The 72,089-nt window shown below is 41.7% G+C and overlaps 1 long non-coding RNA gene and 2 pseudogenes across 6 annotated transcripts; 1 reads left to right on the forward strand and 2 right to left on the reverse strand.

The window, feature by feature from the left end:
- Positions 1-27,616: 27,616 nt before the first annotated feature.
- LOC149122882 (vesicle transport protein GOT1B pseudogene) lies at positions 27,617-28,003 on the reverse strand (annotated as a pseudogene).
- Positions 28,004-30,763: 2,760 nt separating this feature from the next.
- LOC149122883 (uncharacterized) lies at positions 30,764-55,124 on the forward strand. 6 transcript variants are annotated; one of them, XR_016220009.1, is made up of 7 exons: positions 30,925-31,061; positions 33,207-33,268; positions 47,561-47,675; positions 47,838-47,973; positions 48,828-48,929; positions 51,918-51,982; positions 52,386-52,819. It is a non-coding gene; the product is annotated as an uncharacterized LOC149122883 (long non-coding RNA). The 6 variants fall into 6 exon arrangements; XR_016220010.1 differs by lacking the exon at positions 47,838-47,973 and having other exon boundaries at positions 52,386-52,818; XR_016220011.1 differs by lacking the exon at positions 47,561-47,675 and having other exon boundaries at positions 52,386-52,818.
- Positions 55,125-70,361: 15,237 nt separating this feature from the next.
- The window catches only part of LOC149122884 (heterogeneous nuclear ribonucleoprotein Q pseudogene), a 1,765-nt pseudogene continuing 37 nt past the window's right edge, over positions 70,362-72,089 (reverse strand).

Below are 72,089 nucleotides of genomic sequence, written 5' to 3' on the forward strand. Positions count from 1 at the left end.
AAGATGAACCCTTGAAAAGAAAGAAAAAACATGCAATTCAACCAAAATTTAAGGCACAGCTATATGGAGATTTGACTAGGAACCAAAACAAAAGGAAAAAAGTCAAATATTTGGGACATTTTATCACAGGAAATTCTGCTTGTATAGAAAATGAGGAAGGAAAAGCTGCAGTTTTAATGACTTGGTATATTGTATCAGAAAGTCTATGGCAAAGAAGACAAGTGAACAATGGAGGAAGAAAGGCAGGCATTGTGGTGCAACAGGTTGACCTGCTGCTAGCTGTGCTGGCATCTCCTAGCAGAGTGCCAGTTTGGGTTCTGACTGCTTGGCTTCCAAAGCAGCTCCCTTCAGATCTGCCTGGGAAGGCAGCAGCAGATGGCCTACTGTATTCAGGCCACTGCCTCCTGCATGGGAGAATCTGATGAAGTTCCTGGCTTCTGTCTTCAGTGTGGTTTACCTATTTGGAAAGGAAACCACTGAATGGAAGATCTTGCTCTCTGTCACTCTTTCAAATAAATAAATAAATATGTTTTTAAAAACATAGAGAAGATAAGATAAAAGCATGGAGGAAGATAAGCCCTGCAAGAAAGAGAACAAAAAAACTTAAGTGCTTAAATTGACATAAAAAAAACTCACCAAAATTGTTGACTACTACACTACACATGTATAATGGAAGACTTCAGATGCAAGAATAAAAAACAACCACCAGAAGCTAAGTTCATTTATTGATCACTGAAAGGAATAGAGTTTGGAATCTGAATCCAGCTAATTAATTGCCTTGTAAAAAATATAAATCATTTTTTGTAAGGAGTTCAACAGTATCCACTGTTCCCAAACATATGATTTACAACACCCAGGACAAAATTCAGAAACACTATATATGTGAAAAAAGAAAATCTCAGTCACGATCAAGGGGAAAAGTTATTAAAAGGAAAAACTCAAGTTAATTCAAATGCTGCAATTAGCAGGCAAGATTGTTAAAAGCCTCTAAATATCTTCTAGTATTTAAAAGATTATATAAAAGTACTTGAAAAAATTATAGGGCTTACTAGGAGAAAAGTAAACAAAAAAGAAAAATAATTAAATTCTAGAGGTGTAAAATATAGTTACTAAAATGAAAATCTACTGAAGCTAAACAATAGGTTGGAAAAGGCCAAAAAACACATGGAACTTGAAATATGGTATGGCTATAATATGTCCCATAAAAAGAAATCTTGGATTGACCACTCCATTTATGGAGTTTCTGGAACCAGGCTCTGTATTTCTAAAAAAAAACATATCAGCTTATGGCAGAATACTCACCTATTAAAATGTAATCACTGAAAAAATAAGAATAAAATTGTAAAAAATGCAATTGCTGAAAGTACAGCACATGGTGTCCCTGCACTGTTCCTGGTCTGAGGATCCAATGACAGACTGACTTCCCCCATAGGCTCAGGCTGGGAATCACAACTCCATGTCAAATACTGCCCACCTGAGACACTGTTGTTTCTACCCCTAAAAGTGGAGAACACATGTTCCACTCAGCAGGGCTCCCTATGGCCAGCTGGGTCCATCTTTCTTCCTGACACCAAATTTCAAAGATACAGAATCCACTCAGAGCCTGTGCAGCAGGATCAGAGAGCTACAAGAGCCCAGAATTTCTGAGATGAAAGCAGAACAGTCCATGCTCAGATCCAATCAGAGAAGGCCCTTCCCATGGTTCTGTGCTACAAATGTCATGGAGGGTGAAACTACACAAGCTTCTGTCCCTCTCCATTAGGAAACAAGTAGAAGGATTTGCATATCTCATGTATTCAGCCCTGCTGCCTGGAGACCAGCTATGATGCATCAGAGTTGGTCCTCATCCATGTGCCAGCCATAAGGAATTCTGATGATTAATTCTTGGCTTGTGAAACTCACATTTGAAAGAATGGTGGGGTGTCAGTGTTGAGGTATAGCAGGTAAAGCTGCTGCCTTTGATGCTGGCATTCCAAGTCCTGGATGCCCCATTTTCAATCCAGCTCCCTGCTAATGGTCTGGGAAAAACAGAAGATGACCCAAGTGTTTGAACCTCTGTACCTATGTTGGAGACCCATATGAAGCACCTGGCTTCAGCCTGGCCCAGCCCTGGCCATTGCTGCCATCTGGGGGTTGAGCCAGCAGATAAAGATCTCCTGGGGCTGGCACTGTGGTGTAGCAGATAAAGCCACAACTTGCAGTGCCATCATCCCAGTTTAAGTCCCAGTTTAAGTCCTGGCTGCTCCACTTTTGATCCAGCTCTCTGCTATAGCCTGGGAAAGTAGTAGAAGATGGCCCAAGTCCTTGGACCCCTGCAACCATGTGGGAGACCTGGAAGAACCTCCTGGCTCCTAGCATGGATTGATGCAGCTCCAGCCATTGTGGCCATCTGGAGAGTGAACCAGTGTATGGAAGACCTCTCACTCTCTCTCCCTCTGCCTCTCTGTAACTCTGCCTTTCAAACAAATAAGTAACTCTTTTAAAAATGCTCTTTCTGTAACTCTTTCAAATAAAAAAATACATCTGTAAAAATAAGGAAAAAAGAAATGGGGGTGGGTGAAGAGGGAAAAGAAACAAGCAAGCAAGCAAAACAAACAATTGAGAAATTCAAATACAGGTAGAGTATTTGTTGATAACTGTCATTCTGTTTTATTTTCATTTTTAGTTCTGATAATTATATTGTACATATAGAACACACATCTAATTATTACTGATGCTTGCTTAAAGCATGAGGAAAATCACAATGACTCTATTTCACTTTAATATCCTCAAACAAAAAACTAATATTGCTATAGCAACTCATGTCTAATCCTTTAATAAGATGCTTGCTCTCATCTACTAAAAGAATGCCTGAACCATGCATGGATCTTGTTCCCCCATTGGGAAAATATTCTACTGCATATATTGGAATGGCATACCAAGTCTTAATGTGGGTTCATCCTAAATTCATTGTACAAATGCAAAACTTCCAATGTCTGGTATTTACTTACCTAGGAACTCCTGAAATCCATTTGTGTACCCATTGACTGTCCATTTAAACTTCTAACAAATCCTCACTTATTGTCCTGAAAGCTAGACTTCAGTTTTCCCTCCATTTGTTGATTTTTGCCACAAATACAGCAAGGTCAACACAAGTGTTTCATGGAGATATGACTGCAATCACTACTCCTCTACAAATGATAAGCATTGGTCAGTGTTGGTATGGGCTTGAGTGGGGATGTGATAGGGATATGGGCATTGGGCCCCAACCAATGTCTAGTTTTCTCTATGTCTAAGATACAATTTTCCCTGTGCTAATTCCTGTGTCTTCTCTGATCCTGACATTGTCCTTCAGTGAGTTTATTCTGCTAATCAAAGAATCCCAGTCTCAAACGTTCAAGCCTAGGTACCTCCATCTCAGAACACAATTGTATCCTGAACATAAAGGTCTCAAAGTCACATTCCTTGAAATAGAAAATAAATGTGCAGGGATTAAGGAACTAGCTTGGCATCATGGAATAGTTGATCCTTTTGTTTTTTCTTAGGAGTCATTGCTCCTATACTGGTGGTCACATACTTCCACTAGCAGGGGGTGTTCATAGTAGGGTTAGAGATGTGGATTCCATGAGGATTGCTGTAAAAGTGGGAACACAATACTCACTTATGGTTAGCTGACTTTAAGTAACCACTTCTCTCTTAGCTCCATGTAATACTTGGCGATCATAAGTTACTTTAATGTTTGATTTTTTAAAAATTTATTTTCTTTACTTGAAATACAGAGTTATAAAGAGAGGTAGATCTAGAGAGAGAGAGAGAGAGAGGTCTTCCACCTGCTGGCTCACTCCCCAGATGGCCACAATGGCTGGAGCTGTGCTGATCTGAAGCCAGGAGCCAGGAGCTTCTTCTGGGTCTCCCATGCAGGTCTAAGGGCCCAAGGGCTTGGGCCATCTTCTACTGCTATCCCAGGCCATAGCAGAGAGCTGGATTGGAAGAGGAGCAGCTGGGACTAGAACTTGTGCTCATATGGGATGCCAGCACTTCAGGCCAGGGCTTTAGCCCACAGCGCTAGCCCCTCTAATGTTTGATTTTTTTAAAAAAAAATATTTATTTGAAAGGCAAAGTCACAGAGAAATGTGGAGAGAGAGAGAGAGAGAGAGAGAGAGAAAGAATTAATATCATCCCTCTGCTGGTTCACTCACCAAATGGCCACAATGGCCAGGGCTAGGAGCTCCCACATGGTTGCAGAGGTCCAAGTACATTGGCCATTTTCCACTACTGTCCCAGTCACATAAGCATAGATTTGGAGCAGAATAGGAGCAGCCAAGACTCAAATCAGCACCCATATGGGATGCTGGCATCACAGGCAGCAAATTAACCAGCTACACCACAGCTCTGGTCCCTCTAATATTTAAGTTGTACTGAATACAGAAGAATTAACTGTCCCTGTGGTAAAGATAAAGGGAATAATAAACAGAGAGTGGGACTAATTTAGGATCCAAGCAGCACTAAGACATGAGGTCATTCTTTTCTGGTTCATCACTAACAATATTAGTCATGTCCATGTTGAATCTGAACATGCTTGTAATTTTTTTAAGATTTATTTATTTGAAAGGCAGAGTAATTGGTGGGAGGGGGTGGAAATAGGTAGAGACATGCTCCATCTCCTGGTTCAGTCCTCAAATAGCTGCAATGGTTGATGCTGGGCCAGGCGAAAGTCAGTAGTCTGGAACACCATCCAGGTCTCCAACATGGGTGGTAGGATCCCAAGTACTTGGGCCATCTTCTGCTGTTTTCCCAGGCACATTAATGAGAAGCTGCATTGGAAGTGGAGCAGCTGGAACTCAAACTGGTGCTCATATGGGATGCTGGCATCACAGGTGGCAACCCAAACTATTGTGCTACAATGCTGTCCGACTATGTTTTGTTTATATTAATTTATTTTATAAATATATTCATAAAGGATATACAGGTAACATTAACATCACCTTTCCTAAGAATCCCAACCTGAATCAATCAATGTTAATTACCCTGTTTCTACAGTGTTATCAATTTCTTGTTCATTTCTATCCATATCTACTTATAAAGATGCTATGTTGCCTACAGAAGGGTTTTGCATTTTATGTGGATTTAAATTTGAAGCACTAAAATTATAAATATTATAAAATTGAATTATTTCTTTTAAAAATGTCAGAAATCAAATAATGTGAGATATGAACCTAATTCATCCACTAAGAGTATACAAGTTTTATTTTATAATTATAAGTAAACATCACCACCATTCAATTATAGGACATTTTCATTAGCCTAAAAAGAGTTGAGGGTGCGTGTTTGGCTAAGTTATTAAAATACTGCTAGAGACACCCATATCTCACAATGCCTGGGCTTGACTGCCTGATTCAATTTCAGTTCCCTGCTAATGCACACCCTGGGCGACTACCACCCAGAAAGCAATAGTTCAAGTAGGTGAGAGCCTTTGATCCATGCTGGAGACCAGGATAGAGCTAATTTTAGTTGTTTTTAAATTAATGAATTTACAGGGCCTGTGCTGTGGTGTGGTGGGTAAAGCTGCCATCTGCAGTGCCGGCATCACATATTGGGCACCAGTTTGAGACCCGGCTGCTTCACTTCCAATCCAGCTCTCTGCTATGGCCTGAGAAAGCAGTAGAGGATGGCCCAAGTTCTTGGGCCCCTGCACTTGCACCCACGTGGGAGATCTGGAAGAAGCTCCTGGCTCCTGGCTTCAGATCAGCCTAGCTTCAGACACTGCAGCCATTTGGGGAGTGAACCAGTGGTTGGAAGATCTCTCTCTGTCTCTGTCTCTGCCTCTGCCTCTCTGTAACTCTGCCTTTCAAATAAATAAATCAATCTTTAAAAAATTAACTAATTAATTTACTTATTTGAAAAACAAAGAGATAGTGAGTGAGATCATTCATCTGCCAGTTCACTCATCCAAATGCCCACAACAGACTGGCCAAAGCCAGAAATTCATCTGATTCTCCCCTGTGAGGGGCAGGAACCCAAGTACATGGGTCATCATCTGTTGCCTCCCATATGTATCAGCAGGAAGAAGGATCAAAAGGAATATCCAGGAACGGATTCAGCACTCTGAAAGGGGATGTGACCATCCAAATTGATAGTTTAACTTGCTGTACTGCAATGACTGTCCTGATGCTCCCAGCTTTGACATAGTTCAGTTTTAGCTGTTTGATGAGTGAACCAGCAGATGGGAGTACTTGGTCTTGCTCTCGTGTTTTTTTTTTGTTGTTGTTGTTTTTTTTGTTTTTTTTGACAGGCAGAGTGGACAGTGAGAGAGAGAGAGACAGAGAAAGGTCTTCCTTTGCCATTGGTTCACCCTCCAATGGCTGCCATGGCCTGCATGCTGCGGCCAGCGCACCGCGCTGATCCAATGGCAGGAGCCAGGTTTTATTCCTGGTCTCCCATGGGGTGCAGGACCCAAGGACTTGGGCCATCCTCCACTGCACTCCCTGGCCACAGCAGAGAGCTGGCCTGGAAGAGGGGCAACCGGGACAGAATCCGGCACCCTGACCGGGACTAGAACCTGGTGTGCTGGAGCCACAGGGGGAGGATTAGCCTAGTGAGCCACGGCTCCGGCTTGCTCTTGTTCTTGCTCTCTCCTCTTTCTCCTTTTGCTTCTCAAATAAATAAATAACAAATAAAATAAATGTAGTACTTTTTTTCTATCTCCTCCCTATCCTCAATTCTCCCAAACCAAAGCCAACACAAATGTGCTGTTCCTATAGATGTACTTACTGTGTACATCACATGTAATGGAAGACAGGATCCAAGTGTTCTCATGCCCAATACAAGGCATTTTCTTCAGTACGTATTGCTTTATTCATTGTATGTCTTATGTTGTGCCCAGATGGTTAGATCCCTGCAGAGACCCACAGAGAGTCGATCACACTGAACTGCAAAAGCAAGGTTTATTCAGGAGTACAAGCCGCGACAGGGACCCCATCCAACCAACCAGCACAGAGGAGGAAGGAGTGAGGCTCCGGTCTTTGTTTGGGAGAGTTTTTAAAGGAAAAAAGGGCTACATCAGCAGGAAAAAAGAGTTACATACAGCATGGAAGCTTTGGGTACAGGGCGTTACAGCAGGGGGCTTACAGCACGGAAGCTTTGGGCACAGGGAGTTACTTTGTTCAGCAATCTCTACTGTGCTGTCCTTGGTCTACTGAGCTAGCTGTCCCTGGTAAGCTTTGATGTCTCCGGAATGCCTGAATGCCTGCTTTTACAAGGACTCGGGTCTGCTATGGGAAATGGAGGCTGCTTTTTTTATTGTTTAAAAATGGAGTCACTTTGGCTCTTCAGTATGTCTTTTGGAACATTTCCAGAGATTTTACTAGGAAAGTTTCTTGTTTGGGTTTTAAATAATTTTCATCAATTTTAATAACATAAGGGTACATACAACTACTCACTGTCATTTCCGAATTTTCTCTGGGAATCAACTTTAATGTTTGTATGCTTCATGAATTCTTAATTCTGTTGGCAACTGTCACATATTAATGACAAATTAGCTAAAAAGAATTAAATTCAATGGAATGTGAGTCTCTTACAAATGACTCATGTAATTATGTGTTTTGAAGGCCATTCAGATGTTTATTATCCATGCCATTATAATGTAAAATTTTTATTTTAAATCCCAAAATAGGCATTGCCTTGTTAACTATGGGTTAAACAACTGCCTGTGACACCAGCATCCCATATGAGTGCCAGTTTAAGATCAGGCTGATCCACTTCTGATTTACCTTCATGCTAATGTGCCTGAGAAAGCAACAGAACATGCCTCAAGTTCTTTGGCCCCTGATGTCCATGTGGGAGACCAAGATGGAGCTCCTGGGTTTTGGTTTCTGCCTGTCCATTGTGGCTATTTGGGGAGTGAATCAGTGGATAGAGATTTATCTTGCTGTCTCTCCCTGTCTTTGTATAACTCTGCCTTTCAAACATAGAAAATCTTAAAAAAAATACATTGTACACTACAGTAATGTATAATCAAAAATTATTTAAATAAAATGTTAAAAATTGGAAGCATCTGTATACACTAACAATGAACTATCTAAAAAAGAAATGAGGAAACAATCCTAGATATAGTATCATTAAAAACAGGAGGCAGTGTCCTCCAGCACTCTTAGGGATTAATAAAACATACAATCTTAACAATCTTAATAAAACATAAAATCTTAAAAATGTCAAGGTGGTCTTTCTCCTTAGATGTTCTGTTTTTAAATGATTTATCTACTTATTTGAAAGGCAGACTTACAGAAAGAGGGAGAAAGCATACTTTCCATCCACTCATTTATTTCTCAAATGGCCACAACAGCTGGGGCTGGCTTGGTCCTTCCATGTAGGGTATAGGAGCCCAAGCACTGAGGCCATCTTCTCTTGCTTTCCCAGGCACACTGGAAGTAGCTAGATTGGAAGTGGAACAGCCAGAACTCAGAAGCCAGTGTCTCAGCAGTAGCTTAACTTGCTGTACCACAATGCAGGCCACTCATTTATTTTATGTGTGGTTTCTTGTTTCTTTCTTTCTTTCTTTTTTTTTTTTTTTGGAAAGATACACTTATTTCTTTGACAGGCCTTATGTTATTAAAATTGATGAAAATTATTTAAAACCAAAGCAATAAGCTACCCTAGAGAGAGAAGTAGAGACAGAAAAAGAGAGAGATCATCCACCCACTGGTTCATCCCCCAGATGGCTGCAACAGCAAGGGCTGGGCCAAGTTAAAGCAAGCAGCTTCATCTGGGTCTCCATATGAGAGCCAGATCCCAAGTACTTGGACCATCTTCTACTGCTTTTACTGCTTTCTCAGGCATATTAGCAAGATCTGGATTAGGAGTGGAAGAATCAGGATTCAAACTGGTGTATGATATTACAATATGTAATACTGGCATGGCAGGTAGTGGCCTGACCTGCTATCCCACAATGCCATTTCCCCCCTTGGATTTTCTAATCAGTCCTTATACGACTGACAACTAAGCAGTCAGGTGTTCTGAAAATTCCACTAATGTAAAACTAACCTTTAAGCCAGATGGAAGGATCTTTACACTGTTTAACTCATTGTTAATACAGTTGTCAAATTACTGGCAGGATGTTCAACTCTGCATCTGTGGCTCACAGTTAAAACACAGAATGGGGGTGGGATTTAGCCTAACAGTACAGAAGCCTGTGTTCTTCACTGGGGTACCTGGGTTCAATTTCTGGATACGGATATGGCCCATGACTCCAGCTTCCTCCTAATGCAGATCCTAAGAAGCCATGGTGATGGCTCAAGTGGTTAAGCTCATGAAACCCACATGGAAAATCTGGATTTAATTTCCAGCTCCCAGTATTGTCTTGCCCCTAACATGGCAGTTGTGAGCATCTGGGGAGTAATTCTGTGGATGGGAAGTCTCTGTAAGTCTCTCAAACAAATAAACAGAAAAGGAATTAATTCCAGAAAAAGAGAAACATAATCTTAGATGTCAGATCACATAAAGCAGTTTTTTTTTTTTTAAGATTTATTCATTCACTTGAAAGGTAGACTTAGAGAGAGAAAGAGAGAGGGAGAAAGAAATCTTCTATTTGCTGGTTCACTCTCCAAATGGCCTCAACAGTCAAAGCTGGGCCAGTCAAATGCCAGGATCCAGGAAATTCTTCTGGTCTCCCATGTGGATGTAGGGGCCCATGGACTTGGGACATATTTCAATTCTTTCCCAGGCACATTAGCAGAGAACTGGATTGGAAGCAGAGCATCTGGGACTCAAACTGGTGCCCCTAAGGGATGCCAGTGTCACAGGCAGTGGCTTTACCTGCCTGCAATGCCAGATCTTATAACCCCATGAGCATCAATCCAATTCTTGGCTGCTCCACTTCTGGTCCTATTCTCTGCTAATGACCTGGGAAAGCAACAGAGGATAGGCCAAGTGGTTGGGCCCCTGCATCCACATGGGGGAACCAGAAGAAGCTCCTGGCCCAGCCCCCAGCCATTGCAGTCATTTGGGGGGTGAACCAGCAAATGGAATGCCTCTCTTTCTCTCTCTAATTCTGCCTTTCAAATATATTAAATAAACCTTAAAATAGTGAGAAGAGAGGAGTAGGCATAGCATAATTACTTGAAATGCCCTCATCCCATATTAGAGTGCCTGTTTGAGTCCAGGTTCTACTCCCAGTTCCAGCTTCCTGCTAATACACACTCTGTGAGAAGCAAGAGATGGCTCAAATACTTTGATCCCTGTCTACTCTAAGATCCAGGCATTGGCCAGGCTCAGCCCAAACTATTGCAGGCTTTGGGGAGTGACCCAGCAGATGGTACATCTCTCTATCTCTCTATGCTCCAAATATGATAAATAATGAAACAGAAATGTGTTTTAAAAATAAAAATAAAGGCAGAATTTTTTTTTTAAAACAAAAACTGTAGTGGGTGTTTGGTATGTTAAGATGCCCATTTGTGATGATCACAACCTATATTGAAGTTCCTGGATTGAGTTTGGTTACATGGTTTCTGTTTCAACTTCCTGTTAATGCACATCCTAGAAGGCACCAGGTAATGGCTCAAATACTTGGGTTATTCCATACAGGTAGGAACCCAGATGGAGTTCCTGTCTCCTGACTTTACTGTCCTAGCCATAACTGTTGGAGTGATATGGGGGGTGAAATAGCATATGGAAGATCTTTCTCTGTCTTTCATATAAAAAAAAATAAGATTTTAGGAAAATAAGAACTAGAACAAAAATAATTATGGGAAATATTAATCCAACTATATCAATAACCTTAAATGTATATTATCTAAATGTATCAAAAAATACAGTAGCAGGTGCCAGCACTGTGGCACAGTGGTTAAGTCAATGCCAACATCCCCTTTGGGCAGTGGTTCAAGTCCAGCTGTTCTACTTCCAATCCAGTTCCCTGCTAATGCACCTGGGAAAGCAGAAAAATATGAAACCAGGTACTTGTGTTTCCTGTACCCACAATGAGAGACTGAGAGGAAGCTCCTGGCTCCTGGTTTCATCCTGGCCCAGCCCTGGCCATTATGACCATTTGAGGAGTGGACCAGCAGATGAAGATCTCTTTCTCTCTGTCTTTGCCTCTCTCTGTAAACTCCACCTTTAAAATAAATAAATAAATCTTAAAAAAAGTAACAAGAAAATTAAAAGTACAACATTATGTTGTCTACAAAAAAATTAAATATAGAGGGAATTTGAGATCACATTGGTCCAAGGAGAATGAATTTCATTTGTGTAAGAGGAATATGTTCAAGAGATCTGATGTACAATACAGTGACAATAATTAATAACAATGTACTCTATTATGGAAATTAACTAAGAGATTAGAATTTAAGTGTTTTCACCATAAGAAATATAGGTATGTGGGGCTAGCATTTTGGCATAGTGGATTAAGCCACCATCTACCATACTGACATTCCATGAGGACTGGTTTAGGTCCTAGTTGCTCTGCTTCTGATCTGGTTTCTTGCTAATTCACCTGGGAAGGCAGCGAAGATGACCCAAGTCCCTGAGCCCCTGCCACTCATGTGGGAGACCCAGATGGAGTTCCAGTCTGCTGGCTTTGGCCTGGTCCAGCCCTGCCCATGTGGCCTTTGGGGAGTTAACCAACAGAAGAAAGATTTCTCTGCCTCCTCTGCTTCTTTCTCTCTCTGTAACTTTGCCTTTTAAATAAATAATAAACCTTTAAAAATAGGTTTGTGATAATATACATATCATAATTAGCTTAATGTATCTGTTCTACAATGTATAAGTATTTCCAAACTTCATTTTATATGGTAAACTTATGTTTGTCAACTTAAGTTATATAAATATGTATTTTAAAAGGTAAGCATAGGTGCTGGCATGGTGGCATCATGGGTAAAGCCACCACCTGCGATGTCAGTATCTGATATGGGTGCCAGTTCATGTCCCAGCTACTCCACTTCCAATCCAGCTCTCTGCTAATGGACTAGAAAAAGCAGAGGAGGATGGCCCAAGTGCTTAGGCCATGCCACCTGCATAGGAGACCTCAAAGAAGTTCCTGTCTTGGGCCTAACCATTCCCAGGCATTGTAGCCATCTGGAGAGGGAATCAGCATATGGAAAATCTCTCTCTCTCTCTCTCTCTCTCTCAATCTTTAAAAAAAGATATAAGCATAAAGATACAAATTTAAATACATACAGAAATATAGAGCATTATAACACCAGTCCAAACGAACTTGGAATATCTATATCCATTTCAGACAAATCAGGATTTAGATCAGAAAAAATTTGCAAAGGTTACATAAGATACAGCAGGCAGTTGTCTAAAAAGGAATTACAATGCTTCATAACTATACATGTAACAGAGCATCATACTAATTAATGCAAAAACTTACAGAATTGCAAAGCAAAATATTGACACACCATTGTTAAACGTATAAACACAACAGTACACATAACAAGCAAGTGATTCCTATTATTTAGTGTAATCATTCAGAGATGCTAGTTAACACAAGATGGGAAAATCAATAATTAAGTCCACTCTAAGTTTTGGCAAATTGTAAAACAAATAAATGCATATATGAAAAGTTATATATTAATCTATCAACACTTCCTACTAAATTTGAACTTACTCACCATGTATGAAACAACAAAATTTTCCCATTATGTACAAAGCTTTACCATGCATTAGTTCTTCAAGAATTAAAAAAAAAACAAACACTGTCATCAACATCAAATATAAACTTAAAACAAGCCAAATGCCATAAAATACAGAAGCGATGAGAGAATTTGGTGAACCACAGCCTCAAACAGCAGCATGCTGCATGTGAAAAATTTTGGGGGAAGCAGCATTGCTTTAGTATCAATAGGTTAACATGAAATTGGACAGTTCACAAAAGGCAGAGGAGCTGGTGTCATGGCATAGCAGGTAAAGCCACCACCTGCAGTGTCAGCATCCCATATGGGCACTGGTTTGAGTTCGGCTGCTCCACTTTCAATCCAGCTCTCTGCTATGGCCTGGGAAAGCAGAAGATGGCCCAAGATCTTGGCCCCTGCACCTGTGTGGGAGACCCAGAAGAAGCTCTTGGCTCCTGGCTTTGGACTGGCTCAGCTCCAGCCATTGCAGCCAACTGGGGAATGAACCAGTGAATGGAAGATCTCTCTCTCTCTCTCTCTCTCTCTCTTTCTCTCTCTCTCTCTCTGCCTCTCCTCTCTCTGTGTAACTCTGACCTTCAAATAAATAAATAAAAATATTTTAAAAAAAGGTAGAAACTGACAATAAGCTACAAAGAACATCCCAAAGAATCAAGATTTGATCATCTCCGGGGGGAGAAATAGAAAAGATCAGGAAGACACCTAAACTGACCAAGGCCCATTTATCCTGGGGACAACACTATGTTGTTCTTGAAACTTGGCAGAAAAGAAAGATGTCAAGCATTCTCTTTCCCTGGGGCTGGCACTGTGACATAGTAGGTAAAACCCCTTACTGCAGTACTAGTGTCCCATATGGGCACTCCATTTCCAATCCAGCTCTCTAATTCACCTGGAAATCAGAATAAGATGGCCCAAATGCTTGGGTCCCTGCTCCCATGTGGGATGGCCAGAAGCTTCTGGCTCCTGGCTATGGACTGACACAGCATTAGCCTTTCCAGCCATTGGGGTATGAGCCAAGTAGATGGGCGATTTCTCTATCTCTGCCTCTCTATCTGTAACTTTGCATTTCAAATAAATAAATACATAAAAAAATCTTTAAAAAATTTTCTTTCCCTTTTCATGCCTTATTGAATAAACTCAGGTTCCATGCAAGAACATAAAAATCTAACACTCAAATCACAGTACATAATTCCTAAATAATTGGTCAAAGTATAATTAGATTGCAGCAAGCTTCTACAAAGCACATAAAGGAGAATAGCTCTGGGAAGCAGCCTGCTTAATCCACAGTTCACAAAGGAACCCAAATGCAGAAGCTTAAACAGGTTTCCAAGCCTTGACAATCACTCTGACTGTGGAGATGTAAAGCTTATGCTAGCTGGAGAATGAATGAAACATTAACAACCAGAAAATGTAACTCTGGAGGCTGCACACTTTCAGTAATGTGGAATCATCCAAAACTAGAGTAGCAGCTCAACACTCACCCAAAATGAGTTTAAGGTTCTGACCCAGGGTGTCTTTGACATTAGTTTTAACATCAAACATGAGATGTTTGTTGAACACTAACCAATTCTCCAATACCTATTAATTGCCAAACAATTCAGTTGTACCACCATTTAGAGTCAGCAGAGGCCTCAAAGGCTAAGTGCTCAGTGCCACAACAGTCCTCCCGCAGATGCCAGTGGAAAAGCCAGTGTTTGCTTTTTCTGTTTACTGGTCTCCATTGTGATGTTATCTAGGGATCCTGCCCAGTCACCTCATTAGCATAAACTTAGCTACTATCTTAAAAGTATGTGTCATGCAGAATCAAAACCACCCCCTTCAGATCAGAGCACAGCTCCATCTGCTGTTGTGGTCATCCGAGGGGTGAATTAGTGGATGGAAGACCTCTCTCTCTATTTCTCTGCCATTCCTTCTCTCTTTGTGTAACTCTGATTTTCAAATAAGTAAATAATTTTTTTTTAAAAAAGCCACCCCTTTTTCATCTCTGATTTTATTGATTTGGGTCTTTTCTCTTCTTTTTTTAGTTAGTTGGGCAAATGGGGTGTCAATTTTATTTATTTTTTCAAAAAACCAGCTCCTCATTTGGCTGATTTTTTGTAATGTTTTTCTTGATTCAATCCTGTTGATTTCTTCTCTGATTTTAATTATTTCTCTTCTCCTACTAGATTTGGGTCTGGTTTGCTGTGAATGAGATTGATCTTAGAAGTTCTTCCTCAGCCATGGCATTGTCTGTGTATACAAAGGCTGTTGATTTTTGTGCATTGATTTTATACCCTGCTCCTTTGCCAAACTCTTCTATGAGTTCCAATAGTCTCTTAGTAGAGTTCTTTGGGTCCCCTAAATAAAGAATCATGTCATCTGCAAAGAGGGATAGTTTGAGTTCTTCCTTCCCAATTTGTATCCCTTTAATTTTTTTTTCTTGCCTAATGGCTCTGGCTAGAACCTCCAGAACTATATTGAATAGCAGTGGTGAGAGTGGACATCCCTGTCTGGTACCAGATCTCAGTGGAAATGCTTCCAACTTTTCCCCATTCAATAGGATGTTGGCTGTGGGTTTTTCATAGATTGCTTTGATTGTATTGAGGAATGTTCCTTCCATACCCAGTTTGCTTAGAGTTTTCATCATGAACAGGTGTTGTATTTTATCAAATGCTTTCTCGGCATCTATGGAAATAATCATATGGTTTTTCTTCTGCAGTCTGTTAATGTGGTGTATCACATTGATTGTCTTGCACACATTAAACCATCCGTGCATACCAGGGATAAATCCCACTTGGTCTGGGTGGATGATCTTTCTGATGTGTTGTTGCATTCTATTGGCGAGAATTTTATTGAGGATTTTTGCATCTATGTTCATCAGGGATATTGGTCTGTAATTCTCTTTCAGTGCTGCATCTTTTTCTGGCTTAGGAATTAAGGTGATGCTGGCTTCATAGAAAGAATTTGGGAGGATTCCCTCTTCTTTGATTGTTCTGAATAGTTTGAGAAGAATTGGAGTTAGTTCTTCTTTAAATGTCTGGTAGAATTCAGCAGTGAATGCATCTGGTCCTGGGCTTTTCTTTGTTGGGAGGGCCTTTATTACTGTTTCAATTTCTGTCTCAGTTATGGGTCTGTTTAGGTTTTCGATGTCTTCCTGGTTCAATTTAGGTAGGTTGCATGTGTCCAGGAATCTATCCATTTCTGATAGGTTTCCCTGTTTGCTGGCATACAAGTCCTTGTAGTAATTTCTGATGATTCTTTTTATTTCTGTGGTGTCTGTTGTTACATTTCCTTTTTCATTTCTGATTTTATTGATTTGGGTCTTTTCTCTTCTTTTTTAGTTAGTTGGGCCAATGGGGTGAAGTCCAGTTTTCCCAGAACCATTTGTTGAATAGACTGTCCTTGCTCCAGGAATTAGCTTTAGATCCTTGATCAAATATAAGTTGGCTGTAGATGTTTGGATTGATTTCTGGTGTTTCAATTCTGTTCCATTGGTCTATCCAGCTGTTTCTGTACCAGTACCATGCTATTTTGATTACAACTGCCCTGTAGCATGTCCTGAAATCTGGCATTGTGATGCCTCCGGCTTTGGTTCTTAGTGCATTATGATCAATTGTGAACTGAAATTGATCACTTGGAATAGTGAGATGGCATTGGTACATGCCACCTTGATGGGATTGAATTGTGTTCTATGGGGGTGCAAACTGTTGAAATCTTTACTTAATGTATACTAAACTGATCCTCTGTAAAAAAAAAAAAAAAGAAATTATCAATTCCCAACTTGACTCTCACTGGGATTAAACATGACAATAGGTCTGATCTGATTTCATCATCATTTAAAAAAATCATCTATTATTTTTCACTTTATGTTTCTGTGTGGGAGCAAACTGTTGAAATCCTTACTTAATGTATACTAAGCTGATCTTCTGTATATTAAGATAACCAAAAATGAATCTTGATGTGAATGGAAGGGGAGAGGGAGTGGGAAAGGGGAGGGTTGTGGGTGGGAGGGATGGTATGGGGGGGAAGCCATTGTAATCCATAAGTCATACTTTGGAAATTTATATTCATTAAATAAAAGTTAAAAAAAAAAGAAAAAAAAAGCCACCCCTATCACTCAGGAAATTTCCAGTGTCTCTGGATCTGGATCTCTGTGCCAGAAAGTTAAGGTAAGTCCAAACAAATATTTTATTATACCAGGAACTGAAATAAACTCTTTAAATTCACAAATTTTTCTCATCCAACAGAATCTGATCTTCCTATTCTCCATTTACACAAACCATGCTCTGATAAGATCAACTCTGTAAATGTAAAATCAAACTGCTGTGCATCCAAAGCACATTTGCTTTCTAGGTTTCACATCACTTAGCTATGATGGTTTTCTTCTGCTTTTGTCAAAGTTTTATTTTTTCCCTTCACAAAGCTGAGAGAATACAGAGTGCATGAATTACTTCTATCTTGTCTCTTGAATATGAGCCTTTAAATTAGCTGACAGTGTCTCTGAGGAATAGGAACCACAGTAAGGAGGAAAAAGTTTTACTTTCCCAAGGTGTAAGCTATCTAGGTGGAGGGTATACAGAAGAGGCCCCAGTCTCAGGGACCCAGCTACTCCCATGACAAGTTCTTCCTCCTGCTGTTCTCCAAGTAGACTGACACAGAAGCTGCTATGCACACCACACTCCTAGGGGCTTTGATCACTGGGGGCATCTCGGGTCATTACCAACAGATGGTTTTAAAACCCAGACAATGGCAGAGTAGAGGGTTTATTGAGAAGACATCGCTTTAAATTTTCCAAGGAAAGCCTCAACTCTATGTCATGCTGATAAGACATCAGCACATAGACAGAGAAATGGAGAGGTGCCCAGATTTTTTTAAAATTTATTTATTTTAATTTGAATTGCAGAGAAAGACAGATTTTCCATCTACTGGTTCACTCCTCCAAATGCCTGAAATGGCCAGACTAGACCAGAGTGAAGACAGGGGACCGAAACCAAATCTACAGTTTGCCTGTGAGCAGCAAAGATCCAAGGACTTGAGCCATCATCACCTACAGTTAGAGAATGAATTAGCAGGAAACTGGATTTGAACCATGGGAAGACCTCAGACACTCTGATGTGGGATGTGGCTATCCCAAGCAGCCTCTTAATGAAACATCTGCTCAAATGTCCACTCCAGGACTTCATATATATATACATATATATATATACACACACACATATATATATAATGTACACATTATATATACACATTATACATTATACATATTATACATAATATAATGTATGTGTATAATATACACATTATACACATTATATATGTGCATATATATATATATATATTACACTGGAGTTTCTACTTTCTCTCCTAGTAAATACAAACAGAAAATAAACCTTTCAAAGACTTATTGATTATTCTATAGAAAAAATCAATTAAAATACAGAAGCTTAAGCTTAATTAAATATATCAAGGGGAAAATATTTTGTAGTGTTGAAATTTCAGTAGGGAACTTGGCATTTGGCAAGGTGGGGAAGAGAGATGAACATTTAGGGATTTACTGCCAGGCTTTACAGTATGGCTTAACATGTTTCATCCCTGTGAAACCCACAGAAAAATAAATCCAATTATGAGCTATCAATGAGTGGTACCAGGTGGGACTTTATAAAAAGTGTTTAATGGGTTTTCAACAGGGTGTCTGCTATAGAAGCCTTTTTACATTGGCCTCTCCCCTACTGGCCACATGGTCTCTGAGCCACCTCAGGGCTCTGTCAATAAGAAGGCCATCATCAGATGCTGCCCTTCCAAATTAGACCAAAACCGTAAGACAAATAAAACTGTTTTCTGTAACTTGCGCAGTCTGTGATACTGTGTTACTAGCAACAGAAAGCGGGCCCAGATCCCTAGAAGAGCTATGCCGGGAGGACCAGGTTGTAGGCTTGAGATCCTGATTCCCCCAACTCTGTCCCTCAGAAAGGAGGGACAGAGGATCCCAGAGATCATGGTTTCTCCTCACAGGAACACCACACATGCATTCTGAATTCTCCCTGAGGACAGTTCCGTCCTCCCCACACAAATTGAGGGGACCCCAAGCAGCATGGAAGGAGCTCTAGGTCTGAGCTGAAGTCTCTGAGTGCCGAGTGAGACAAAATGGCCAGTGTCCAGGCTGTAGGCTGAGCTCACAGCCTGCAAGCCAAGTGGAATGGCCCCACACACTCACCCTTTCCTGGCTTCCAAGGCCTCCCCCTGCACTTCGGAGGACTGTAGTTGTGCGAGATGTTCACAGAATGACAAGCCTCACCCACCTGGGGCCTTTCTCAGCAGCAGAGTTGGAAAGCCCAGTATAACCGAGCCAGCAAAGAAGATCACCATGGTTATGCAGTGTTCTCCCAGTGCGCTGAATAGACAGTTCTCACAGCCAGTAAGCGCACATGACATCAGAGGAGATGCAACCAATCAGAATCGCCCTTGGTATGGGGGCAGTCACTGGGGTCATGCAGAGTGAGGACAGTGAGGGATGAAGCCTGGACTAGAGTTTGAAGCCATCTCACCCTCCTATGGCCTTACTCTGCAGACAACAGGGGGCAGGGTCACCTCCCTGGTGAACCCACACACTGGAGTCCTGTAAACTGCAACAACAAAGTGCTCATGAGTTGCAACTTACAAATGTCTATTGGATCCAGGGCCTTTCTTTGTCTTCATAGTCTTGTTCTATTCTGCCCTTAGGTCACTTGAATATATATTAAGAATATTTAAAGATATTACATTTGTTTCATTTCCCTTAAGAATTTCTTTCCTGGTCTGTATTTGGTCACTTACAATTGCTTCCTGTTTGTTTCTTGCTGGCACATAATGACCCACTTGATTGCATATATTGCTTGCTAATCCAGTAATTTTGCTTAATTCACTTATCAGTTTGGATTTACTTTTGAACTATTTTGGATTATCTTTGTAGATAATAGTGTCATCTTCATATACTGACAATTTAGCTTCTTAAAAATTTTTCCTTATATCTAACATTTTCTTTATGTTTTATTTTCCTGACCACATCTCCACTACATTTGTTGAGGAGAGACTGTGAGAGGATCTCTAGCCCATGGAAAAGGTTTCAATGTTCTTTGTTTATTGTGCTGTTAGTTTTTTGTTTTAAAGAATATTTTATTTATTTATCTTACAGGTAGAGTTAGAGAGAGAGAGAGAAAGGCTTTCCTTCCGCTGGTTCACTCCCCAGGTGGCTGCAATGGCCGGAACTGTACTGATCTGAAGCCAGGAGCCAAATGCTTCTTCCTGGTCTCCCATGCAGGTACAGGGGAAAGCAATTGGGCCATCTTCTAACGCTTTTCTAGGCCACAGCAGAGAGCTGGATTGGAAGAGGAGTAGCCGGGACTAGAACTGGTGCCCATATGGGATGCTGGCACCACAGAGGATTAACCTACTGTGCCACAGAGCCAGCCCCAAGACAGTCTTTTTCTAAAGATTTATTTATTTATTTGAAAGGCAGAGTTACAAAGAGAAAGAGGCAGATGCAGAGAGAGAGAAGAAGATAGAGAGAGAAAGACAGAGAGAGAGAGAGGTCTTCCATCAGCTTGTTCACTCCCCAAATGGCAGTAACAGCCAGAGCTGTGCTGATCTGATCTGAAACCAGGAGCCAGGAGCTTCCTCCAGGTCTCCCATGTGGGTGCAGGGGCCCAAGCACTTCAGCCATCTTCTACTGTTTTCCCAGGACATAGCAGAGATCTATATCTGAAGTAGAGTAGCCAGGACTTGAACCGGCACCCATATGGGATCCTGACACTACAGGCAGTGGCTTTACCTGCTATGCCACAGTCTACCCTCTGTTTCTTTCTATGTTTCTTATTTTAATTATAAGAATGAACCCAAAATGATTGATTTTGCCTTTGATTCCAACATATTCACTGAAGCATATAAATTTTCTTTAAGAACTGATTTAAATGGAATCCCAGGTACTCCTACCTTTGCTTCTACATCCTATACCTGCAGACCCCATCTGCCTCCCAATGGCCCCAACCCCATGTGCCTGTAACTATGCCAGACTCTGTGTGTCTCTAATCATGATCCTGAAACCAGTATATTCTCTGAAGTATACCATTTTATGTGACTGTGAACCCTGTCAGTCCTTTAGCTTTTGTCATTGAAGAATCTTTGTCATCCAGCCCAGCTCTTAGAAAACTCTGTCAATTGTGCCTGCAGCATGTGCTGGCTGAATGAGTCTACCACTTACAAGAATGACTGCTTCCCTTGTCCATATAGCCCACTTCAGGACTTCAGTGTCTCTAACCTTTCTGACCTACAGGGTGACTTTGTTTCTGTCCTGCAGTCTCTCCATTCCCTGTGTCAGCTCATATGAGCATTTGGTGACATCTGTCCTTTGTCTGAGAGGGCATGCATTCCTTCAGGTGGCTCTGTGCCATTTATCTGTGTCCACTTTATGTTTCTTCCTTTTCTATTGATCCCCATGCCAAGCGGCTGCACATTAAGGATCTTCTGCCTCACAAGTCTTTACCTAGTGTGACAATTTGATTATCTGTTAACCTACTGAAAGAATCTTTATGTCTTAAAAGTTAGGTCATGGTAAATATGGTTATATGTGGGCATAAGTTTGTTTTCATGAGAATTGGATAAATAAATAGGGACATGGTTGCTGCATTGTATGTTGATACTATTGTAGCCTTTATGAGAGCATGTCAAGATATCTTGTAAAGCACCACTATATATTCCCACCTGCCATGAATAAGACTTTCTGGTGTTTTGTGTACTTGTAAACCATAGTCATTGTCATTGATGTTTTATATTGTTAACACCCTTATAGGTGTGTACTTCCACTGTTTTATTGATATGTGAATTTGCATTCACTTAATGTATAGTTAATGCTTTCTCATTATAATTCCCTAATGGTCAGCATATTTTATTTGTTTCTTTTATTCAGATTTTACTAAAGCTTTATCTTTCACAATAAGAGCAAATTTCAGGTGATTTAGAACATTTGTTAAGTTGGGTTCCCAAGTCACTTTTTATTGTTTCCATATAGAACTTGATAACTTCAAATTTCCATGCCTCTGTGTAATTTGATAATCCATTTTTAATTTATCAAGTGTAAGTTTATGGATAAAACTACTAACACTTTGAGTGGATCTTCACTGACAAATGAATCATGAATCTTCACAGACTCATTTTTCATGGAGAAATATGGTATTGTAGCATTTCACTGGAGTTCTATAAACTGTTAATGTGAGAAGAGAACACAAAACTGCAGTGACATGTAAATAAATACTCAGGGATCACCTCACTCAGTAGCTGTAGTAGACTCATATCTATGCTCTAACCTCACACTGAGGGCCACACAACCTCATGAAAAGCAAAATTACAAGTTACTGTACATTATATAGAATCTTTCAAAATTCAGCTAAATTCTTGTACTAAATCTGCCATGTCAAGAGTTTTCTATACCAGATTATATCCATCCTTGAGATTGTACCTCAGAACAGTTTTTCCCCATTTTGATTAGCATTGGGTTTATTCACATAGGATGTGTTCCTGTGTGCCCTTTTACCCTGTAATGTGCACAACAGACATTTCAATACTTTCAAAGTTTCCTAATGCTAGCATAGCAGATTACATAGCAATTGCTCTCTTCTCCCTCTTTCAGTGGAAGGACTTTGAGCTGCTAGTCTCCTGTGAAGAAGACTTTCAGAGATTTATATAAAGCATTTTTGAATGATGCAACAAAATTTCAGCCCTTTCATTCCAAGAGGGTAGAGCTGATTTCTGTCATCTCCTCTAGCAATTTGCTCTTTGCAGCACTCCCTCTCTGTCACCAGGTCTTTGATAGTCTTCTGAAATAGACTTTTAAATCTCTTTTTTTAAAAAAGGATTTATTTATTTATTTGAAAGTCAGAGTTACACACAGAGAAATAAGGAGAGGAAGAGAGCGAGAGAAAGAGAGAGAGAGTTAGAGAGAGAAAGGTATTCCATCTGCTGATTCACTCCCTAATTGGCCAGAACAGCTGGAGCTGCATGGATCTGAAGCAGGGAGCCAGGAACTTCTTCCAGGTCTCCCACACAGGTGCAGGGGCCCAAGGACTTGGGCCATCTTCTACTGCTTTCCCAGGCCACATCAGAGAGCTGGATCAGAAATGGGCAGATGGATTTGAACCAGCACCCATATGGGATGCTGGCATTGCAAGCATCAGCTTTGCCTGCTAAACCACAGTGCCCGCCCTGGCTTTTTAATCTTTTAGTTCAAGCTCTTTATTTCCTTATGTAATTGTCCCAAGCCATGCTGATCTTCCTGGTCCTTTCTTCACCATCTCACTGATCATCAGCAGTCTCTTTGTACTGAGACTCTTCCCTTTTCAATAGACATGTCCTCCTATGCTCTATCACTACAATTAATCTACCTGTCAATTGTTGTTCTGAACTTTGGATCATTTATAAATTTGGTAATACATGGATTTTATCAAAACAGAATAACTTTTCTTTGAGGTTATAAGTTATACACAATTTTTTACATTTGTAGTATTCAAACTACAGTCAGTATTAAATGTGACTTGATAAATAAATTTTGACTGCCTCTTATGATATGCAGTCTGTATTTTGCACTATTATTAAGAGTCACATTTAGAAATTAACCCTAAAATATGTTGAATTTCAAGTCTTTCATTTGTGTACAAGGGGAAGAGCTGTTTAATTTCTTGGAATTTATTATCATAGAACAAAAAGGCTTCCTTATGATACCACAATATTTCAAAATGAAGAATTTTTAAAGATGTTATTTATTTATTTGAGAGGTAGAGTTACAGATAGAGATAGGAAGACACAGGGATAAAGGTTTTCCATCCATTGGTTCATTCCTCAAACAGCCACTATGGCTGGAGCTGGGCTGATCTGAAGCCAGGAGCCAGGAGTTTTTTGGGGGTTTCCCATACAAGTGCAGAGGCTCAAGTACTTGGGTCACTTTCCACTGCTTTTCTTTGCCACAGCAAAGAGCTGGATCAAAAGAGGGGCAGGACATGAACCTGCACCAATATAGGATACCAGCACCACAGGCAGAGATTTAGTTTACTGCAACACATCAATGGACCCCATAGGCAGAATTTTAAACCCCTGAGTCTCATAGAAAAAAATGATAGCAATTTGAAAAAGAAACAATTTTCAACTTTCTTTGGAAAAAAATTGACTTCATATAACACGAGACTTTGGAAAAGGTAATCTACAGATGGACATGAGAGTGAAAAGATTATTTTTAAAAAGAGCATTATGCTTAAGATTCAAATGTGTTATGATTAACATTTACTTCTTTAGCAATTATTTTACAATGGACTTATAGCATGTGATATAAATCAGTCTCAACAGAATATTCTCTGGGACATTTGCTGAAGATTTTTTTTATAAAAAAAAGCTAGTATTCTGGGAGTGCTAGGTGGTATTCTGCTAGACAAGATTTATCAGAGGGGATCTTGTCTAAGAGGAGATTGCTGTCAAATGTGCATTTCCAGAACTGTACCAGGCTGAAGCCAGAAGTGAAGAATGCAATCCATGTCTCACACTTAGGCATAAGACTTACTTGAGACATTTCCACTGCCTCCCAGGGTCTGCAAGTATGAATAAGCCTTGTTCAAAGTAGAGACAAATGAGACTGTCCGTTTCTTCTGTCTTCATGAGATGCTTAGAGGACAATCTATAAGAAAGCTGGAGGGCCAGTGCTGCAGCTCACTAGGCTAATTCTCTGCCTTGCAGCACTGGCAGACCAGGTTCTAGTCCTGGTCGGGGCACCGGATTCTGTCACGGTTGCCCCTCTTCCAGGCCAGCTCTCTGCTGTGGCCAGGGAGTGCAGTGGAGGATAGCCCAAGTGCTTGGGCCCTGCACCCCATGGGAGACCAGGATAAGTACCTGGCTCCTGCCATCGGATCAGTGTGGTGCACCGGCTGCAGTGCACCAGCTGCGGTGGCCATTGGAGGGTGAACCAACGGCAAAGGAAGACCTTTCTCTCTCTCTCTCTCTCTCTCTCTCTCTCACTGTCCACTCTGCCTGTCAAAAAAAAAAAAAAAAGCTGGAAATCAGTGCTCAAGAGTGGCTCCAGTTCTCTGCATCTATTCACTTATTTCTAATATGTATATTTGATGTGAAAGTGACCAATCCAGCTCTCTGCTATGGCCTGGGATAGCAGAACATGACCTAAGTCCTTGGGCCCCTGCACCCACATGGGAGACCAGGAAGAAGCACCTGGATCCTGGCTTCAGATTGGCACAGCTCCAGCCATTGTGGCCATTTGGGAGTGAACCAACGGAAGGAAGACCTTTCTCTCTGACTCGCCCTCTCACTGTCTGTAACTCTACCTTTCAAATAAATAAATAAAATCTTTAAAAGAAAGTGACTTTTCACATTTTTATCAACTGTTTAAATTGAAGAGTTTATTTTCTTATTGTTGATTAAGTTTTTGATAAATTTTAAATACAATTCCTCTACTGTTTCCTCACATGGCACTTGTCTTCCACTATTTGAACTGTATCTTTTCAAATATTCATTCATTCATTTATTCATTCATTCATTTGAAAGGGATAGCAACACACATGGAGAGAGAGTGAGAGTGATAGCGCAAGAGAGAGAGAGAGAAAAGAGGAAAGAGGAGAGATAGGGAAATATCTTCCATCTGCTGGTTCACTGCCCAAATGCCCACAATAACTAGGTCTGGGCCAAGCATAAGCCAGGAGCCAGGAACTTTATTCTGGTCTCCTACGTGGTTAGTAGCAACCCAAGAATTTGGGGCAATTTCTGCTGACTTCTCAGGCACATTTCAAGGAGGCTAAATGGTGATCATTGAGACTATAAATGTTGGCTTTTATTTCTGAGGCAGGCATTCTGAGTATGCACTTTCATGATGTCTGCAACTCTGAAGTGGTTCACAGAAAATGCACACATAAATAGATGAAGCAAAACCCACAAAACTGTAGCAAGTGTTGAACTTAGTGAAAGTGCATGGGTGCTCATTGTGTTTTCCTTACTTTAAAAAAATGTAGGGTGTACAAACTTCATACATTTCATATATACAAATTTGGGAGCACAGTGATTCCCTTCACCCTATCCTCCCTCCTGCCCATACTCCCACCCTTCTTCCTCCCTCTACTATTTCTATTCTTATTTTTTTGTTGAAAAGGTATCTCTGTTACAGTGCAACATTTTATAAGAAATACATGTCTACAAAGAAGTGAAACAATATAGATGTGCCTTACATCAACAGATACTCTTCTTACTCTGAAAATAATTGACCCACTGTCAATGATATGAATCAGTCAAAAATATGTTTAACAGAGTCCTACAGGGCACCTATATAAGACAACACTCAATGTATATATATTTGACACTGCCCAAGTGAGGATATTAATTTTTGAAGAACATTAGACACAACTTGAGGTCTTTTATTCCATGAACGATTGAGGTAGGAGTCTCCATGTATCGCCATTTTCACAGATACATCTTAAGTCAAATGAAAGTTCCCCAAAAGACAGAAATCTCCAAAACTGAACCATCAGACTATGTACCAAGTCTTTCTTTCTTTAGATGAACAAGGTTAGGAATTCTACGTGCATCAAAAGATTTACTAAAGATAATACAAGTTGTAATATAGTTTGTAGACATGTTTGTAAATAATACCACAAATTTCAATTAGGATTTTATGTGTTAAAAAGCTTTGAAAGTGTTTAAAAATAAATAGCACAAACATTCATGATAAAACAAATAGTACTGTGCCTGTTGAAATGTGTTTCCACATCTATTATAAAAGAAACAACTGCTGTTTCTTACTGTCAATCAGCAACTTCTCACCTTTTTTTTTAGTGTCATATTTTTAGGTAACCATGGCCAGTTTAATTCTAATAAAATAACCTTAGGATGTGAACTTAAAATATTTTTTCCATTTCCTTAACCCAAAGAATGATCATATGAAACATACATCATATATACTCATTTTTGTATATTATGAAAAAGGTGAAAATAAATGAAGATTCAGATTAAATGAACTGCTTTTAATAAGTTATAAGTTTAACATTTTAATATGTTATATGTCTTAAAGTAAACATTATTAAAATTAAATTTTAATTAATTAAAAACAAAATAGTAAAACTACTGCTAAAATTAAAAAAAATAAAAGAATGAAGAAAAATCACATCATGATGTAGAAAAATCTACTTGGTTTGCATCATTTGGTATCATTAAGTAGAAGAATATTTAATGAGACAAGTTTCATAACCTCTTCATGGTCAAAAATGCTTTCTATTAAATATTAACATGTAATGAAGGATACAGAAACTCAGGAGGTCAGACTCCAAAGAAGCATCCACACTTCCAGAGTGTGTGGTTGACCAGAAAAGTGCATAGTCAGCTATAATTTAGGAAGCAAGAGAACTAATAGACCTCTGCCTATTCCAGAAAAAAGACTATTACAAAGTTCAGATTTACATCTGGCTGTAAAAAACTAAGATTCAGAAAGACCATAAAAGTTTTATTTTAACCACATATTTCCAAAAATAAAGCAATTCATACATGAAAACTGGGTTTCCCTTGGTTTTAATACATCAAAAGGACATAATCTAATCTAACTCATGCAACACTTTCAAAGGTACACTGCATTGGAAATATATTTGCCATTGTAGTGGACATTTCTACAAAGCAAATGCCTATGGGTGCTTCTGAACTTGCAAAAAAAAAAAAATCAGGTACCACAGTTCTCGAAGATGGCTGTGTTTCATACTTGGTGGAAACAATGAAGACAGCCTTCAGGAGTCTCAATACCCGTTGCAACATGATTTCCTCTCCCTCAGTTTGCTTACTGACTTCCGGTCACTTGATTAGAAGGCCTGTTTTTTCATTGCTTCTTTGCTAACTGCTGTTGATACTTTGTAGGCTATACATTTTAAACTTCTGTAAAGAACATTAAAAGCTACTTCATGAAATTTAATTTTGTGCTGAATATTCTTCAAAGAATTTTATAAATAATATTTTAAACGATTCTTCAAATTCACTTTTTGTTATATCATATTGTTGCTTTCTCCAACTTTATTCACAAATGATCTAGTTCCAGGTAAATTTCAGAGGTATCCAAGCACTGGCACTCTTCTAATAAAGCCAACCACCACAGGAAAAGCCCCTGAACAAGAGAAAGAATCCATAAGTTTTGAAAAACACACCTACCAAAGGCCAACCCAGGAAAAATCCAGTGGCTTTCATTTTATGTGTTTGAAAGAAGAATCTGAATGTTCTTCCTAAACCAATTACAAAAGCCAAGCCAGCCACAAACAAAACATTTCAATAGGAAGTAACACTTTGTCAAAAAAGAACCATTCCAAAGAATAGGAAAAACACTCCAAATCCTGTAATCCCATTCCAATTTTCTGGGTGTCTGTTAAGGAGATCATGGCTGTGGTGGTAAGGGCAGCAGTGGCAGCAGCTCGGAATGCCAATGGTGGGAAGCTGAGTCAGGAGAAATGAACCCATTTTTATTTGTAATCTCAGATTCAAATGGGCACTCAACACTGGTGAGTATTACACTATACTTCCCAAGGACATTGGTTTCTCCACTATCCATGTTACTTTTACAAACCCTTTTCCTCCTCAAATTTGTATCAACCCTGACTGTCCCTTACTGTCTACTGATGACCTGGCTCATACTTCATTGAGCAAGTATAATGAATGAGTTGGGAACTCTAATATTCCTACCATGCAAGACACCTTCCCCACATATAAATTCTACCTTCTCTCTCCTCTTTCAACAGATGATGTGTTCCTGATTCTATAGGCTTCTCACTTGGGTTTTGGATGACACCCTCAACTACTTCTGCACAAAATTCCCCTCTCTATTAAGTATTTATGCAGAAAAGAAGGAAGGAAAGAAGGAAAAAAGGAAGGGAGGGAGGAAAAAGGAGAGGGGGAGGAGGGAGGGAAGAGAAAAAGCTGTTTCCTTGATCACACCTCCTTTAGAGTTACAACTTCAATTCTCTCCTTTCTTTCCCTAAAGTGCTTTCTACAGTCATTCTTTCATTCCCTCACTTTTTATCCTCTCATCTCATCAGTCTGCTCTAACTGGACTTTATCCTCATCATTTCATAGAAGCTGTGCTAAGCAATATCGCCAACAACTTCAATCTTGTCTAAGCCAATGTCACTTCCCTGCCTTTATCTTTTTTTTTTTTTTTTTTTGATAGGCAGAGTGGACAGTGAGAGAGAGAGAGAGAGAGAGAGAAAGGTCTTCCTTTGCCGTTGGTTCACCCTCCAATGGCCGCCGCTGCAGCTGGCGCACCGCGCTGATCCGATGGCAGGAGCCAGGATCCAGGTGCTTTTCCTGGTCTCCCATGGGGTGCAGGGCCCAAGCACCTGGGCCATCCTCCACTGCACTCCCTGGCCATAGCAGAGAGCTGGCCTGGAAGAGGGGCAACCGGGACAGAATCCGGTGCCCCGACCGGGACTAGAACCCGGTGTGCCGGCGCCGCAAGGTGGAGGATTAGCCTATTGAGCCACAGCGCCGGCTCCCTGCCTTTATCTTAAACTCAACAGCATTCAGCTGTTTTGCTACTTTCTTCTCCTTGGACCATTTTCTTTCTTTTTCTTTTTTTTAAGTTTTTTTTTTTTTTATTTACCTGAAAGGCAGAGTTACAGAGAAGCAGAGGCAGAGGCAGAGGCAGTGGCAGAGAGAGACAGAGAGACAGAGAGACAGAGACAGAGAGAATCTTCCATCCACTGATCTACTTCCCAAATGGCCACAACACCCAGAGCTATGCAAATCTGAAGCCAGGAGCCAGGAGCTTCTTCTGGGTCTCACACATGGGTGCAGGGGACCTAGGAGCTGGGCCACCTTCTACTGCTTTCCCAGGACATGACAGGGAGCTTGATTGAAAGAAGAGCAGCCGGAACTAGAACTGATGCCCATATGGGATGCTGGCACTGCAGGAGGTGGCTTTAGCCAATATCCCATGGCTCCAGCCCTGAAACATTTTCATTCTCTTATTGTACCACATTATCTCAGCATTCCCCTCCTCATTCTCCTCTTCCTTATTATTTTTTGTTATTCTTCTTGCTTAACTAATTGTGTATGCACAGTTAGTTCACAACATTAGATACAACTTTTTAAAAAAGATTTATTTATTTGAAAAGTAATGTTACACATAGAGAGAGGGACAGACAGAAAGGTCTTCTAGCCACCGGTTCACTCCCAAATGGCTGCAAGGGCTGGAGCTGTGCCCATCTGAAACCAGGAGCCAGGATCTTCTTCTGGGCCTCCCATGCAGGTGCAGGGGCTGAAGGACTTGGGCCATCTTCTACAGCTTCCCCAGGCTGTAGCAGAGTGCTGGATTGGAAGCGGAGCAACCGGGACTTGAACCAGTTCCCATATGGGATGTCAGCACTGCAAGCAGCGGCTTTACTCGCTAGGACACAGTGATGCCCCACTTACCAATCATTTTTAAGGATGCAGGAGTAGGCAGGGGGTGGTGGTTTCTGAAGAATTCACAAATGCAGCTCATTCAAGTAAAGTGCTCCCACCCCACCGCACCACTATATAAGTTGTTTTTGTTAATTAAAGGTTCTGGTGAGTTCTAAGTTGGCCAGCAGTGACTCAGGAGGCGAGCTTGTCTCTTTGTACTGCTAGACTCCAAAGACCTCGGTGCGCCCAAGTTCGGAGCTCACTGCGCCTCACTCACCCTTCCTCGTCACCAGGACGCCAGCTCCCAGTGCTGCCAGGAGGCAATGAGTAGCCCCACAGGCCCAGGAGCACAGACGCCCACCCAGAGCCCACCCAAAAGCAGGCCCACCTCAGGTGTTACCTTCAGACAGTCACTGTCTCCTGCTGCTGGAGACTACCCGGCCCCGTGTTGCAGAGTTCCTGGTTCACCCGCTCACTAAGGAGGGAAGCAGAGGCACAGTTGTGCTTTCCGGAAATCCGCTCAGCTAGGGGGCAGAGATTCCCCAGGCTGGGGGAAAGGAGGGCCTGAGTCAGCCTGCGCCATAGCTCTGTGGCCTGGAAAAATTCATCGCCTTCTGCAGGCCTGCAGGTTGTGGCATCTCGCCAGATGGCGCTCTAAGCGGTAGCTCAGACGTCAACAGCTCCCTGGCTTCCAGCCAGTTAGTGGGCTTCAGTGCCCAGCACCGGCTCAGGCTCTGCCCCTGCCGTAGGCCTTCAGCCAATCATCGCTCTAGAAGGGCGGGGCTGGCCCCGAGAGACCCGCCTCCACGCCGGCCGGCTGTAAAGGCTGCGGCCCGCTGAGGGCTGCGGGTTAGTAGTCTGTGTGTGCAGGGACTGGTACCACATGACACCAAGAGTGTGAAAAAGCTGGAGAAGATGAACTGGTCCTCTTGCGTACATGCGGCTTGATACACACGCGGCACTTTGGGATATCCTGTAACCTGAACGTCTGCAGAAAAGCCAAGTGCACAATACGAATTTACTCCGGGAAATTGTACCTACGAGGGCTGTGCTCGCTTTGTGAGTGTGGACACTCGGGGAGGGCTTGCAAGGAGGCAGGTGGAGCGGCCTTGTGTGTGGCTGAGAACTGTTTCGTCCCAGGAACCCTGGCCACGCTGTGCTCTTGATCATCCTGTGCTGCTGCTGGGGGGAGGGGGTGGGCGGGACATCGTTTACTTTATTTTAAAATCAAGATTGATATATTGAGGGTCCTTGTCTATTTAGATAAGAATTCTAAATATTGGGTTTCTGTAAATGAGAAAACATGGTACAGTCTAGCATTTAGAGTGTGAGAGAAATACACAGGAAGGTGAGGGATTTACCAAGAGGAAGGGGGTCAGAAATTGAAAGCGGCTGTGGCACACCAGGCTTTTCCAGGGAGTAGACCAGAGGCTGCAAAGGAGAGAGAGCATGTGGGCAGGAAAGCAGCGGCGGGGCAAGCCGGGAGGCTCCAGAGGCAGCCAGAAGGCCCTACACCAAGAGACGTGGGGTGAACAAGGGCCATGTACAAGCCTTCACAGGCCAGAGCCACGGGGAGAGGAAAAACTGTGCAGGCGGGAATGACCACAAAACCACGTGGTGTGGGCAGACAGCGGAGGGGCTGCTAAAAAGCTGTGTGCCTGGAGGCTTGGGAGGGCAAGGGCAGGCCAGAGGGCTCCATGCTTTCTATGCACTCCCCAAAGGGGCGTGATTAGTTGTCTGCTTGGCAAGTTGGGAATACAGGTGGAATACATAGGGGTTGGGGGCATAGTTTTCCAGCTCATGAATCTGATTAACTTAATCTTGTATGCCTGCTCATATCAGGGGACATGCTTTTGCTGGCTGAAGACTTCCTTTTGAGTCCTTTCTCACTTTTTCATGATAAAGTCGTTCTCACACAGTCATGACTGTGGAACAAATCATAGTTCTGCAGTGTCTTCCTCAAAGGAGTGTTGTGGGTTAGAGGGGTGTGAGGCTGTGGGCCAGTCATCACTCATCACTCCCTATGCATGGCCTCTGGTGCATCCAGGACCGAAGGTGCAAAGCAATTAACCTTGCAAAGAAACTGCCACCGTTTGTGGGCCAGAAATAGCTTTTTTTTTAAGGTTTATTTGAAAGTCAGAGTTACAGAGAGGGAGAGGCAGAACAAGTGAAGTCTTCCAACCTCTGGTTCACTCCCCTAAATGGCCACAAGGACCAGGGGCTGGGTGAGGCTGAGACAGGAGCTTTTTCTGGGTCTTGGACTAGGGCTTAGGGATCTAAGGACTTGGGGCATCCGCCACTGCTTTCCCAGCTGCATTAGCAGGGAACTGAATTGAAAGTGGAGCAGCCTGGATTCAAACCATTGCCAACATGGGGTGGGTGCCTTAACTCATGGTGCCAGGTCCCATCATCTGCTGTTTGGACTGTACAATATGTTAAGATATCTTTGTGATGGGGCTGGTGCTGTGGTGTAACAGGTAAAGCCACTGCCTGCAGTGGTGCATTCCCATATGGTGTGGGTTCAAGTCCTGGCTGTTCCTCTTCCAATCCAGCTCTCTGCTATGGCCTGGGAAAGCAGTAGTAGATGGCCCAAGTCCTTGGGTCCCTGTACCCATGTAGGAAACCTGGAAGAAGCTCCTTGCTTCGGATCAGCACAGCTCCACCTATCGCAGCCAATTGGGAGTGAACCAGTGGATGGAAGATCTCTCCCTCTCTCTCTTCCACTCCTCTCTCTGTGTGCTTCTGACTTTTAAATAAACAAATAAATCTTTAAAAAATGATATCTTTGTGATTTTAAGGTAGTTCTGACCTTTACTCTTAACATTAGTAGTTACAGTCTGAGGAACTGTGGAAACTTCAGTAATTCGATGCTAAGTTTAAATATTAGGTCGATAAGATTGCTACTTGTTTTTGTCTCATTTGGTTTGTCTGTAGCTACTAGACAGCTTTATTGGATAAAAATATATTCAGCTGTAGTTGTGCTTTCAAACCTGTCTGCTTAGTGATTTTTTTTTAAGATTAAAAGACATGATTGAGTAATTTATTGCAAAAATTCTTCCACTCCTGGGAAGCCGAAAACCAGCAAGAAAAGCAAACAACAAACTTTCATTAATTAAATTGAGAATCCTGTGCTCACAAACATGAACAGCTGAGCTGGAAAGGGCACCTGATATGTGCCTCTTAACTGCAGAACTTCTCTTGCAGGCCTCCCCCAGAGGAAGCACTGCTGTGGTCAGAAGGATTTGAGGAGCTGCGGGCCAGCAAATGTGAGTTAACCTTGAATTTGATCTACTGCAAATATTGCAAGAGTTTAGAATGGTTGTGTCCCCACAACAAATGAGCAACTCACAAGAGGAGAAATAGACTCAACAGTCACGGGAGCCTAGAACATCTTTTTAACTCCTTATTTTTTAGTATATTGACTCCAAGTGGGGAAGACAAATTAGCCTTAAACAGCACAGTGGCTGTGTTCTTGGTTGAGCTTGAGTCTGCTTTTCCATTGCATATGTTTACAAGATGCTTAGTTCCGAGAGAATTTGTCATTCCCCTGTGGACATTTTTTTTTTTTTTTGCATCAACAGCAAACATAAGTATTTGTCTTTGTACTTAAGCGTTTTGCCTACTGGCATCTTTGTCTTTAAGATTTGTTAAAATTTTATGTAAGTTATGTAACTTTCATGTATTTCATATGTATAGGTTTTGGAACATAATGATACCTCCCACTCCCCCCTCCCTCCTGCCCATTCTCCAATTCTTCTTCCTTCTCCCTTTGCCATTCCCTCTCTTAATTTTTTACAAAAAGCTAATTTCAGTTTATTTAATGATCATTCAGTTAATCCTACACTAAGTAAAGGAGTTCAACAAATAGTATGAAAAAAAAAAACTGTTCCTCAATGAAAGAGACAGGCTGTAATAATTATTGATTCTCAAAATGTTCACTTCACTCCAATGCATTACATTTCAGGTACTCTATAAGTTACCTCAGATCAGGGAAAACATAGTATATGTGTTTTTAAGACTGACTTATTTGACTAAGTATAATGGTTTCCGGTTGCATCCATTTTGTTGCAAAAAGACATATTTTTTACAGGTTATTAATAATCCATAGTGTGTGTGTATATATATATATATACACCATAATTTCTTTATCCAGTCACCAGTTGATGGAGAACTTGATTGATTCCATATCTTAGCTCTTGTGAATTGTGCTGCAGTGAGCATGGTAGAACAGATAAGTTTTTCATAGGCTGATTTATTTTTGTTTGGGTAAATTCTAGAAGTGTGATGGTGTATCATATGATTGGTATATATTCAGATTTCTGAGGTATTTCCATATTGTCTTCCATAGTGGTTATACCAGCTTACATTCTCACCAGCTGTGGATTAGGGCACCTTTCTCACCACATCCTTCCCAACATTTGTTGTTTAATTTCTGTATGAGAGCCTGTTGAGGTAAAATATCACTGTGGTTTTGATTTGCATTTCCCTGATGGTTAGTGATCCTGAGCATGTTTTCAAATATCTGTTGGCCATTTGAATTTCCTCTCTTGACAAATGCCTGAAAAGTCCTTTGTTCATTTCTTAACTGGATTTTTTTGTTGTTATTGAATTTCTTGAGCACTTTATAGATTCTGGATATTAACTCTTTATTAGTTGCATAGTTTGCAAATATTTCTTCCCATTCTGTCAGTTGCCCCCTTAACTTTGCTGAGTGTTTCTTTTGCAGTGCAGAAGCTTCTCAGATTAATATAATCTCATTTGTCAATATTGATTTGATTGCCTGGGTTTCTGGGGTTCTTTCCAAGAATCTTTATCTATGTCAATGTCAACCAGAGTTTCCCCAATATTCTCTAAGAATTTGACAGTATTGGGTCATAGCTTCAGGTCTTTGACCCATTTTGAGTGGATTTTTGGGTAAGGTATAAGGTAGGGGTCTAGTTTCATACTTCTACATGTGGAGATCCAGTTTATCCAGCACATTTTTTAAGAGACTGTCTTTGTTCTAGGTTTTCATTGTAGCTCTTTTGTCAAAGATAAGTTGGTTGTAGGTGTGTGGATTGACTTTTGGAGTTTATCTTCTGTTCCATTGGTCTACACGTCTGTTTGTATGCCAATATCAGGCTGTTTTGATTATAACTGACCTGTAGCATGGCTTGAAATCAAGTATTGTGATGCCTCCAGCTTAGTTTTTGTTGTATAATATCTCTTTAGCTATTCAAGGTCTCCTGTGTTGTTATGGAATCATTTTTATGGGATCATTTTTTATTTTATGGAATCATTTTTTATTTTTATGGAATCATTTTTTCTAGAGCTGAGAAGAATGTTACTGGTAATTTGATTGGCATGGCATTAAATCTGTGAATTGCTTTTGGTAGCATGGGTGTTTTGATGATGTTGATTCTTCTAATCCATGAAAATGGAAGACTCTTCCATTTTATTTATTCTACTTCTTTCTTTAATGTTTTGTAATTTTCATATTAATGCTTTCACTGCCTTGGTTAAATTTATTCCAAGGTATTTTTTGTAAGCATTGTAAATGGGATTGGTCTTAAGAGTTATTTCTCAGCCATGACATTGTCTGCCCACTGACCTTGAGGGCCCTTGATATCTGGCTCCTCTGCATGCAGTGCAGTTTTAGTTCTTTCTCACCACTCACAAATCATTGCAGTGGCCACTCCTCAGGGACAGCATCCTTGATCTATTGAGACAGATTCCCTTTCAGATGTTCTCATAGCACTGTGTTCTCTGGAGTCACATGTTCCCATTAACTTCCATGATCATTTGATAATGTGATGTCTGTCCCCACTAGACTGTGGCTGCCAGGACTTGTACTTTTTCCTGCCCACTGCTGCATCACACCACTGAGCATGGTACCTGCTACAATGGAAGCAGTGCAAATCACTGTTGAATGTATGAGTGTTTAATGATCTTGCAGATAGACTTTGGTGAAGCAAGCAATATCTACTAATGCACAAGGAAATAAGGACAAGATATTAAGAGCGCATGGACTCAAATGTCTGAGAATATCTGCAAGACATCTTCCTTTTGTTAAAAAAAAAAACTCGTGCTCGTCACATTATGACTTCTGGGCTTTCATGGAAGGAGAAGTCAGATGATAACAGAAACTAGAGTTTGGACTTTCAGGGCTGCTAAAAGCACATTTTCTCAGGTAGTATTTCCCCGTGTTCTCTAGTATGGAATAAGCTGAAATAGATTTAATATGAGAAACCACATAACCCTGCAAATATACACTATATAATGTTCCTGTCAATTTCTTCATTTTGGTAATGTTTTGTCACTGTTTGAAACAGAAATGTTTTAACATAGAGTAATTTCATACAGGCACTCTGAAAAAACAAATAGAACAGTTTATGTTATCTGTCATGACATCACTTGAAACAACCCCCAAAATTTTCACTGGAGCATGTCTCTTGTACGGGTGCTATTATCCAACCACAATATTTTACCATTTATGGTTCAAATTTCTATCATTGTGTTGGAGAGAAGAGAAACAGTAGTGAATTTCTGGGACATAACAGGTATCATAGATGAAAGTGTACAATGTATATTTGGGTGGTGTGGGACAGGGAGGTGCCTACCTTGTGCCAGGTGTCACAGTATTTCTAACTTTGTTTTCCAATGTAAGCCCAAAATTGCAGCTAAAGGAGTTAGCCTGACGTTATAGAGCATCCCTGCCATTGAATTGGTAAGCTTTGACATGGACAGATTCCTTAATTCTGGCTTAGATGCTTTTTGACAGCATAAGAAAATAATTTACTACATGGTGACTACAATGTTTTTTCCATTTTTTAAAAGATTTTATCCATTTATTTAAGAGGTAGAGTTACAGACAGTGAGAGGGAGAGCCAGAGAGAAAGGTCCTCCATCTGCTGGTTCACTCTCCAAATGGCCACAACAGCCAGAGCTGAGCCAATCTGAAGCCAGAAGCCAGAAGCCAGGAGCATCTTCTGGGTCTCGCAGGGCCCAAGCACTTGGGCCATATTCCACTGCTCTCTCATGCCATAGCAGTGAGCTGGATTGGAAGAGGAGCATCCAGGACTAGAACCTGTGCACATATGGGATGCTGGCACCACAGACAGAGAATTAATCCACTGTGCAGCAGTGCTGGCCCAACCACACAAATTTAACCTGATTTTTAACATCTTAGTTAAGGTGAAGTTTGCAGTCATTCAAGGTGACTGCAACAACTCAAAAGAGTCTTTTATTGGCCTTACAGATAAAAAGAGGAATCGCCTGGAGTAAGAAATGCACTGTAATCTGAGGAAATGGCATTAAGCAAAGGTCTGATTTTTGGCTCATAATCCATCATGACCAGACCATACAATATTTGGAGATAACCCATCTCAATAAAAGTTTACAAAAATAATTCATGGAAGTATTTTTATAATATCATATAATTATATAATATAATATTAAATTATTATTATGTCTTGCAAGATAGTCAGGACCCATTGCTCACTGATGATATCATCAATTTATTGATTGGCTGAATGATGCATGGACTCCTTAAGATTTATTTGAAAGAAAGAGTTATACAGAGGTGGGGCAGAGAGAGAGATCCTCCATCTGCTGGTGCACTCAATGGCTGGAGCTGGGCTCAATCTGAAACCAAGAGCCTGGAGTTTCTTCCAGGTAACTGTAGTAGAGAGATGTATTGGAAGTGAACAGCTGGGACTGGAGTCAGAGCCCATATGGGATGCTGGAACTGCAGGTGGCAGCTTTACATGCTATGCCACAGTGCCAACCCCCAAAAACTCTTAACTGAAACTGCATGCCCTTGGGGACAGTACTGTGCAGTAGCTGGTTAAGCCACCACCTGCAGCACCGGCATCCCATATGAGCACAAGTTCATGTCCTAGCTACCCCACTTCCAATCTAGCTTTCGCCAATATCCCTGGGAAAACAGTAGAGGATGGCCCAAGTGCTTGGGCCCCTGCACCCACATAGGAAACCTTGAAGAAGCTTCTGGCTCCTGGCTTTGACTTGGCCCAATCCCAGCCAGTGTGGATTTGAAGAAGTGAACCAGCAGATAGAACACTTCTCTCTCCCTCTCCCTTTCTGTCTCTCTTTCTCCTCTCTCTCTTTTTCTGCATTTCAAATATATAATCCAATCAAAAATGTATTCTCAAAATGTAACTGAAGGGGTAGGTGCTGTGGCATAGCAAGAAAAGCCACCACCTGCAGTGCTGGCATCCCATATGGGCACCAGTTTGAGACCCAGCTGCTCTGCTTCTGATTCAGCTCTCTGCTATGGCCTGAGAAAGCAGAAGATGGCCCAAGTCCTTGGGCCCCTGCTCCAAAGGAAGGAGACCTGGAAGAAGCTCCTGGCTCCTGGATTTGGATCAGCCCAGTTCTGGCCACTGTGGCCATTTTTGGGAGTGAACCAGTGGGTAGAAGTCCTCTATTGTTCTCTGTCTCTCTGAATCTGCCTCTCAGTAACTCTGCCTTTCATATAACAAAATGAATCTTTTAAAAAACATGTAACTGAAAACAAATCATGTAAATATTCTAGGTGGGACTGAACAAAAATATCCTCAGGCCAAGAGCTATTTTCTCCAGAAGAGCCATTGAAACAGTAGCATTGATTTTGCTCTGCTTGTTTACGCTCCAATGTGAATTTGTTCTTTCCCCTTCATATATTCACCACCTCATCAAGGCTTCATTTGTGTCATGCCAGTTTTACTTCCTAGTATTTGTGTGTTCCCTCAAATTAGATTCTCTTCCAATTTGCCTTAAATATGGAGTCAGATTTCTTTTTTTAAGATTTATTTATTTATTTGAAGGTCAGGGTTCACAGAGAAAGAAAGGCAGAAAGAGGGAGAGAGAGAGAGAGGTCTTCCATCTGCTGGTTCTCTCCCCAGTTGGCTGCAATGGCTGGAGCTGAGCCTATCTAAAGCCAGGAGCCAGAAGCTTCTTCCAGGTCTCACACACAGGTGCAGGGGCCCAAGCCGTTGAGCCATCTCCTACTGCTTTCCCAGGCCATAGAAAAAAGCTGTATTGGAAGTGGAGCAACTAGAACTCAAACTGGTGCCCACATGGGATTCCAGCACTGCAGGTGGTAGCTTTCCCCACTACACCACAGCACCAGCCCCAGATTTCTTTCCATAAACACCATTTTACCATATATTATTCTCTATTAAAATATTTCTGAATTACCTTAGAGCACTGGATTTAAGTTAATGAATAAGATTCTGATCGTACAGAATTAACTTTCTGGTTAACCAGGTGACTATCACCCCTTAGTTCCTCAGTTACTTCACTCTAAGGGAGTTGACTGGATCCCTAAAAACACTTCCAGCTCCAAAATCCTGTCTGGCTTTGAATGTTCCTTAGAGTCTGTCCCTACCCTGACAACTTTATTTTTTCCCCAAAAGTATCTAATATAAAATCATAGCTTCAATGTTTTTGCTGTTTATTCTAATTGGGAGGGCAGCAAATACTGCTATAAAAGCCATTAGGATTTTACTCTTGATGACCTTCTGTCTGGATTGTTCCCCTTTCCTTTAATCTTCCCTTATCTGATCCATTCTTCAAGATCCAGCTCATCTTCTTAAGGCACAATAGTTCATTAATCTCTGGCCCAAGCTCGCATTCAAAATATACTCATCGACTGCCTACTCAAACAAGGCCCTACTGACACCCAGAGGAATAAAAGAAATTCCCACCCATGTGGAATGTACAATCTTGTGGGTTCAAATGTCAAGAACAACTTACCTAATAAAGCAACAAGGTAGTTCTAGATTATGACAAATGCTTGCAAGAAAAACAAACTAAGTGATGAGGCAAATGGGAGACTTGATTGCCTGGGAAGGCACATTCTATATGCTCCATGAATTTGTATTGACTGAATAAACTACAGGCTCTGCCTTTTAATAACAAATCCTCTTTGAATAGGATAAATGTAAAAGTTATTTTAGCTAGGTCACAACTTTCTCTTAGTTCCAGAACAATTTTTGCCTATAGAAACAATCTAACCAAAATATAATATGTGATATTTTAAAATTTGGAGTCATTGGTTTCTTTCTTTTTAGAATTTATATATGTAACAGGAACAGATTTGATGTATTTCATATATACAATCTTAAGAACATAGTGATACATCTCATCCTCCCTTTCTTCCCTATTTCCCTCTTCCTTATTCCAAATGGTCACATCCACCAGGGCTGGGCTGGGTTGAAGGACACTAGGAGACAATAGCTTCATCTGGGTCTCCCACATGGGTGCAAGGACCCAGGGACTTGGGCCGTCTTCTGCTTTCCAAGACATATTAGGGAGCTAGATTGGAAGTAGAGCAGCTGGGAGCCAAACCATTGACCATATGAGATATCAGTACCACCCACAGCAACTTAACCCACTATGCCATAATGTTGACCCCTTTCCTTCATTTGAGTGGTTACAGTTGCATTAGAGTTTTCATTTTGTTGCCTGTAATTCATTGCTATTTTATACAAATACTACTGAATTTGCTTGTTTATCTTGAACTCTAAGACCTCATTGGATTTATTGGTTTCAGGATTTTATTTTTGCTGATTCTTGAATTTGTTTTGCTTTATAAAGACAATCATTTCTTTTGCAAATATAGGCAGTCAAATGTATAATTGTTGCCTTAAACCCTGTCAAATAATTCTAACATCTCTGCTTTCTCATTGTTGGTATCTACTTATTGGGTTCATGCAAGTTGAGATTTTCCTGGTTCTTGGTATGACAAGTGCTTTTCTGAGTCTGAGTGAGTAATTATGATGAGAACCTACATCCTATTTTGCCAAACATGCTGCAGCTGGTTTGGGATGTGCTTTTTCTATAGAAGCAGTCCTGCTTTGTTCTCAGATTGGAGATAAGTCCAGGTTCTCTGCTGGCTTATGTTGACACCCAACAGAGAGAGACAACCCTAAGCAGATCTGTCTTGTGAGGCTGCTCCTTTCCTGATCATTTGGCTTAGGAAACAGAGCTTTTGTTGGGACATTTTTTGTCTTTCTCCTGGCATTTCTGGGTTACCAGTTGTTGGGGCCCAAGTGTGACATATATTAGGCAAAAGGACAAGCTAGAGAACTTTCCACCATCTCATCTCATTCCTTGGATCTAGTCTCTGGTTGTTTGTCCTACATCTTTCTACATTTCATCTTTTTTTTAAAGATTTATTTTTTAATTTGAAAAATGGTTACAGAAAGAGGAAGAGAGAGAGAAGCATCCATTGGGTCACTCTCCAAATGGCCACAACACTCGGGGATGGGCCAGACTGAAGCCAGGAGATGGAAACATCTTCAACGTCTCCCTTGTATGTGGTGGGGACCCAAGAATTTTAACCATCCTCTGCTGCTCTCCCAGGCACATTGGTAGGGAACTGGATAAGAAGCAGCTGGAACACCAACTAGTTTCCAGATGGGATGCCGGCATTGCAGGAGGCAGCTTAACCCACTATAACACAATGCCGGCTCCTACATTTCAGACTTTTTATGTTTGTTTCCTCCATAACGTACAAACGTTTTAGTTGTATTCAAAGGGAAGAAATAGGGAAAAGTGTGTGTATTCCATCTCCCAGGAAGTGAACATCTTCTCTACCCTTTTTTTTTTTTAATATTTTGATTACCATATTTCAACAAATTGGTTTCTTTTTCAATCCTGCATTTTCATTTATGCGTTTCAGCATATCTGAATCATCAGATAGTCATAGTAGCCTATGGCTCAGGACTACTATCTAAGAGAAAAAAAAAATTAAAGAAGATCCAAAGGAAGCAACACATAATTATATCCAAGAGTAAATGATTGGTTCAGCCCTTTCTTTAGAGCACACATTAGCTCTTCTAACTTCCAACCTCAGCAAGGCAACTTGGAGAAGGGAAACTATAACCAGAGACAGGGTGGTGGCTTTTTGTAAAGATTCATTTATTCATTTAGAAGGCATAAGTACAGAGACAAAGGAGACAGAGAGAGATAGGAGAGAGAGAGAAAAGAGAGAGAGATCTTCCATCTAATTGGTCACTCTCCAAAAGGCCGCAATGACCAGGGCTAGGCTAGGCTGAGGCCAGGAGATTTTTCCAGGTCTCCCACATGAGTGCAGGAACTCAGGGAATGGGGCCATCCTCTGCTGCCTCCCAGGCTCATTAACAGGGAGCTGGATTGGCAGTGGAGCAGTCAAGACTCAAACCAGTGCCCATATGGAACGCCAGCACTGCAGGCCATGCCTTAACCTGCTATGCTGGAGTGCTGGCCTCCCAGAGTGATGCCTTTAAGAGGGAAGGGAGCCGTCCATCACAATTCAAGGCTGTTGCCCAGAGGACCCCAGTCCTCAGACCTTCCTTCAACTCCAGAACATACCACCCATCACTCTGATTGAGAAGGAAAGTTAGCTCTTCAGCTCATCGCTTGTGTATGGGCTTTCAGTTGTCCAGCATAGCTCTGCATCAATGTGCTCCACTGGAAATCTCTGCAATGGCCCAGGAAGGCAAGCCTTGCACTCCACAAGGATGTGGGTCTTTGTCACCTTGATATAAAGTGGTGAGGCAGAAGGAAAAATCCACCCACTGCCATGTTACATTCCAGTTTACATCTATACTTTCACAGGCTGTGAATTCCTCAACAAATATAAACTTGACCTTAATTTTCTTTTCATGCCCAATGTTAAACACAATAAAGAGCACAAGTTTGATGACCAATAGAGTTCTGTAAATGAACAAATGTAGAGTCTATCCCATGGAGAAATGGTATATATTAGGACTTACCAAAGATTATCCGTGTATTTCTATTTTGATTAGGAAAATATTCTTGGATTACTAAAACACTGTTAATCACTTCCTGGCTTCGTTACTAATTTTTTCTAATTTATCCATGAATACTAACCTAAGCTTAGGCAACAAAACGTATGCACACTTTTCCCATTTCACACATTAGCTGGCAAAGATGACATGCATGCTGCTACCTCCCTACTGTTCTAATGAATGACATAAGGCTTCCAAGTCAAATAATAACAATGTTACTCCCCTGCTCCACTTCTCAGCTCAACCCTGAGTCAAGGAAGCACATCCTGGAACAGTCTGCATAGTAGCACACTAAAACAAGATTGATTTAGTGATCGTGCAATGACTGAGCACCAAAGGGGAAACTTATTGAAGTGAAATGAAATGGACACTATGAGAAACAGTGACTTGATCAGCTCTTGTCCTAATGGTTGATGTACAATGTAATACTTTATCCACTTTAGTATTTTTTTTTTGTTCTAGTACCATTGGTTGAACTCTGTAATTAACACACAATTATTCTTAGGTGTTTAAATTATAACTGAAAAGTGATCCCTGTTAGGAATTTGGAAAACATTATGCTGAGTGAAATAAGCCAATCCCAAAGGGACAAATACCACTTGTTCTCCTTGATAGGTGACAACTGAGCACCAAAAAGGAAACCTGTTAAAGTGAAAGGAACATTATGAGAAATGGTGACTTGATCAGCCCTCACCCTGACTGTTGATGAGCAGCTTAATATGTTATCCCTCTTAGTATTTTTTTTGTTTGTTCTACTTAATACTTTTGGTTGAATACTGTAATCAATACACAATTCTTCTTAACTGCTGAAACTTAACTGAAAAGTGATCACTGTTAAATGTAAGAGTGGGAATAAGAGAGGGAAAAGATGTGCAATTCGGGACATGCTCAAGCTGACTTACCTCAAACGGTAGAGTTAGAAACATATCAGGGGATTCGAATTCAATCCCATCGAGGTGGCATGTACCAATGCCATCTCACTAGTCCCAGTGATCAATTTCTGTTCACAATTGATCATAATGATAGGACTAAGAACCAAAGGGATCACATAAACAAGAATAGTGTCTGCAAATACTAGCTGATAGAATCAAAAAGGGAGAGAATGATCCAACATGGGAAGTGAGATACACAGTAGACCCATAGAATGGCAAATGTCCTAAACAGCACTCTGGCCTCATAATCAGCCCTTAAGGCATGTGGATCCGGCTGAAATGCCCATGAGTATTTCAGGCATGGAAAGCCAAGACACTCTGGGGGAAAAAAAAAAAAAACCTAAATGAAAGATCTCCATGAGTGAGATCCCAGTGGAAAGAATGGGTCATCAAAGAAGGAGGTACCTTTCTCTGAAGGGAGGAGAGAACTTCCACTTTGACCATGGCCTTGTCTACATATGATCAGAGTCAGTGAACTCATGGGGCTTCCATAGCTTGGCAGCTCATGACAAGAGCCTAGGGTGATTACTGAGGCCATAAACAAGAGTGTCAATTTGTTAAGTAAACAACAGGAGTAACTGTGCACTTGCTCCTCATGTAGGATCTCTGTCCTTAGTGTGCTGTACATTGAGATTTAATGCTATAACTAGTACTCAAACAGTATTTTTCACTTTATGTTTCTGTGTGGGAGCAAACTGTTGAAATCTTTACTTAATGTATGCTAAACTGATCTTCTGTATATAAAGAGAATCGAAAATGAATCTTGATGTGAATGGAAGGGGAGAGGGATTGGATAAGGGGAGGGTTGCGGGTTGCAGGGACGTTATGGGGGGGAAGCCATTGTAATCCATGTTCTGTACTTTGGAAATTTATATTCATTAAATAAAAGTTCAAAAAAAAAAAGATGGAATGTCAGAAGCAAGATTGGCTTCCTGAAATAATTTTCAATAAAGCCATGAAAAAAGAAATCTTAATCAGTCACATCAATCTTTAACCCATGTAACCCTCATCAGCAGCAAACTCTTCCTGAATACAATTTTTAATTATTTTTTAAAAAGTTACCTCCTATGAGTTCACTAGTTACTCAATGAAATTAAAATAATGAAATGAGTATTACCCAGAGATTGAAATGAAATAACTAAGAATTGGGAAATAGTTCATAGCACCAGGTATGTCAACTTGGAACAAAAACATTCCATAACTCCTCTCAGTGCAGGGCTTGCAGGATAGCCTATAGACAGTCATATAAGATAAAACTGCACTTGTCTTCCTCCAGCCTGTGGCAAAGAAGGTCCATAGTGAATCAGATAGCTGATTCTGTCAGTGAGGCTGCTGATTAGAATAATGAATGAGTAGCCTGTCTGGAATGCACCATCAAAGATTCAGGAATCACTGAGGAACTAAGAGATTGAGGTCTCAGAGGGGATACTGTCTGCACAACCCAGACAAACAGGGAAAGAGAATGTTTAAAGACAGATAGATATCAGTGCTTAAATAAAAATATTTGTGAACTCAATGAAAATAAAACAACTTTTAAATACAAAGATTTGAAAATACAAAAATATTTAGATAAATTATAAATGTAATGTGTATAAACCATGGCTGTTTTCTTTTGTAAATGATAAAATTTTAAAACAGTCCTGCTTTACTGTAACATTAGCAAAGCTACATAAAATTGATAGCTATAGTATCAAATTAAGTTGCCCAGAGAGATTAAACTTCTCAATGGATTGATTGCATTCCTAACCAGACTCTGTGTGTTTGTGTGTGTGTGTGTGTGTGTGTGTGTGTGTGAGACTGGAGGTGGGTGGCAAGGTGATTAACCACCTTCTAAATAACTAAAGATATAAACTTGGATTTACAATTATATTGGTGCCTTAAAAACCCAGAACATAGAGATGCCAAGTAAACCTCTAAGGGTGAGAGTCAGTGACCAGTGCTCCTTTTCCTCCATACAATTTAGGAGAATTCTGGGTTGCATAATAATCTCTTTACTATATAACAAATGCCTTTATCTTTTACCAAATTGTTATACTTTCCAATTTGAATTTCTCCTTCTGATTATGTTCAATTTGCAGTGGATAATATTTTTGTTTTACAAATTTAGTTATTTATTTGAAGGCAGAGTTACAGCCAGAGAGAGTGAGAAGGAAGAGATCTTTCATCCTCTGGTTTACTTCTCAAATATCTACAGCATTGCAGAGTGGGCCAGGTCAAAGCCAGGAGGCTGAACAGTGGATAATCTCATTAGTCATTAATCTGAAATAGAAAGGTTTATTGACATATGCTATGATAAAATCCAATAAAAGAAAAAAAGCAATAAATATTGCTACCTATAATTTTAGTTAGTCTATAAATATTGTATAACTACAATATATAATATATACTTTTGTACAATATTACAATATACAATACCAGGGAGATACTATCAGAAATGAAGCTACTGATACTCAATTATTAAAACAAAAAAATTGGTAACTATACTGATTCTGAACAATAATAGAGTGATTCTATTTTTAAATTTAAACATTTTCATGAACTCAAATGATTCTTTGTAGCTCCTAATAAGCCCTGGCAGTCCTATGTTGTTTAGCACTTCATCTTCAGTGCCAGCTTGATATTACACTGCTAACAATGCAGTAGAATTGAAGACCTGACAGTCACAAAATGTGTCACAGTCATGTGAATCTTACCTTAAGATAGGAATGTGTAGAATAAATTCTTTAAATAGAAAGATGGCCTTCTTATGTTACAAGGGAGAAAGAACTAGAGAGATAAAATGACTTGCCGATGTCTCTTAACTGTTTTGGGGCAGAAATAAGATGATTTCTAAGATTCTGACCACTTCCCTTTATACTACTGCCTCAACTATGTGAGCCCATAATTTTAAGGACATCAAACTTAGGCACAATGGATTTTTTAAGGTTACATGACAAAGAAGTATCAAAGTGAAATGTAAAAAGCATTGTCCACATCTTTCTCTTCCCAATCCATTATGTAAATTTGATTTACAATTATTCATTATTCAAATATCATTTACAACCAAGAATTATTTTTGCTGAATTTAACAATGAAACTGCTTTTAGCCATTAAGTCAGTCATTTTATTGGAAGACATAGACATGGGTTTTTTGTTTTGTTTTGTGTTTTAATTTGAGAGGCAAAAAGACAGGAAGAGAAGGGGTATTCACCCTCTGGTTCACTGCTCAAATACCCGCAATGTCCAGAGGTCGTTGAGGAGTGGGGAACCCAATCATTTGAGCCATCACACTGCTACTTCCCAGAGGCCAGAACTGGGAATCACACCCATTAACTCCAGTGTGGGACACCAACATCTTAACCACAAGGCTAAATGCTGTCTTCCAGATGTGTTTTTTCATCAGTCATTTGAAAATGAAAGTTAAGTCAGACCTGAAATCTGATATTTTGGAGTCCTCAGGCATGTATAGGCAAGGTTATGCATGAGAGTTATTTAGGTGCTCAAGAGTCTAACTTAGAGAACAGAAGAGGCCAAACATCTGTGACAGGATATCAACATTTGGGAGATGGGTTGTGCTCCATTAAGAGACTGAGAAAGACAAGTCAACAGATAGCAGTAGCACCAAGGGAGAATGCTATTCTAGAAGCTAAGGAGAAAAATATTGAAAAATAAATTTATTTCTTAAAGATTTACTTACTTATTTGAAATGCAGGGTGAGGGAGAGAGATCCATCTCCCATCTGCTGGCTTACTCCCCAAATGGTCACATTGGCTGGGGCTGGGTCAGGCCAAACCCAGGAGCTGGAACTCCATCCAGGTTTCCCATGTGGATGGCGGGGACTCAATGACTTGGATCATCTGCTTCTTTCCAGATGCATTAGCCAGAAGCCGGATGGGAAATGTAGCACCCAAGACTCAAGAGGGTGCTCATATGGGATGCCAGCATCACTGGTGAGAGAGTAACCTGCTGTATCACAGTACCAGTAGGTAAAGCAATTCAAAATGCCATAGAAACATAAAATATCAAAGAAATGTCAAATAAACTTCCAGTAATGGCATTATGGTGCAGTGGGTTAAACTCCCACTAGGGATGCCTACAACACATATCAGAATGCCTGGGACTGAACTCTGCTTCTGCTTCTGACCCAGCTTCCTATTAATGTGCATGGGTGGCACCAGATGATGGCCCAAGTACTTAGGTCTCTAACACCCATGTGGAAGATCTGAATGGAATTCCTGGCTCCTTGCTTCAGCCTGACCCAATCCCACCTGTTCTGGGCATTTGGTGAGTGAATCATCAGATTAACACCCCCAACCCCTGGTTGCATACGCACTCTCTCTCTCTCTCCCTTTTCTTCCTTCTCCCCTTCCCCTTCCTTTCCTCCCTTCTTCCTTCCCTTTATCTCCCTCCCTGTCACTCTGCCTTTCAAATAAATAAGCCTTTTTTTAAAAAAAAAGTTAACAGGCCATTGGATTTATGATATCCATAATCATCTGACTAAAGATTTTGTATTTTATTCTTAATGAAATATGAATATTTCTTTTTGTTTTCTTAACCACTTTTGTACAGGAGAGTAACAACATAAAAACTGTTCTCCAAGAAGTTTGATCTAATCACTTCACATAGGATAGACTGAAATGAGAAGAAATTGCAAGACAGAATACAGTTGTGCAGATAAAAAATGAAAATCAAACTAGAATGATATCATTGGGGACAAAATGAGGAAGGAAATACAATCAATGTTTTGCAAGAAATGCAAATATATATATTATTTATAGAAAATAGAAAAAAATGAGAGGTTTTCAAAAACTTGTGCAGAATTGAATTAAAGGACCTTTTCTTTGTGCAACCAATTTTGAAATCCATACATGTAACAGTCTTCAAAAACTTCATGGAAAATGCATATTATGCAAAAATGGTACATGAATATCAAAAACAATTTTAAAGTCTATTTGAATGGTGATTATACTGAGGGTTGGGAGGGAGAAGATACAGATATTCCATTTAATGTTTCACTCCCAAATGGCCAGAATAGCCAGGTCTGCTCAGGATGAAGCTGGGGATCAGAATTCCATCTGAGTCTCCCACATGAGTGGTAGTGGCTCTAGCAGTTGAAACTTCTTCCTCTGCCTTCTCAGGTACACTAACAGGAAGCTGGATTAGAAGTGGAGCAGCTGGGACTCCAACCGTACTCTGATGTGGAATGCCAATATCACATGCTTAACCTACTGCAATTAATGGTAAAACTTGTCTTCAAACAGTACTTTATACTTTGTGTGTTTACGTAGGTACAAACAGTTGAAGTCTTAGTATAGAGTTGACCTTTTGTATATAAAGATAATTAAAAATGAATCTTAATGAAGAATGTGATGGGAGAGGGAGTAGGAGGTGGGACAGTTTGGGAGTGGGAAGGTGGGATTGGGGTTAAGAATTGTTAAATTATAGAAGTTATATCTATGAAATTTACATTTATTAAAAGCTTTCTAAAAACTCTATTAACTTCCACCTGGGAAATCAATAATTAAGTCAAGGTGGAGTTAATTTTTTTAAGGATTTATTTTACTTAGTTGAAAGACAGTTACAGAGAGAGGGAGAGAGAGAGAGGTCTTCCATTCTGCTGGTTCACTCCCCAAATGACTGCAACAGCCAGAGCTGAGCTCATCTGAAGTCAGGAGCCAGGAGCTTCTTCTGGGTCTCCCATGTGGGTGCAGGGGACCAAGAAGTTGGGCCATCTTCTACTGCCTTCTCAGGACATAGCAGAGAGCTGGATCAGAAGAGGAGCAGCTGAGACTGGAACTGACACCCATGTGGGATGCCAGCACTGCAGGCTGGGGCTTTAACGCACTGCGGCACAGCGCTGGCCCCAGAGTTAGTCATTTAAACAGGCATGTAGTCAAATCAGTAATGGCAACCTCTTCAATTCCAAACACAGAAATTATTTTAAATGGCTTTAGAGATGTACTTATCTAATACTGTGGGTGAGACCCCAGTAGTCAAAAGTTGTAATGACCACAGGCCAGCACTCCCTGAGGCAGCAAGGAGACTGCAGGAGAAGAATGCAAAACACCAGAACCAGTCAGCCCTAGATAAAAGTGTGTGTGCAGCTAATGCAGGACTCACAATCTTTAGATGACAGACACATGTTTCACAACCAGAAAGAAAACTACCTGAGAAGATGCAGAGAGATAGGAACAGGCACAGAACCTGGGGATTCCAGGATACAGCTCCTTTGGCCCTCTATGGTTACCTTCCCTTAGCACACAGGCAGAGCCTGAAGCCTTATGCTACCCATACCCTCACCCCCCCTTAAAGAAAAAGTCAGGGGGCTGGCACTGTGGCATAGCAGGCTAACTCTCCATCTGTGGCACCAGCATTGCATATGGGTGCCAGTCCAAGTCCCAGCTGCTCCTCTTCCTATGTGGCTCTCTGCTATAGCCTGGGAAAACAGTGGAAGATGGCCCAAGTGCTTGGGCCCCAGCACCCACATGAGAGGCCTGGATGAAGCTCCTGGTTCCTGGCTATGGATGGGCACAGCTCCAGCCATTGCAGCCATCTGGGGAGTGAACCAGCAGATGGAAGATCTCCTTCTCTGTCTCTCCCTCTCTCTGTCTGTGGCTCTATCTCTCAAAAAATGATTAAAATCTTTTAAAAAAGAAAAAGTCGGAGGGGCCCATGGAGAAGTGGTACATCCTGGATGAGTCCTTGGAGAAGAGGGCAGAGCAAGCACAGAGCTCACCCAGAAGTGCCTGGGGACAGTGTTTCCACTACTGCATTTTAATGGGGACATCAGCCACCTGACCACTCTCCCCCACCACACACACACTGCCGAGGCTTCATTGGTGAATCCTTCCAGACAGCAAGGATTGGGCCGGTAGAGCTGCAGCTGAGAGAACAGGTCCCACTCACAGATGGGGACAGGCCACCCCCCACCAAACACAGGTCAGGTCAGAAGCCTCTGACCAGCTGGGAGATTTCTTCCCAACCTCATGGCCTGGGAGGGATGCACTGAGAAGATGACTTTGTAGCAAACCTAGGAGTTTGACTTGAGATAGTGGACAGTACATTGTGCTCCCCAAGTCTAACGTAGTCATGGGCAATGTTAATAGAGGTGTCGCAGGCTGAGGGAGGTGACAGGCATGCTCTGCTGCAGACCAGACCTGTAACACAGGAGCAGGGACTCCAGGCCAGGGAAGGGAGTCCCTGAGGTTCCCAGCCTTTCCTCTCTCCTCAGTGACCACTGTCCAGGCCACCTCTTCTCTGTGGCCACAGACAGTTTTGAAAGCAGTATCCTGGGGCAGGGGCATTTAGCCATTACTGAAGGTTACTGCAAGGGCAGGGAGGGAAGGGTGCACAGCATATCTCTGAGTGTTTAGTCCAGAGGGAGCATTCCTCCTAAAACATTATAGAACTGCCTGCTACAAGCAGCCCCGCCATGTACCCGGCCTTGATGGCCATTTGTCTGTTAATGTCTCACTTCAGAACATACTTCCAGCCATTGCTATTGGACAAGAGATGGTTGGTGAGAAAATTCTTTCTAGACTTTTTAAAGATTTATTTATTTGAAAGGCAGAGTGACAGAGAACAAGGAGAGATCGTCCATTTACTGGGTCATTCCCCAAATGTCTGCAAAGCCAGGGCTCAGCCAAGTTGAGGGTAGGAACTCCATGCTGGTCTCCCACATGAGTGGTAGGAACCCGCATACTTGTGCCATCACCTGTTGCCTCCCTGGTGGATTAAGTCACTGTGCAGGGACAGGGTATGTCACCCATATTCTGGAGCCAGCCCAGCCCTCACCTGGTGGAGTCTGCAGAATTCAGGAGCTCCCCATGGGCAAGTCCAAGTTGAGGGACCAGGACAGTCAGTCCTAGCAGGATCCACCCATTCCACCTCCCCCTTCTCAGACACCGGGCCCTAAGCTCTCCACATTTCCTGCTTCTCAAGTCTCCAGCTCCCTCTTTGCAGAGGGGAGAAAGCTGAGTCACCACAGGGACACTTTGCCCAGTGCAGCCTGGAAGAGACTGTGACACGACAATCTCACGAGAGTACATGTTTGCCTCTCCCCCAAGGGGTGCCTGGTTGGACAGTTTGCAAAGCGGGTGGGCATGGATGATGTCATAAAGCAGTAGCCAATCAGTAGGCTCCCTGGCACAGTGGGTGTGGGGGAGTGTTGCCAGGTGAGGGGAGTGAGGAGCTGGGCTGGGGTCTGAAGCTGCCTCCTCTACTGCCAGATTCCCCAGTGACGGGGTCACCTCCATGTTCCTGCACAGCCCTGGTGATCTGAAGCCATACTCAGGTGAGATAGAATTTCCTGACCTACTGGCACTTCATTGACATCTGGGTCTTTGCTTTCTCCATGTTGTGGAGTCATTTCTCTGTTATGTCCTTTGTGTGCGTGTATGTGTGTTTAATATGCATTTGAATAATGTTGAAGATATTACATAATTTAAATTCCTCTTGTAGATACATGTTTGCTAGTTTGCCTTTTGTCCTTTAATGTTTTCTGTTTCTTGCTGTGACTTATAATGATTGTCTACCTGGTAGTCTTGCTAAATTCACTTACTGGTTGTATTTGGCTTGGGGTTAGAGTGCATTCTCTCTCCATATAATGGTGTCATCCATGTATATTGAGTTTTATTGCTTAAAAGTTGATATTTAAAGTTTGTTTCTTTTTGTTGATTTCATGACCACTCCTCCAGTACAGAGTTGAAGGGATGGGGAGAGAAGACAGTCACATCCGTGTCTCTTCCCAGGATAAAGATTTCACTGGCCCTGTATTAAGTAATGTGCTGTACTCCATTTTAGACTATCTTGATCACATGAAGGAAGTCTGTGTTTTCCTGTTCTGCTACAAGTAGATTTATTTTCTGGTCAGATATTGAATTTTATTAAATGCTTTTTAGTATTTAAGTGGTCATGTAATTTCTCATATTTTTCACCTTTCTGGATGATTGATAGGATTTATTTGAGAATGCTAAAAATCTTCAATTTTTAGTGTAGCTCATTTGTTCTTGATCTGGTATGCTTTCCTAGATGATTGAACTCATATAATCATATTTTGCTTACGTATATGTACCTCAGTTTATGAAAGACATGCTTTTTGATTTCATTTTCATTGTATACCCTGGTCTCGTTTGCATCATATGTGTAACACTAGCTTCCCAAAACAGATTCAAAAACCTTTTGTGTATGTCCACTTGGAACAAGTCAGGGAAATTCAGTGGTTTTCTATTTATTTATTTATTTATTTTTCTCTTAGAAGTGTATAATGTTCCATAAGTCTGGACCCAGATTTTTCCTTGTGGAACATTTTTCTTGATCGGTTGGTTTGGATTTCCAAAAATTTGTTCAACTTATTAAATTATATAGGAATTTTCCTATTTCATCTTATATTTGTGTTTTTGAAAATTGGACTTCAAAAAATATAGCAGATTTTTAACTCTGGAGTCAATTTTTAAATAATTCTCTAGTTATATAAGATAAATAATTTCATGTATTTCATAAATACAGATTTAGGAGCATAGTGCTACTTCCCACCCTACCCTCCCACTCATGCTGCCATCCTCCCTCCTGCTTCCTGTTGTATGAGGAATCTCCATACTGTTTTCCACAACAGCTGTCCTAGTTTACATTCCCACCAACAGTGTATTAGGGTACGCCCCCCACAATCTCCACCAGCATTTATTGTTTTTTGGTTGCTCTATGAAGCTGTTCTAACTGGGGTGAGGTAAAAACCTCAGTGTGGTATTTATTTTCAGTTCCCTGATGGCTAGGGAACATAATCCTTTTTTCATGTATCTGTTGGCAATTTGAATTTCATCTTTTGATAAAAAATCTGTTTGAGTCCTTTGAACCATTTCTATTTATTTATTTATTTGACAGGCAGAGTGGACAGTGAGAGAGAGGGAGACAGATAGAAAGGTCTTCATTTACTGTTGGTTCACCCCTCAATGGCCGCTGCGGCCAGCGCACTGCGATGATCCGAAGCCAGGAGCCAGGTGCTTCTTCTGGTCTCCCATGTGAGTGCAGGGCCCAAGGACTTGGGCCATCCTCCACTGTACTCCCGGGCCACAGCAGAGAGCTGTCCTGGAAGAGAAGTGACAGGGACAGAATCTGGCACCCTGACCAGGACTAGAACCCGGTGTGCCGGTGCCGCAGGTGGAGGATTAGCCTATTGAGCACGGTGCCAGCCTTGAACCATTTCTTAAGTGGATTGTTTATTTTGTTGTTGTTGCATTTCTTTAACAGTTACATAGCTTGGAAATATTTTCTCCCCTTCTGTTAGTTGCCTCTTTGGAGTCAAACTTTTATTCATAAGAATTTCACAAAACCTTAATATCTTGGAGAGTTCTATGAGCCCTGTAAAGAATAGCACTGTTTTCATTTCTTAAACTTGGCTACTGGCTTATAAATTTTGCTAATATTTTAAAAAATGTTCTTCCTTGCTTATATATATCTGTAGTACTTTTGTGAAACCAGCATTTTATTGATGCTTGCTATTACCCTTTTCCTGACTTTATTTAAATATTTTTCATGCATTTTCTTTTTTAATTCTTAAGAAGGAAGCTGGGATGATTGGTTTGTGCTGTCCTAACGTATTCACTTAAGGATGCAGATTTTCTCTCAGCACTGGTTTTTCTGCAATCCCTTAATTTTCTTACATGTTTGCAAACCCTGTGTGTGCAGGTCCTGTCTGCCCCAGTATCTCCATCCCCATGTGCCCACAGCCATATCAGGCTTCATGTCTCTCCATTCCTATGTCTGAAACCCATGTATTTTCTCCAGTGTCTATCTCATTTAACTGTGATGCCTGTTCACCCTTGGTTTTTTGTCATAACATCTCTGACATTCATGTCAGCTTTCAACATTCCCTATTCCTTGTGCCTGCAGCACGTGCCAGCTGCATGAGTCTCCATCTCTTGTGTCTCCAGCACATTTTCCTGAGTGTCTCCCTGCACCATGTCAATCATCATGTCCTCCAGCCCCTCTTACATGAAGCCAAGACCTTCCCTCAACTGTTTGCTTCCCTTCCCCAGAGTGATCTTTCTGCTACCCTGCAGTAACTTCACTGTCTGTGCTTCCAGCTCATGGCAACCTTTATATACCTCTCTGCTCTTGCTTGAACCCACTGTCATACTTAGGTTTCTAGAATGCCTCTGACTGCAGCCAGGTGTTTCTCTATGTCCCCATGCCCATAACCCATACCCTATGCACCTCCTGTTTCTGCATCTCCTGTTTTCCTCCCGTGGTCTATCCATATATAGATATAGCCACATATATATATATATATATATATATCTCCAATATATCCAATATATATTGCTATATATATTTCACATCAGTTTTTATCTACTCTTGTTTTAAATATATTGGAACCAGTGTGCTGTATGATATGGTTATACTGTGGTTGGATTTCTAATAACACATCAAGATGTCTGGTAAAATTTCTGTCCCACTATGCATTCTCTCCAGTAATGAATAAGATATACTGCTATTCCATATTCTTGTAAAAATTTGTGTTTTCATGTTCATTTTTGCAGCATCTGCGGCCTCGCATGGCTCCCTCACTTCCTCCCACCTGGTCACAGCCCTGCCACAGCCTCACCTGGCCCCAAGCCACGTCCACCCCGCGCAGGTGGCCAAGCCTGCCCGGCTGAGCTCAGAGCCCCCAGGAGCCCCTGCCCCTCTCTGAGCACTGGGGGAGGGCCAGATACTGGGCCACTGACCTGGGAGATGGAGGGGCCTCACTTGGGCGGGCCACTCATTCATTCATTCATTCACTCACTCACTCACCCGCCCCAGGGGCCCAGCCCCCATCTGTGCAGTGTAAGGGGCGGGGGTGAGGAGGTGCCCATGGCCCCGTGGCCCCTGTCCGGCCTGGCCCCGGGACACATTCTGTAGTTTGCAGCAGACTGGTTGGCTCCTTGGAGCCTCAGATGTGGGCACAGTGTGCAGTGCCCAAGAGCCAGGAGATGGAGTGCCCCTACCCCCACCCCAGCGCCAAGACACAGCAGGGGAGGTGGTGGGTGGCACTCAGATGGGCATGGGGGGCAACTGCCCGCCTAAACCCCGCGTGGCTCCCTAGGGCCCCGCCCACCCACCCACAGCTCCATCCTGCCCCAGGTCCTTTGCACAGCCATAACCTCGTCCCCCAGACCCCAGACCCTCAGCCAGCACCCCCTCCTCAGCGCCAGCCCGGTGCCCACGAGCCCCCCCACCTGACTGCCAGTTCACAGCAGAGCTTCCCAGGGTCCGAACATGGCTGCCCTGTGTGCCCAGCCCACAGTTCCTGCCTGGGCAGCGGCCTGGCAGCGGGCAGGGGAGACTGAGGCTGGCGGCAGCCAGCGCCTGTCCTGGCCCCGCACATCCTCGCTCTTGCCTCCTTCATGAGACCCCCCCCCATTGAAGAGACAAAGCCACGGAAGCGGTTCTCACGGCCACTCCGCCTGCAGTTCCAATTTTCCCGCCTGGACCCAGCCAGCCCAGTGTAGACACTGCTCCTGTAGACGCCTCAGCCCCACTGGGCTCCGAAGCTTCTGGAGACAGGGACCTCAGCCCTGCACAGCGAGGCTAGCGCGGCCCTGGTGGGCATGTGGGCCCTTCCCAGGTGCCAGGGTGGCCACGCGACCACACTATGCTGGGGGTCTGGTGGCGGGGTGATGCAGCTCCAGGCTCCTGTCGAGGGCTGGGGAGGGGCAGGCACACAGATGCCCCCAGGCCACACCTCTGCAGGAAATGCCCCCCGCTGACAATGTGCATCCTGGGCTCCCTGGGGGAGGCATAACCCCCTGAATGGGAGGCCTGGGCCTCTGCTGTGGGCACCCCCCCACCCCCCTGCTCCAGCCGCACCGGCCTCCTGGCTCCGTGCTGGCCCAGGGCCTTTACCCAGGCCCTGTCCTCAGCCCCCTTTTCTCTTTGCCCATTTCATCAACTGTCGGGTCTCAACTCTGAGGCTACGCAGTCCCACGCGGGCACCTGCCCCAGGCCACCACCACCTGCCCTTCTCTTGAGCACCTGAGACGGGGCCGGGATACAGTAGGTGTATGATAAATGCTGGCCAAGGGGAGACTGAGAGCTGAAGCTGACCATGAACTCGGCACCAGGGACTGGGGACCACCACCCCCGCCCGGCAGCTGCAGGGGACAGGGCCCTGGTGCCAAGGCCATGAGACCCAGGCCGCTTCCCAGAGTGGGAGGAGACCTGGCCCTGGGCCGCAGGCTCTGAATCCCCAGGTAGAGGCCCAGGCTTCTTCTGGCCCCAAGTCAGCCCCAAGGGCTGCGTCCTGGCCCCCTAGAAGCTTCCAGAAGGGCACCCAAGCTTAGCGGAGCTGCCCCAGCCCTGCCCTACGCGGCCACCCCCGGCCCTGCCTGGAGCCCCCGGGGCCACCTGCCCACAGCCCCCCCACCCCCCCGTGCCACAGGGGCCCGGCCGAGCCGGCCACACAGCCCCGGGGCCACGACGCTGGCCCACGTGGGCCCGGCGCCCCCTCACCATCCACCACATCTTGGCTGTCTTGTCCTAGCCCAGCTGCCACTCCGGAAGCTTTGGAGCCCGTGTCCTCGCCGGCCCTGCTGGGCACCTGGGCGCCCGGCACCTCCATGCTGGTGCGGGGCGCCCCTGACCCTATCCCCGCCCCACCACGGGCTCGGCGCACGGGACTCCCATGGCCTGGGACCATTGGAGCTGGAGGGGGAGAGGAAGAGAGATGGAAAGGGCAGCTGCGATGGGAGCTCAGGCGAGTGGCCACCCATGGCACTGTGCTGCAGGGGCGGCCGCAGCTCTGATTGGGAGCAGCCCCCCGCGCCCGCCCCTGGGAGGAGCAGCTGCTCCCAGCCCCACTGCCCACTCCTCAGCTCCTGTGCCCGGCCTGGCGCACAGGGCCCACGGAGCAGCGGGACCCCTCCCACCACCTCCCAGGGCCCCTTCCTGGAGCCCCAGGGCTGGGGCTGCGGCCGGGGGAGGGGGCGCCCTCCGTGCAGGAAGGAGGGTCCAGGGTCCAGGGCTGCGGGCGCTGGGATGGCTGTGCATGCATGGGGCGCCAAGGGTGCGCCCGGCCTGCAGGGCAGGACCTCGGGGGACCCCGGAGGCTCTGGGGCGACCACGGGGCTTGGGGTGGGGCTGGGGCCGGAGGGCGCCCCCTGCTCCAATGCCCACCCCGCGACGCGTCTCCCCCAGGACGGGCACCTCCTCCCTCTCAGGCCCGGGACTCCAGAGCCCGCCCGGGGGCCCAGCAGGCAGCGTAGGCTGGAGAGGAAGGAGGCGCCAGGCCAGCACCTAGCCCCGCACCTGGCCCCGTACCCGGCAACCGAAGTAAAGCTGTGGGCGTGGCGCTGGTGCCTGTGACAGCAGGACACGGCGCGTGCGGGACCCATTGAGGAGGCCCGGCCCCCCGCCGTCATTTGCCTCTGAGCCTCATGGTCGCTGCATGATGACCCCAGGGCTTTGTGGGCCAGGGGAGGCAGGGCCTGGGCGAGAAGCGAACGCGGTGGGTGGGAGAGGAAGGGGAGAAAGGCGGAGGCCGAGGCCCACCTCCCCCTCGGCACGTTTTTCTCCCGTGGAGGCCGCGGCCCAGCGGCAGAGCCGGGCAGGGCGAGGACCCCTGCCCAGGGCCTCGCCCGCGCTGCGCTGCACAGTGGCCTGGGAGACCGCGAGCGTCTCCTGGCGGGGGAGGCGGGCGGCCCCCCACTCAGCCGCCTGAAGCCCTCAAGGAGCGGAATCCACGAACCTGGGGCGGAGCCTCCGGGCCTCACTCAGGGCCCTGGGTTTGAACAGCGCCCAGACCGAACGCGGGCCCAGAGCAGAGCGCAGGGCGAGCGGAGGTTTGATTAAAGAGGCAATGGCTTGGGACGCCTGCTGGGCCGCATCCCACGTGGTTGCGGGTTCGAGTCCTGGCCGCTCCATTTCCGATCCAGCTCTGCTGTGGCCTGGGAGAGTAGTGTAGGATGGCATGGGTCCTTGGGCCCCTATGCCTGCGTGGGAGACCGGATGGAGCTCCTTGCTTCTGATCTGCGCGGCCATCTGGGGAGTGACCCAGAGGGTGGAAGACCTCTCTCTCTGTCTCTCTGTTTCTTTCTCTCAATTCCCACTTTCAAATCAATCACTCTTTAAAAAGTCAGATCATGTCAGCGTGGTGTGCCGGCCGCAGCGCGCTGGCCGCGGCAGCCATTGGAGGGTGAACCAATGGCAAAGGAAGACCTTTCTCTCTCTCTCTCTCACTGTCCACTCTGCCTGTCAAAAAAATAAAAATAAATTAAAAAAATAAAAAAAAAAAACTCTTTAAAATGTCAGATCATGGCCAACAATTCCCAGCCACAGACCCCATAAGCCGTGCAAACGCGGACAGCAGAGGCCGGAGAGAAACTTCTGGGGGAAGTGGAGAGGCCGTGGGGGGCACTTAGTGGGGGGAGGGGGCTGTCCCGGGACCCGAGCTCCCTCCCAACCAGGGCCCCACCCAGACCGGGAGCCCGAAGGGAGGTCGGGGGTGACCACGGCTGGACAGGACTGGGCAGGGGCGGGGCGGGGGCAGGTGGGCAGCGAGCAGGGGCAGGGGGTTCCTCCCCACCCCGCCTCCGGCTGAGGGCTTCTCAGGGGGAGGGCAGCGCCAGTGGTGTTGTGCAGGGATTGGCTTCCTTGGCACTCAGGCGGGCGTGGGGCTGGAGCTGATGTGGCCAGGGCCCAGCAGCTGGCCTCTCTCTCCCTGGTTCAGGACGCTCTGGATGGCGGCCCCCCATGACCACAGCCCCGCAGCCGGCTCTGCTCAGCCTCAGCCGGGGCACAGACACCTGGCCCTTTAAGGAAATGCTGCTGGGGCAGCTAGAAGTCAAACTGGCACTCATGATGTTGGCATTATGGATGGTGGTTTAACCTGCTATACCGTGATGATGGCCTTTTATCCTGCCCTCTTGCTAGGTGGCAGACATTGTGGTTCTGCCAGGCACACTTACAACAGTGGGAACTAAGTTCTCTTCACTTACACTGTCAACATCTATTTCCCAAAGTATCCTTAGCAGGGATTAATCTGAAGCATCACAAAGTCTAATGACAAAGGATATTTTTTCATTTAAAAATGTTATTTTGATAATATATTAACAAGTAATGACTCCCATATGTAATCCCACTTAGATTTCTCCTTTTCTCCTCAGATTCTAGAATTTTCAGAGTAGCTATTAGTTTTGCTGATGGAATGACTGAAATGATCTGAAAGGAAAACAATACAGTGTTCTATTGGAGCGACATCATTGTGACATCTTTTTTAAAAGACTTATTTATTTATTCAAAAATCAGAGATACAAGGAGAGGGGAGGCAGAGAGGGAGAGCGAGGTCTTCCATCCACTGATCCATTCCCCAATTGGCTATAACGGATTGGAGCTGCACTGATCCGAAGCCAGGAGCCAGGAGCTTCTTCCAGGTCTCGTGTGCACAGGGGCTCAAGAACATGGGCCATCCACAACTGCTTTTGTGTCACTTGAACACTCTCTACATCCACTGCTTTGTTATCACATATATGACAGGTATGTCAATCATTTTAATCTTCCCATAGGTGGAAAAATATCTCCATGATGTGGTCCTTGGTCATGTTCCTGGTGAGCCTCCCAATGTGCACTTTGGTGGGTTTAGGGGATGGGTTCCGTCTTTTCCTTTGCTTTCCATCTCTTTAAGGTGGTTTGGATTTGGAGCCCTAGTGCCTTCTGTTGTGCCTGCACCAGGTGGCGCTCCAGGAGTCAGAGGAACTGCTGGAGCTGGAGCTGAGGAGCGGCTTGAAGCCGAGGAGGAGGAGCTGGAGCCCTTGCTGGTGCTGGAGCCCAAGCTGGAGCTGCAGCTGGAAGGAGACCTGGTGCTGTTGCTACCGCTGGAAGCGCTGCGCCGCTTTCGCGCCTGGTCCTGGCTGGGGTCCTTCTCACTGGACTCCTTGGTGGCCCTTTTATCTTTAGAGCAGTCCTTAGACTTCTCATCAGAGCAGTCTTTTTATTATTTCCTTTGACTCCTAGCAAGCTCTTCTTTTTCACTCCTGATAAATCCATTCTGCCCTTCTGAGGTGCTCAAAGCAGCAATGGTGGCCTCACTTTTCTGAACTCCCACTTCTAACTCAATTCTGAGAAACGATCCCTAATTGATTGCAATTTATGCCAAAGAGCAGCATCTTCCCGCCACCGCCACCTCCTCCCGCTCTCATGGGCCACTCAACATAAACATCTTTAAAATGAAATTTCCGTAAGATTTTTCATGTGTTTTTCATTACTTCAAATGCTACATGGAGAAATGAAATATCCATGAGAATATAAAAGTCAAGAAATGTATGAATGAGATGATTACCTGACTGAGAATTCTGTTAATTCAGTGCACCTTTAATCTAAGTATGATAAATAAAAACAATAATTCAATGTAGAACTACTTGGAAATGATGCTTGAATTACATTCCATACCTTCTCTTAAAATATACAAAAGCTGAATAATAATTATTTTCTTATTGTTATTGCCTATATAAATATCTTACATTCAATTGTCATATAACTGCCACCAGTACATTTAATGTAGTTTTGTGCTATTATTAATAATTATTATTAATCACCATATAGCTGGCACTTACCTGAATGTCAGGATAGTGAGCATGCAATGTATAATAATGGTTAACTAGAAAATTGGTTGAGTCTCTAGTACTCTTATAAGTTCACTCAAATGTTTCCCAAAGAGCTTCACCCTTTATGAAAATTTAATGTAATGTTTATTAATTTAAGTAGTCATCAATGAATAAGTCAAATGGAGTGTTTCATATGAAGTCAAAAGCATCCCTTTTATACACATATTACAGAATATTTATGCAGTAACACTTGACTAACTAGAATTTATTGTGGTTGTATTTGAATTTTTAGAAACAAGATCTATTAAGGAGTCTTTTCATACACAAATGCCAATATCAACAGTTACATTTAAAAAAATCTTCTAATTTCAAAGCAGCAAAAAGCTGGTATTTTGATCATGCAAAGATCAGCAAGTGGATAAATTAGCTCTATTATGATACATCATACATAAAAAGCCTGAATTTTACAAATGTCAAACCCAAAAATTACTTAGTACTACAAAGTCATGCCACTGTTTTACACTAATTCTACTAAAAACAATAAAGTTACATATAGTATCAGAAAATTTCTTAATGAGGGCAGAATTTTTCTTACACTATTGGAAGGGCACTCATCCTCCTGATAGGGGACTCCTATGTATTTCTGGAGAGCTTTCCCAGACTTATTTCCAATTTATGCACTTAATGAAAGGTGCAAGAAGTTCTTCATGTTTACATCAAATGGATTGGCCACCCTCAAAAAGATCAGTACTCTGGTTTCTTGATATCAATGTTAAACTTTCAAAACTACAACCTTATCCTATCCAATCCTTCTTGATAATTGAGTGTTCTCTCACTGTCACACTTTTAATTACAAGAGCTTTTGTGTTTGTGTCTCAAAACTATCAGTTTGACCTTTAATAATAAGGTACTGGGTCATTCAAAAAACATACTGAACCACAACCATATGGCTTCAGGAAAATGTTCTGGTTTTGCTCCATCGAAGTGATAGCTAATGTTCATGATATTTCCAAGCAATGCGGTTCCTTGGGTCTTTGTATGATCATCTAAATGATCTAAATTTAAATTTAAATGATTTAATTCCAGAAGACTTGCATGTTCTTGACCTTTTAGTTCTTGTTTAGAAGGGGCCAAATTAGCTGATTTGAGGAGAATAATGTTTCTTTTTTCTCCTCCATACAGTGGATCCCCTCTCTCACCATTGCTATTTAACATAGTCCTGCTAATTTTAGCCACAGCCACTAGGCAATAAAAAGAAACCAAATTGATACAAATTAGAAAAGAGGAATCCAAACTACCCCTATTTGATGACATGGTTCTATATATAGAGGATCCAAAAGACTTCACTGAGAGTTTGGTAGAGTGGCAGGATATAAAATCAACACACAAAATTCAATAACCTTTGCATTCAACCACAATACTAGGGCCAGTACTGTGGCAAAGTGGGTAAAGCCACTTTCTGCAGTGCCGGCATCCCATATTGGCACCAGTTGAGACCGTGCTGTTCCATTTCTGATCCAGCTCTCTGCTATGGCCTGAAAAAGCAGTAGAAGATGGTCCAAGTCCTTGGGACCTGCACCCACGTGGGATACCTGGAAGAAGCTCCTGGCTCCTTCCTTTGGATCAAGGCAACTCTGGCCATTGTGGCCATCTGGGGAGTGAACCAGTGGATGCAAGACCTCTCTCTCTCTCTCTCTCTCTCTCTCTCTCCCTGCCTCTCCTCTCTCTGCAACTGTGACTTTCAAGCAAAATAAATAAATCTTAAAAAAATAATGTTTGTGGTCAGTAAGATAACATTTCTTAAAAATATAAACACAATACCAGGGATGAGAAACTACTCATAAGATTAATCTCATGCATGATAGACACAAAAAATAAATTCTTGGATTGAATTTAACTAAGGATTCCAAAAATCTCTAAGAAAATTACAAAATGCTAAACAAAGAGTAAGAATATACAAAATGGGAAAATCTTTCAAGATTAGAAGATTCAATATTATCAAAATTCTATACAACCAAAATAATTCTAGAGATTCAATGTGATCACAATCAATATATAAACAACATTCTTATATAGGAATATTCTTTCTATACGCAATTTGCATAAGGCTTTCTTCATAAAATAATGTTGTATTTTATAAAATGTTTTCTCTGCATCTATTAAGATCATCTTTGTTTATTTTGTTCATCAGTTTGTTAATGTGATATATCACATTTCTTTACTTGAGAATGTTGATTCATCCTTGCATACCAGGGATAAATCCCAATTTGTCTAGGTGAGTGATCTTTCTGATGTGTTTTGGATTAGATTGGCTAATATTTGGATGGGGATTTTTGTATCTATGTCCATCTGGAATATTGATCTATAATTCTCTTTCTCTAGTGTATTTTTTTCTGCCTTAGGAATTAAGGTAATATAGGCTTCATAGAGGGAGTTTGGGATGATTCCTGCCCTTTCACTTGTTTGAAAAACTGGAATTAGCTTTTCTTGAAATAGCTGAAAGAATTCCACAGTGAGAATCTGTGGTCCAGGGCTTTACATTTTTGGGAGGGTCTTTATCACTGATTCAATCCTTGTCTAGGATGTTGCTTTGTTTAGGTTTTCTCTGTCTTCTTGACTCAATTTTGGTAGCTTGTATGTGTTCAGGACTTTTTCCATTTCTCCCAGGTTTCCTGATTTTCTGTCATACATCTCTATGTAGTAATTTCTGATGATTATTTTTATTTCTGTTGTTACTTTTCCTTTTACACCTCTGATTTTATTGATATGGGCCTTCTCCCTCTTTTTTTGCTACATTAGCCAATGGTATGTCGATTCTGTTTGTTTTCCCAAAAAATTAGCTGTTCATTTACTGATCTTTTGGAATTTTTGTTTCAATTTTTCTTCTCTAATTTTAATTATTTCTTTGTTCTAGGTTCTTAATATACATGGATAGAGCATTTATTTGGTACCTTTCCAATTTTTTTATGCAGACAACAATTTCTATAAACTTCTATCATAATACTTATTTTGCTGTATTCTATAAGTTTTGATAGGATAATTATCATCTTCATTCATTTATAGAAATTTTTTATTTCCCTGTTGATTTCTTCTATGATACACTGTTCATTCAGGAGCATGTTGCTCAGTCTCCATGTGTTTCCATATGATCTGGAGATTCCTGAGTTGGGGTTTTTCAGCTTCATTCCATTCTGGTCACAGAAGGTACATGGTATGATTTCATTTTTTTTTAATTTTCTGAGACTTGCTTTATGGCCTAGAATATGGTCTATCCTAGATAAAGTTCCATGTACTGATGAGAAGAATATGTATTCTGCTGCTGTGGAGTAAAAAGTTCTGTTGGGGGCTGGTGCTGTGGTGCAGCATGTAAAAGCCCTGGCCTGAGCATTGGCATTCCATATGGGAGCTGGTCCTACCATGGCTGCTCCTCTTTTGATCCAGCTCTCTATTATGGCCTGGGAAAGCAGTGGAAGATGGCCCAAGTCCTTGGGCCCCTACAACCACGTGAGGGAGCCAGAAGTTCCTGGGTCCTGGCTTCAGATAGGCATAGATCCAGCTGTTGTGGCAAGCTGAGGAGTGAACTAGGGCATGGAAGACCTCTCTCTATATATCTCTACCTCTCTCTGTCTTTCAAATAAAATAAAACTTTTTGGACATTGTATCAAACTCTTTTTTCAAATGATGTTCCATAACAACATTTTAAATGACTTTATGCAATCAGTAATATAAGAGCAAACATTACTACTAAAATTAATAAGTAGACTAAAATAAGCCATCAAGACAATAATGTATTGTTGATAAAATATCTTAGATTTCATGAAAGAGATACTTTAAAATGAGATAAAAATATCAAGAAAGCATGCATTTATCTGCATCATTAGAAAATTAACTATATGTTTTGGTGAGCATGACCAGAAAAAAATTTTATTTACTGTTTGTTCTCACAGTTTTGGTTACTAAAATTCATTGCACTTACAAAAACATAAAAGTCAACCTCTAAAGTCTAATTATAGCTGTATTTGCTTCTGCACTGGTCACATGCTATTAAATAATTTTTTTAACTTTTATTTAATGAATATAAATTTCCAAAGTACAACTTTTGGATTATAGCAGTTTTTCTCCCATAACCACCCTTCCTCCTGTAACCATCCCATCCCCCACTCCCTCTCCCATCATCAAGATTCATTTTCAATTATCTTTATATACAAAGATGAGTTTAGTAGATACTAAGTAAAGATTTCAACAGTTTGCACCCACACAGAAACACAAAGTATAAAGTACTGCTTGAGTACTAGTTATACCATTATTTCACATAGTACAACACATGAAGGACAGAGATCCTACATGGGGAGTAAGTGCACGGTGACTGCTGTTGTTTATTTAACAATTGACACTCTTTTTTTTGTTTCTTTCCAAATCTTCAGAGAAATTTCATTTGCCAGTGGTAGAAAAGAACACTGCACAGTGGGCCATGTTCCCAGAAAACCAGAATTAAATTACCATTAACTTCAAATCCAAAGACATGTACATGACCACAGGATATTTCCATCAACAATTAAAATTAAGTGAAGACCAGACCAATATTTATTCTATACACCTCCCATTCATGTGCTTGCAATTGAGGATATCTTGGGCATTTTTTTTTTAACCAATGACTAGATTCTTTGAATGTATAAGATAATCCAAAAGCAAGACAGGTCTCTAATGACTCCCAAATGTCTATTTAAAAGCTATTAAGTGAAAAATGAAATGGAGGACACTCACAATAATTCTTGGACTCCTGGAGATCCTAAGACATGCTACAAAAATAGGTATTTATTCTTAGGAAAATAGTCAGAGCTAGCTTTCTTATGCTATACATAAAATCTTAACATCAGAGGCAGTACAGATAGTACAGATAGTTTTGAACTGATCTCCAAACAAGCACAAATCCACTACGTTTAAAAGAACAGTTAATTTGAGGTTTTTGGCAAAAGACAGTACTTCACACATCTAATCCAAATCAAAGAGCCTGCAGACAGTTTTCAGTGAGATGAAAGGAATGAAATAAATGTAAATTCTATGGATAAATAAATGTCAGACAATTTAAATAAGCTAACGGAACTAATATTTTTAAACAAAAATACTAGTCAGGTAACAAGCTTTTGTTTCTCAATGTCAGACTCTAAATGTTTACCAGACTACTGTTAATATCATTAAAAACCTAATCTTTGACCCAGAGTGTTAGTAATACTGATTTGCATTTGCAAAAAGATTGTTTTTCCAACTGAATGCTTCTGGTCCTCAAAGGTATTTTAATATTACTGAAGGCAGACTGTGGAGCTAACAAAATTTAAGTCTCAAGTACTTTTTTTTAAAAAGTGACAGACTCTAAAGTCAGTCTACTAATTTGCCCAGGTAAAAAATGCAAGAATTGGTTATAAGTAGCATATTTAGTGGCATGCCCTATTGAGTGGTATGGTTACTAAGTAATAACTACACCTTAAACACCATCCCAGTCTGTTTCTTTTATGTATTGCTACTTATTCATTAACTTCATACCCACCACTGAGTTCCTATGGCCAGGTAAAAATTTTATGGTATGCACAAAAAACTGTCATGGTGGGTACTGTTCAAAGTTCTAGAGACTGGAACAATCATTTATTGTAGGATTAGCTCCCTCTCCTAAATGCATGAAGCCGTTCTACTTTTCTGTTTCTCCCCTTAAAATAAAGGCTACATGTCATGGTGATCTTTTGCCACATTTGGCTATGTGAAAAAACTTGTAATGAATTTGTCAATTTTGCTCATCTAGCTTGAAGTTCAACCTAATTCTTTTCAAATATCTTATACAATGGAATGCCCCAGATTACCCCATTAATCCATTTCTATGTTGTTCCTATTTTATGAGGAAGATGTTTTACTTTTTTTGTTAAGATTTGTTATCAGTAGAAAAGTTTGTCATGTTACACATGTTACCATGAGAGTGCAACAGCTCTTGTTTGTGAATTCTCCCTTCTTTTTAAACATCTGATTAAGTTGCAAAGGCTGAAAATCTTCCACAAAAAGCATGCTTGGAAGAATAGAGACAACACAGTTTTCTCACAAAGTAACTTTCTGAAAACTGATAGAACTAAATTTATGAACACTTTTGATTGCAAGTAGTCTGCAGAAACAAAATCTTGTGTATGTTTGGGTTAGGTAACTCAAGTTTTCTTTTTAACAATCAGAATGTTTTAAGGAAACATTTTAGATCCCAAGAAAGGGACCTGACTCTTGGATTTAGGACCCTTTCCTTGACAATATGTACAAAATTTCTTTAACTTGCCATGTGTCCATTCTTTGAAGCTGTCAAAGCCAAGAACCCATAAACAAATCACAAATAGCAATAACCTACATTAATTAACATCCCCCCTTTAACATGTTGACATTTTTACTAAAGGATTATTTTTGCATTTCCATTTCTTATATCCCATGACATTCCATAAAAATTGCATTATTGCTTTATAGGCCACACAACATTCAAAAGTATGTTTAGATGCATTGCCTATTTTCCTTGATGTCTGTTAACAGTTTGATACTCATTTTACTACACAAATTTAAGGTTGAAAATACCTGTTAGTATTTCTTGTCAGAACTTAATTGTTCACATCACTAATCACTACAAGCATATTTAGCTCTGATTATATTGCTCAAAAACTGCACCCATTATCAGAACAGTGCAAATGATATTTAATTTTAAAAGTAATTATAATGGCTTGAATTCAAAGTTATTCAAATGAATACTGTCAAGTAATTTCACTTGAGTGTATACATATTTCATCATCAGTGTTTACATTACCCTTCTTTACGTATAACCATCAATTCTTCACAATTTCTTTTCATCAGTTTTCTTTCCCAAGTCCCCAAACTGAGAATGCCAAATAGTCTTGGAAGTCCACAGCTACGTATTTTAATGTTTTCTTAAGAATACATTTGTGAACTCACAAAAGTGTTCATCTTTCAACTTTGAAAATGCAGTTTTTAGTTTGTCAAACAATCCTGTTCTAAAATCCCAACAAATAAATCTGAGAATTAACTTAAACACCTTGACAGTGTCCCTTAAAAATGGTATGACAGTAAAGTGCCCATAGGCATGGCAAGGACCTCTTGGATGGGATCATTTAACTCCTTGGAACTGGAAAATACCAGTACCAAGGATTACACTGAGATTCAATTTTACTGAAGGCTACATTTAGTTTACCCACTTTCCACAACCTAGCATATTCATTATGGTAGAATGAAATGTAAATGTTTTGTGTAGCCCTCAATCTCACACTAAGATTTGAGAGAGATGTACTTTCAAAAAGCACGGGGTAATAATATATAAAATCAGTGGCAGAAAGTTTCATTAAGCACCAAGAACTAATTTTGTCACCCCATACTCATTTTGTAGGTAAGTTTCAACAACCGGCAAGGCACATTTACATATATTCCAATGAATACTTATTGACAAATTTTTAAATTACACTCTATGTCCCAGCTATCCCAGTAACTGACATACAACATACCAAAATGGTTTATTAAGATAACAAAAAAACAATTAATGTAAAACATACAGGCTATTGGCAACCACTATTCTAAAATTATGTAAGTACAAATAAACATACTGAAATGTGTGCAATTCTAAATTTTTAAACCAGAAGATTTCTACACTAACACACATTTATATTAATACACATAAAAAATAAAAACTTTATAACAAAAATAAGTTACACTCGCCTCCAGCTTACAGTATAAAACAATTTTATTTGCAGGAATGCAAAATGATTGTTTGCCATGAGCATTTTGAACATATGACATGTCTAATTTTCTTGTTAAATTTGCATTTACTGGGGAACTGGTGTGTATAAAACCTTAATTAAGTATAAGCTCTGATCTTCATCATGATGCCTATTGGGTTTATGTGATATAACTACAATATCCCTTTGGGGAAGGGGAGAAGGGATTTATTTACACAAAGTCCTAATTAAACTATAATTTTATTTTTGACTTTAAGCTATCAACTTAGGACTTGGCAAAAAAATTTTTGAGGGTGATTCAATAGAGGATGCTTCACCACTGAACACTCACTGTCATCAAGGTGCTTTAGAAAATTAAAAACATAGCACAAATGATTGTACTCTACTCTACAAGTTACCATGACCTGCATAGGAAATGGAAAGCTGATTCACATTTTTACAGTGATCAGCAGTAAGAAATGCACTAATGAAACATACCTTTTACCTAAAAAGCTAAACTACAGCCATATACTAATTTCTATGATTTATGAAAAAACTTCAAAATATCCAAATGTCAGGCTTTGCTGTACAATTGTCAGTTTTAGTCTGACTTTTTATAAAGGGACACTGCAGTATTTAGTACAAGTTTGGATGGACTTTTTTTGAACATCTGATGTCTTACAAAAGTAACATATTGCTAAACTATTATACATCCAAATAACTACAATGTATGAAGAAGCAAGGCTGCTTTTTCAGCCACAAAATATGACAAAAGCAAGGCCTGTTATGATGGTCATGAGGAAGTCTTACAAGCCTCTGAAACTAAAGGCAACTAAGAATGCTACATTTGGTATATTAAAATCTTACCCTCACATCATATTTAACAAGCCTTGCTTTTATCTACAAAGATTTTTCTATGTACAGTACAGCCAGGGTATAGTTCAATCCTCTGCTACTGTGATAGTTAACCAACCCTTTAAAAAAGATTCCGAAAAGAACCACTATCTGGAATGCCTGACTAACCAGCCCTGATGATTACACCTGAAACTGCATATCTGAACACAATTCAAAAGTGATTATTACTATAAAAAGATATAGACAATCATGATTAACCTTGGTGAGTAGAAATAAAATTTAAGGATACCAATAGTGGAATTCATCTATACCATGGCAATAAAATTTAAATGCACAAATTCAAGATAATATTTCAGAATACCACTGCTGGGATCCTTAATTTAAAAAAACAGGGGAAAAATCTACTTAGAGCAGATTTTTTAAAGAGAAGAACTTTATTCTTTATTAAGCGATCATGCTAGAAGTTATGAAGGATTTCTGTTGGAACGAACACATTTGGAAAATAGAGTAGCTTTAGTTTAATAACTTGCACTGCATAGAAAATTGTTAAAGAAATTCATATCAAAGTCCAAGTATTAGTTCAATGTCCCGTATTTGATTCCATGATCTTCATAGGAAGGTCTTCTGCAATAGCATATGCTCCTATACAGCCGAGATATTTAAGGTTGCTTGATTTCCTTACCATTACTCCACTGCAAGCTTCTGGTGTAATCCCACATAGCAAGTCAGTCTTCATTGTAACAGGTCAGGACAGGCCTCGACCCCTTTTCCCTGCCCGTGGCCTCTTTGTTGTTGGGCACCTCCTCTCACACCACCAATGCCTCTTGCTGATCCAGGACCTCCTCTCTGTGAATAACCGGCTCTACCACAGGGAGGAGCAGCCCCATGACCTCTGGATGGAGCAGCACCCCTTACTCCTCTACCACCCCTTCCTCTAGCTCCAACTTGAAAATCTTCATAACCATAGTATGGATCTTCATATCCACCATGATAGTTATGGTAATCATAGCCAAAATAATCATAATAATCTTCATATCCATAATAATCTGGAGGATATCCATAACCACCTCTACCTCCACGCCCTCGACCTCTTGTTGGAGGGGGCATATGAGTTGGACCATAATAGCAGAAATCATCATACATCTGATGGCTGCTTGCCTCTGAGCTTTTCTTTCTTTCCTTTTCTGATCTGGTGGCTTAGCAAAAACAATTTCAATGTTTTCTCCCTCCAAGTCTTTGACATTCATTTCTTCCATAGCCTTAACAGCACCATCTCGTTCATCAAAATGAATGAATGCATAATCTTTCAGTTTCCTTATTCGTTCCAGTTTTCCAAACTGACTAAATGCCTTTTCTAAAATCTCTTCTGTTACAGTATTGGCAAGGTTACATACAAAAAGTACCTTCACCTTTGCCATAACCTCAGGATCAGGATCTTCTATAGGATCAGCCCATTCAACATTTCCAACATTTTTCCAGACCTTGACTTTACCACTCATTAGCCTACACCTTGCCTGGGCAGCTGTTTTATGATCTTCATATTCAAGAAAGCAAAAGCCTCTTTTTTTTTTTTCTTGTCATCTGGTTGGTGGTATAAAATGACGTCTGTAAGACCCTCTGTTACTTTGCTAAATTCTTCAAGAATCTGTTCCTTGGTTTTACTCTTAGGAATAGAGCCCACAAAAAGCCTATTGTTGGCAACCGAGATGCAGACACCAATATGTTTTCCAGAACGAATTTCATGATTATTATACAGTTTAAAAGCCTCCTGAGCTGCTTTATTTTGTACAAAAAGTGACAAATGCATAACCTCTATTGAGACCAGTGAGTGGATCCATCATAAGACGAAGATCCCAAATAGGTCCAGCTTTCTCAAATAAAGGAACAAGCACATCCTCAAATAGATCGCTTGGGATCTTCCCCACAAATATCTCAATGCCAACAGAAGGCTGCTGACCTGAATAAACAGAATCTGGAGGTGGTCCCCCATACTTCCTCTGTCCAGTGGTCACATCAAGTGTGTAGCCTGTTCTTCCCAAGAGTGCTTTAATTTTTGCCTCATCTGGTCCTTTACTAGAGTCCGCTACTTTGGTCCCCTGTTTTTCTCTCTGCCTGTAAGTCTTCATGACTCCACATAAAAAGGCACTTTTGTTCTGAACATGAGAGAGATCACTGTCATTAAACTGCTGAAAAATTGCCAATGCACCGTCTTCATTGAATTCTTTCAAAG

This window comes from Oryctolagus cuniculus, chromosome 13 (assembly GCF_051225735.1).
Source record: "Oryctolagus cuniculus isolate XC-2025 breed Fujian yellow rabbit chromosome 13, ASM5122573v1, whole genome shotgun sequence".
Classification (NCBI taxonomy): Eukaryota; Metazoa; Chordata; class Mammalia; order Lagomorpha; family Leporidae; genus Oryctolagus; species Oryctolagus cuniculus.